The 62,258-nt window shown below is 37.8% G+C and overlaps 2 protein-coding genes across 6 annotated transcripts; both read left to right on the forward strand.

Annotated features, from left to right (window-relative positions):
* The first annotated feature begins 15,164 nt into the window (after positions 1–15,164).
* LOC122625628 (craniofacial development protein 1-like) lies at positions 15,165–16,063 on the forward strand. The gene is made up of 2 exons (XM_043805726.1): positions 15,165–15,752; positions 15,815–16,063. Exons 1-2 carry the CDS (start codon positions 15,196–15,198, stop codon positions 15,903–15,905), a joined length of 648 nt encoding a protein of 215 aa, XP_043661661.1. The 5' UTR covers positions 15,165–15,195; the 3' UTR covers positions 15,906–16,063.
* Positions 16,064–31,573: 15,510 nt separating this feature from the next.
* Positions 31,574–59,273, forward strand: LOC122625627. Of its 5 annotated transcripts, none has more exons than XM_043805722.1 (3): positions 31,574–31,926; positions 54,410–55,240; positions 55,994–56,099. In XM_043805722.1, exons 1-3 carry the CDS (start codon positions 31,892–31,894, stop codon positions 56,082–56,084), a joined length of 957 nt encoding a protein of 318 aa, XP_043661657.1. In that variant the 5' UTR covers positions 31,574–31,891; the 3' UTR covers positions 56,085–56,099. The 5 variants fall into 5 exon arrangements, 4 of the variants coding, with proteins under 4 accessions (XP_043661657.1, XP_043661660.1, XP_043661659.1 ...); XM_043805725.1 differs by lacking the exon at positions 55,994–56,099 and adding an exon at positions 59,255–59,273 and having other exon boundaries at positions 31,578–31,926; XM_043805724.1 differs by lacking the exon at positions 55,994–56,099 and adding an exon at positions 55,330–55,354 and having other exon boundaries at positions 31,578–31,926.
* Positions 59,274–62,258: the final 2,985 nt, after the last annotated feature.

A 62,258-nucleotide genomic window follows, 5' to 3' on the forward strand; every position in this document is an offset into this window, starting at 1 on the left:
GGATCTATGTTTTGTTTCAAGTCCTGAAAGTGTGTTTCTGACTAGAGTAGCACCTTTTAGTCAACCAAAGGATCTATACCATCCAACTTTCGAGGTGACAATCGACACAGGTACCGTAATAAAAGAGAGGCCAGAAAAGTCAACCAAACGAATTCATGTGGCACTTGCGGCAGACCTAAAACTGCAACGCCATCTAGGTGTCACTTTGCGAGGCGTGCGCCACCTGCATATCGCGTGAAGGGGTTAGCGGCAGGGTCACGGGTCTTACAGGGCTAATTGTCAGTTTTCCCAGAGAGAGTGAAATTTCTACAAATCGGGCAGATGCTAGGTTGCCGCCTTATTCTGGCGTCATTAGCAGCCATTCTCCAGTTAAAGATCGGCGGAGAAAGGTCGTTTTGTGATAGTGGGCAATTAAAGCCAAATAAGTACAAGTGCTACAGGCGAACCAGTTTGGTGAATAGCTTGATCCGGCGGAGAGCTGGGGTAAGTGGAAGAAAAAGGGCTAAGAGACCCAGATTTTTTATTGACTTAATCCCGTGCAGGATTTTAAAAGATCAAAGCATATCCAGCTTAAGCTTACTGATCCGGAAGGAAAAGCGCTACAGCCAGGCAGCGCCAGAAGTTTCAGTTTTTTTTGTCCGGCCACCACAAGGGAATTAAAAGGCAAAGCAGACAACTCTTCGGCTGCAGCTTCTGCGACCAAGGAAGGCCTACGATCCGCGGGAGAAGTAGCCGCCGATTAGTGAATTTTTATCAGTTGGCTCGCGCGCTTCGATCAGCAGCATGAATTTATAAAAATTGAAAATCGGAAGAAAAGTCCGATCCGCTCGCGAATCCGCTAAACGCGATTAAAAACTAATAACTATTATAAGACCCGCATTTAGGGCAAATTTATAGAAAGAAAAAGGTCAAAAAAAAAGAAGGGGAGAAAAACCCTAACTACAAAAAAAAAGAACGATAATTATGTGTTAGTATATTAGGCTAAGAATTCTTTTTATTATTGTGAAAAATTATTATGTGCAAAGTAATGTGAGGAGAAGCGTTCGATTTCTTTGTTTTGTGTTTTATATTTGTGTTCCATTTGTAAACCACACGGGGAAAAAAAAGGTCCCAATTTTAAAAGAAAAAAAAATAACAGGGATACCGCCTAAGAATGGTGCGAAATAATTAATATTTTTATGTGTTAAATCCAAAAAGATAACTTTATTCCCAATAAAATAGCTGCCGTCGCCGAAAGCGCTTTCTCCGATGGAAGTTACAAAAGAAAAGGGTGAGTCACAAAAGAAAACCATGTTAATTATGTATGTTGGCCAAATTAAAACAAGTTCAGCACTTAAAACATTAACGTAGTTGTCCCTATTGTTTTTTTCCTTGAAATGTTCAAATAAATAATAACGCAAAGATCACAAAGTAAATGCAAAAGAACTAAACAGAAACACACTGAGAGAAATCCGGAACGATCGCTCTTTAAATTCACGTATATTAATGTCTTGTAATTTTCTTTGTCAATTTTTATATATTCTTTAATCCTCATTTTTTTTTTGTGAATTCCAAAAACAATAATTTATTTATTTATATATATGCAAAAATTTATCTCTTTACTATTTCATTCCTATATATTTTATATGCCTAGTTTTAAGAATGTTTACGTATATTAGGAATAAAATCAAATTTATAATGTGGTAATCCCCCTAAGTTTTTCGTCGCAGCTAGCATGAGGCCCTTGCGGATAGATTAGGTTTCAGAAGGGGCCATCAGGGAAAAATCATGATGATAAGATGGCCATTGGTAGGGCGGGTCAACGAAGGCCTCCAATAACACCGGAGGCTGGCCGAGATCGGTTTGGCGTAGACTATTAGAACATGTTTTCCCTTTCTAGATGTCTGTATTATGAGTTCTCCTACTTCCGGATCAGGTTAGCTTGTCTAGCACGCGAAAATAAGTTTTATAATCAAAGATAGGCAAATATGGGATCGCAGCAAGACCACCACCCCCTTTTACCGACAAGCAGCAGCCGGACCATCGCTCGCGTGCGCTCGATACCCATCGAACACCCTGCCTGACGTTATTCTTGAATGTGATACGTTACATTTATGAATAATTAAGATAATTATGATTATTAATTCTTTGGCGCCCAAACGTGTTGGCCACATCTTTAGATGTGCTCACAGACTCATATATACATACACAAACTTTTTCTATTACTATTTAGCTATGAGCTATGAGAATCATTTGTGGGCGAACCACATTTGAGCATAAGCCACAGCTACTCGCTTTTATTACCCAAAACAAATACGTTTTACAAAAGATTTACATCTGTCCTATCACCTACATTTTTATTTCTGAGCCACACAGAGCAGCTCATCAGTACGCATAGGACAAGCAGGCGAACAATCTTTTAATAAGAGGTAGTCTGACCACGGCTGATTGGCTGTAATGAAGGGTCATGTTTTCTTATACGGAAGCTGAATCGTTAGTCGTTTATCTGCATAGGATTTACGTAGGCATTCTTTTTTTTTAAAGAAGTTTACAGACCACAGACGACGGCAAAAGAGATACGCTCCGTTCTTCTTGAAGAAGGGTGCAGGCGGTAATCGCGTGGACCGCAGTCAGGGATTATCTCTTAAGCTTAGCCACTGACCACGGATGACCACCGGCACAGCAGTGTAGTTGTTGTTGCAATTGCGCGACAAAACTTCTTCGTTTTCCTTATGTTCTTTTGTTATAGTCAAACGGTAGACTCGGTTCGAAACCAATTACACATTTGCAGGGGAACAAGCTATGCTTGTCGGCGAAATATAATATATGTTTTTTGTTTGTTTAGCAATCAAATCTTTCTCAAGTTTTGGAAGAGTTCCGGGTGCATGATTTGCGTTACGCAATCGTTGATATTTACATTATTTGGGCATTTGAATTTTTGTGATTTAACGATTTTAATTGATTTTTGTTTGATTTGCCATTTCATTTGTTCGTTTGATTGCAATAAATATTTTTATTAGTTCTGATTTGATATATTAGTTACTTCGTTTGTTTAATTTGATCATTAATTTTAACTAATTTTTAAATTTATTTTATGTGTTTGGCGATTACTCCATTCGTTTAATTAAATTACACTCCGTCTTATTAATTTTTGTTTGGATTTATTGTTCTATTTATTTTCAATTTCGATGTTACAATTTTAAATTATTTTTTTTTCTGAATTTTATTTTATTAAATTTTTATTTTGGATTTATTGTTCTATTTATTTTCAATTTCGATGTTACAATTTTAAATTATTTTTTTTCTGAATTTTATTTATGTGGTTAGATTAGATTATTTCTGTAATTAATTATTCTGATTGGATTTCGATTTAATTTATTTATTGTCCTATTTATTATCATTTATTTATGTGATTTGATATTTTATATTTATAATATTTTTATTTGGTTACTTTTATACATTATTAGTTAGTTAGTTGCTTACTATATTCATTGATCTGAATTGGCAAAAATGCCGCTGTCCGAGGAAGAGGGATCCGCAGGATCCTCTCCCAAATGCATCTTGTGTGAAAAATCGTTGGCATCTGCATCTATAGTGAAGATCAAGTGTGGGCATAAGTTCCACAAAAATTGTTTCGAGGTCTACTCCAAAACCAGCAACACCTGTCCGATTTGCAAAGAACCTCAACACCATACTAGGTTGCAGAAACGGCAGAACACGCCTTCAAGATCTGCTCCAGCCAACAATGAAGATTCGGGGCAAGCAGAAATTCCTCATCAGTTAATAGGGAACATGGTAGCAGAACAAGTCAAGGCCATGCAAAATGAACTACTTACGCAGCTGTCGGAAAGAATGTCGCAGCTTATACAAGCCAATATAGCTGTGCATTTTCCGCAACCGCCTATTACCACTGCCAATATAGACACAAGGCGATATTCAGAGTCGGTATATTTTCAGGTTGGAGGGTCAACAAGTATGGTACATGGCTCTGGAAGGGCAACTCCAAGAACAGAGGTTACCGATCTTGTGCAACGACCCGATAAAGTTGGCCAAATACTTAACAGTTGGAAGCTAAGATTCAGTGGCAGTCCAGAGGGCCTGGGAGTTGACAATTTCATATATCGGGTAGAGGCACTTACTCAGCAGACGCTAGAAGGGAATTTTGTGGCTTTATGAAGCAATTCTAGCTTGCTGTTTGATGGCAAAGCGCGTGATTTCTATTGGCGTTTTCACAAGTCCGTTAGGGAGGTACGATGGGACTCGCTTTGCTATGCGCTACGAAAGCAATTTCGAGGAAATCCATTTGGATGACGCAGTTGAATTTTCGGATGACGGAGACGAAGGAGAAATAGGTGCTATGGCGTTAATTTGTTGGAACTGTCGCAAAGAGGGTCATAGGTATCAGGACTGCGAGGGAAAACGCAAAATTTTCTGTTTTGGTTGTGGACGCCCGAATACATACAAGCCATCTTGCGTAAAATGTCAAAAAAACTCCAAGATGAGCACACAGCCTCGTCAGCAGTCGTGTATTCAGCGCCAGAAATCGACGAACCCAGATGCGAGCCAATAGAAAATGAAAACTTATCACCTACAATAAATTTCCCGAATTTGTCCGATAGCATTGTCAGTCCGTTTACTCCTTGGCCACAGTTAATAAAATCTAATCAGTTATCCATAAATCCAATGTCAGTCAGTCCGAAGAAAAGATCGCGAAATGCAAACAGGATGAGAGCCTTTTGGCGAGCAGCAAAAGCTGTTAACGCTATCCGTTATAAGAAGGCCGATAAACGCCCTTACGCAGAGGTGCGTTTGCTGGATAGAGTAGTGTTAGGATTGCTCGATACCGGAGCCGCAATGAGTGTGGTTGGGGGCAAATTAGCTGAGCAAATTGTTGTCAGTAAAATTCCTTTTAAACGCGCTGCATCGGTTGCAAGCACGGCGGATGGCAAAAAGCAAGAAGTAATTGGCCGGCTTAGAACTCCTGTGCAGTACAAGCAAGTAACCAAGGATTTAGAGCTGCATATTATTCCGTCCCATAGTCAGGATCTTTACCTGGGAATAGATTTCTGGAAAGAATTCGATCTTCTGCCAGTTAGTATGAGTGTGGATGAAATTTCCCCGGAATCACATCAACTTTCTTTTAGCCAACAGGACATACTCAAGTCGGTAGTTCAACGATTCCCATCTTTCGCAGTTTCTGGGTTAGGCAAGACGAACAAAATCTCACATACTATTGACATTGGAGACGCAAAGCCGGTGAAGCAAAGGCATTTTCCTGTCTCTCCGGCAGTGGAAAAGTTGCTGTATGATGAGGTCGATCGAATGCTCAGCTTAGGAGTTATTGAGGAATCAGATAGTCCTTGGTCATCACCGGTTGTTCTGGTGCAGAAACCGGGAAAAATTCGTCTATGCTTGGATAGCCGAAAGGTCAACGCGGTTACTAAAAAGGATGCGTATCCGTTGCCTCAGATAGATGGTATCTTAGGGCGGCTTCCCAAGGCTATGTTTATATCAAGTCTCGATCTCAAGGATGCCTACTGGCAAATCCCTCTGGACCCTGCATCGCGTGATAAAACGGCATTTACCATACCCGGAAAGCCCCTATATCAATACAAAGTTATGCCTTTCGGTCTCACCAACGCTTCTCAAACTATGACTAGATTGATGGACAAGGTTATTCCCGCAAATTTGAGAAATGAGGTTTTCGTGTATCTGGATGACCTGCTCATAGTATCAGATAGCTTTGAGGCTCACATGAGGGTGTTAGGCTTAGTGGCGAGCTATGTAAAAACAGCAGGGTTAACTCTCAATGTCGAGAAAAGCAAGTTCTGCATGCGTACTGTCAAGTATCTGGGCCATATTGTCGGGGAGGGCGTTATACGCACAGATCCAGATAAAATATCAGCGATGACAAATTTTCCGTTACCGCAGTCGCTCAAGGCTCTGCGCCGTTTCTTAGGCATGGTTGGGTGGTACAGGAAGTTTATAAATAATTTTGCATCTGTCTCCGCTCCGCTTACTGACCTGTTAAAGCCAAGACAAAAATTTGTGATGACTGCTGAGGGAGAGAAGGCTTTTGCGAAGCTTAAAGAAATGTTGTGCTCTGCCCCAGTTCTTCACAGTCCGGATTTTAGCAGACCATTTTTTATACACTGTGATGCGAGTAAGTCTGGTGTTGGTGGAGTTCTTGTGCAAAAGTCGGATGAAGGGGACGAATATCCATTAGCTTTCGTTTCAAAAAAATTGAACAAAGCACAGAAAAATTATTCGGTGACAGAGCAAGAGTGCCTGGCGGCCATTATTTGTATAAAAAGATTCCGAGCCTATGTAGAAGGACACGCATTCACCGTAATTACCGATCATGCGTCGCTAAAGTGGCTTATGACCCAAACGGACCTCCATTCACGTTTAGCTCGGTGGGCCTTGAAACTGCAGAGTTTCGATTTTAAAATCGAACATCGTAGCGGAAGGTTGAATGTAGTTCCCGATGCATTGTCGAGGGTGAATGAGGAAGAATTGGCGGCCATAGACGCAAGTCACGGGTTACTAGTAGAATTAGATTTGCCGGAATTCGATGAATATGTGGAGCTGATTGAAAAGGTAAAAGCGAATGGAGAAAAGCTTCCAGATTTGAAGGTGGTCGACAATTTGGTGTATCGCAGAACCGATCACGCTACCGGCGAGGCCTTACACGACAACTTCAACTGGAAACTTTGGATTCCAACGAAATTAGTTCCCGAGGTTCTGAAAAAAGCTCACGATGATCCACTAGCATCCCACGGAGGCATCCACAAGACCTTAGAAAGAGTTCGAAGGTATTACTTTTGGCCAGGGTTGACCAATGACGTGAAGGATTATATACAAGCTTGTGCCACTTGCAAAATGTCGAAAGCGTCGAACAGGATTCAACGTCCACCAATGGGTACCTCTCCAGAGTCCCATAGATTTTTCCAGAGACTCTACGTTGATTTTCTAGGACCATATCCGCGGTCTAGGAGTGGGCACATAGGGATCTTCATAGTTTTAGATCATTATACGAAGTTCGTGTTCCTAAAAGCGGTAAAGAAACTCACAGCAGACGTAGTAATTCAATATCTAAAGCAGGATCTATTCCATACGTTTGGAGTGCCGGAAACTATTGTTTCTGACAACGGTTCGCAATTCAAATCAGATGCATTCCAGAAATTTTTGCGGGAGTATAAAGTATCGCATACTCTGACAGCATTTTATTCACCGCAGGCTAATGCTTCGGAACGCGTAAATCGATCTGTGATAGCTGCAATCCGCGCATACATTCGTACGGACCAAAAGGACTGGGACGAGCAGCTCAGCAGTATTTGCTGCGCATTGCGATCCGCTGTTCATTCTAGTATTGGTACTTCTCCCTATTATATGGTGTTCGGGCAGCACCATGTATCTTCAGGCTCCACTTTTAAGCTCTTAAGAGCTCTGCGATTGCTCGAGGACAGGTCAGCGGTGTTTACACGAGAAGATTCGCTAGATTTAATTCGCAGTAAAGCAAGCGAGGTTATGAGGAAGCAAAATGCGAGGAACGAACGACAATATAATTTGCGGTCGAGGGAGGTGTCGTATGCAGAGGGTCAGGAAGTATGGCGACGGAATTTCAGACAAAGCAATTTCGTAGCCGGTTATAACGCCAAGCTAGCCCCAGCTTACGTGAAGGCTAGGGTTAAGAAGAAAATTGGCCTGGCTAACTATGACCTCGAAGATCTGCAAGGGAAGTATATTGGACGCTATCATGCGAAAGATATGAAACAATAGTTGAGCTGCCTTCTGTGCTGGTTGTATCTGTCTTGGGAATTTGACTCCTAAGTCAGATCTTTGGCGGGGGGTATTTGTGGCACTTGCGGCAGACCTAAAACTGCAACGCCATCTAGGTGTCACATTGCGAGGCGTGCGCCACCTGCATATCGCGTGAAGGGGTTAGCGGCAGGGTCACGGGTCTTACAGGGCTAATTGTCAGTTTTCCCAGAGAGAGTGAAATTTCTACAAATCGGGCAGATGCTAGGTTGCCGCCTTATTCTGGCGTCATTAGCAGCCATTCTCCAGTTAAAGATCGGCGGAGAAAGGTCGTTTTGTGATAGTGGGCAATTAAAGCCAAATAAGTACAAGTGCTACAGGCGAACCAGTTTGGTGAATAGCTTGATCCGGCGGAGAGCTGGGGTAAGTGGAAGAAAAAGGGCTAAGAGACCCAGATTTTTTATTGACTTAATCCCGTGCAGGATTTTAAAAGATCAAAGCATATCCAGCTTAAGCTTACTGATCCGGAAGGAAAAGCGCTACAGCCAGGCAGCGCCAGAAGTTTCAGTTTTTTTTGTCAGGCCACCACAAGGGAATTAAAAGGCAAAGCAGACAACTCTTCGGCTGCAGCTTCTGCGACCAAGGAAGGCCTACGATCCGCGGGAGAAGTAGCCGCCGATTAGTGAATTTTTATCAGTTGGCTCGCGCGCTTCGATCAGCAGCATGAATTTATAAAAATTGAAAATCGGAAGAAAAGTCCGATCCGCTCGCGAATGCGCTAAACGCGATTTAAAACTAATAACTATTATAAGACCCGCATTTAGGGCAAATTTATAGAAAGAAAAAGGTCCAAAAAAAAGAAGGGGAGAAAAACCCTAACTACAAAAAAAAAGAACGATAATTATGTGTTAGTATATTAGGCTAAGAATTCTTTTTATTATTGTGAAAAATTATTATGTGCAAAGTAATGTGAGAAGCGTTCGATTTCTTTGTTTTGTGTTTTATATTTGTGTTCCATTTGTAAACCACACGGGAAAAAAAAAGGTCCCAATTTTAAAAGAAAAAAAAATAACAGGGATACCGCCTAAGAATGGTGCGAAATAATTAAAATTTTTATGTGTTAAATCCAAAAAGATAACTTTATTCCCAATAAAATAGCTGCCGTCGCCGAAAGCGCTTTCTCCGATGGAAGTTACAAAAGAAAAGGGTGAATCACAAAAGAAAACCATGTTAATTATGTATGTTGGCCAAATTAAAACAAGTTCAGCACTTAAAACATTAACGTAGTTGTCCCTATTGTTTTTTTCCTTGAAATGTTCAAATAAATAATAACGCAAAGATCACAAAGTAAATGCAAAAGAACTAAACAGAAACACACTGAGAGAAATCCGGAACGATCGCTATTTAAATTCACGTATATTAATGTCTTGTAATTTTCTTTGTCAATTTTTATATATTCTTTAATCCTCATTTTTTTGTGAATTCCAAAAACAATAATTTATTTATTTATATATATGCAAAAATTTATCTCTTTACTATTTCATTCCTATATATTTTATATGCCTAGTTTTAAGAATGTTTACGTATATTAGGAATAAAATCAAATTTATAATGTGGTAATCCCCCTAAGTTTTTCGTCGCAGCTAGCATGAGGCCCTTGCGGATAGATTAGGTTTCAGAAGGGGCCATCAGGGAAAAATCATGATGATAAGATGGCCATTGGTAGGGCGGGTCAACGAAGGCCTCCAATAACACCGGAGGCTGGCCGAGATCGGTTTGGCGTAGACTATTAGAACATGTTTTCCCTTTCTAGATGTCTGTATTATGAGTTCTCCTACTTCCGGATCAGGTTAGCTTGTCTAGCACGCGAAAATAAGTTTTATAATCAAAGATAGGCAAATATGGGATCGCAGCAAGACCACCACCCCCTTTTACCGACAAGCAGCAGCCGGACCATCGCTCGCGTGCGCTCGATACCCATCGAACACCCTGCCTGACGTTATTCTTGAATGTGATACGTTACATTCATTGTTTTCGTAAGGCAAACTTTCAGAGGTTAAATCTTTTTATATCTGGCTTTAATTGGTCCGATCTATATTCTTGCAACATAATGGCCGATTCCATAGATATTTTTTATCATGCAATTAAATCATTTTTCAACTCTTGTGTTCCGATGTACTATCCGTCTACCTCTAACAAACCTCCTTGGTTTAATAAAGAGTTGACACATCTAAGAAATGTTAAGTCCAGACTTTGTATAAAATTTAAAAATACCGGTTCTCAATCTATATTTTCTAAATATGTAAGTGCTCGGTTAAATTTTACCGTGCTTAATGCTCAGTGTTATAAGAATTATTTAAACCGTTGTAAGTTCCAGTTCGCACAGGATCCCAAACAGTTTTATAATTTCAAAACAACTAGTTACCCTTCCTCGCTATTTTTTGAAAATACTTCGGTAACATCGGATCAGGCAATAGCCGATCTATTTGCCAAGTTTTTTCAAAACACATATTCTACGTTACCTCATTCCGAACGACCTTACTCTTAAGCGGTATCAAAGTCAAATTTAATATTCTTTCCCACTTTAAACGAAAGCTCACTGCTTTATGATCTTCAGCGAGTTAAGCCTGTCTATTCGCCAGGTCCCGACGGAATTCCTGGCTTAGATTCTGTGCGGAAGCCTTGTGCAAACCTCTACTAAAACTGTTTAACTTATCTCTAGAATCGACACAGTTCCCCCAAATATGGAAGGAGACCTTTGTGATCCCTCTCCATAAAAAAGGTAGCAAATCGGATTCAAGCAATTACAGAGGAATCTCCAAATTGTCTGCTATCCCTAAGCTTTTTGAAAACGTTATCACTCCTCATTTGCAGCACCTTTGTAGGTCAATTATTTCACCATGTCAGCATGGTTTCATGAAACGCAGATCAACAACTACTAACCTTCTGGAGCTAACCTCCTTCGTAGTACAGGGTTTCAAAAATAATCTTCAAACAGATGTCATTTATACGGATTTTAGTAAAGCATTCGACTCTGTTAATCATTCACTTTTAATAAAAAAACTTGATTTATTAGGTTTCCCTGTTAATCTCCTAAATTGGATTCTAAGTTATCTGAATGGCAGGACGCAACGGGTCCTCTTTAAAAATTCTCTTTCTTGTATTCTCCGAGTCACATCCGGCGTCCCACAAGGGAGCCACCTAGGTCCGCTCCTTTTTACCTTATTTATTAACGACCTTCCCTTAATAATAAATCATTCGCGTGTACTAATGTACGCTGATGATGTAAAATTATGCTTGCAATATAAGGACATTTCTCGCCATTTGGACTTACAATCCGTTCTAGATTGCTTTCAAACATGGTGCCGTGATAACGTATTAAACTTAAATGGCTCTAAGTGTAAAGCTATGACCTTTTGTCGTGCCAACTCAATGCACGCAACTTACACTTTAAGTGGGTGCTCTTTGGACAGAATAACACATGTTGATGATCTTGGTGTTCTTCTGGACCCTAAACTTAAATTTTCAGACCATATTTCGTCTATTGTCAATAAGGCCAGGGGTGTGCTTGGTTTTATAAAACGGTGGTCAAAGGAATTTGATGATCCTTACATGACCAAAACCTTATTTATTTCTCTAGTCCGTCCGATCCTCGAGTATGGATCACCTGTTTGGAGTCCACAATATGAAGTTTACTCGGACCGCATTGAATCGGTTCAAAAGAACTTCTTACTTTTTGCCTTACGGCGCCTTAATTGGGATGCAAACCGTAGATTACCTCCTTATTCGAGTAGATTAATGTTAATTAACTTACCCTCCTTAGCTAACCGTAGAACGATGCTTGGAACAGTCTTTATTTTTAACCTTATTCGTGGTGAAGTGGATAGTCCCGACTTGGTTAGTCGGCTAAACTTCACTGTTCCAAGCAGATTTACTAGAAATTACGTACCTCCAATTTTAAATCATTGTAGATCTAACTATGAGTTGCATGATCCCTACAGAGTATTATGTTCTGACTATAATAGATTCTATCCTATTATCTCTAATTCTGACTCTCTGCCGTTTTTAAAGCGATCAATACTAACGTACTTAACGAATTCTTAGATATTACTACTAGCATACATATATTTCTTCGTCCTTTACTGTCTTCTATATCGCGTCTATCTTCCCGCGATTCGAGCCGTACGATACACGGCAGCGCCCCTCGGTCGGTTGGGCGGGAGGTGTGGCCGTGGGACTCGCGCGTTAAAAAAGTGTGGGCGTGGCAGTTTTGGGCGGTTTGTGGGCGTTAGAGTGGGCGTGGCAACATGAATCGACAAACTTGCGCTGCTTCTATGTCTCTGGAGATTGCATGCTGAATCTCAACTCTCTAGCTTTTATAGTTCCTGAGATCTCGACGTTCATACGGACGGACAGACGGACGGACAGACGGACATGGCCAGATCGACTCGGCTATTGATCCTGATCAAGAATATATATACTTTATATGGTCGGAAGCGCTTCCTTCTCCCTGTTACGTACTTTTCAACGAATCTAGTATACCCTTTTACTCTACGAGTAACGGGTATAAAATTACATCACGAATCGACTATTTGAAATTCACAAGACCAAGACTAGGACATACAAACCTAACCCATAGCCATCTCCTTTCTAATCCCATAATCTTACCACCACTTTGTACAAAGTGAAATTCAATACTCTCAATTACACACATACTCATCGATTGCCCACTATATAATACTGAAAGATCCTTATATCTGCAAAAAAAATTTAAAAGAAATAACATCATTCCAAAACATAGATAAAACAATAGAGTTCCTCAAACAAACAAATATTTTCCATCTAATTTAATTATTACAAATCCAAATCATGTACAAAAAAAAAACAAAAGGAATATTTATTATTAAATACCACATGTTTTTATGAAAATATGAATATATAATAAGTATATTCCCATACACTTCAAAAAAAACAAGCTTAAGGCCATAGCTGCTATTACTTAAAAAAAGACTTAATTTAAATTAAGTACCAACTTGTAAATAAATAAAATAAATAAATGCAACATATGTACATGAAAATGGTTTTGATTTTGCTTATGTTATGTGTATGTCGCAGATTTATTTTTAATTTCAAATATATCGACATTTTCTGTTACTTTGTACTTGCTTATTTCGTTTTGCATATTCTTTAAATACGCATTCTCTACCTCTTGGAAGCGTGGCAAATAACTGTAAGAGTTTCTGTCGAGCGTAGTCTGGTCGCGGTCGGTAGCGAGAGAGAGATAGATATATTCCCGTTAAGAATGGGACTAACCAGTCATTGGGAAAACTGCCATCATGTGAGTTGGTATTGGTGTGTGTGGAGTAAATAAATCTCCAAGGTGCGTTGGTATTGCGGGTAGACTTAGGTTCTACGCATTATTGCAACTCTGGTACTGGTCACTGAGTTTTTAATCGCAAAGGAGGACAGACATGCCTTGCTCCCGCGCCAGAAAACTTTGCGACGACTCGGTAGAAAGTGACGTAGACTATAATACTGATCCGATTCCGACATGTATTTATAAAATCTTTAAACATTCTTGTAAGTTACATATGTATGTTTATATAGGTTTGCAAAATATATTTTAGTTTAGTTTTTAGTCTATCTATTTAGTGAAAGAAACCTATTTGTTGCTGTTCTACGTAATGCCCCCAGGACTGAAGCCTGTTGGGAGTTTTACAACAAACTTGGCTACTGCCATTTGGAGATTTCCTTAGAAATGCCTCCCAGCCCCTGCCTGGGAGCGTTACTTTTTTTCGTCTAGAGTCCAAAATCTTTAAAAAAAATTCCGATTTACTCGTCCGTTAATGAGGCCAAACAATTTCTGGCGGAAACTTCCTCCGAAGACAATCCATCATAGTTTAGTGTTTTGATGCATTGGGCTTCCTGAGTCTTAACTGAGTTTGTTTTGGCAGCAGTACTAAATAGTATTGCTCTGCTCCGATAAGAAATGTGAATACTTCCTGGATATATATTGCTCGGGTATATATTGTTTGCAGATTAAAGTGAATTAACTGGTGAGCCGGCCTATTTGGTATGATGCGTCGTAACACAAGGGCTTCCCCTAGTTAAGCAAATTCTTAAATAATTGATTCCATTATCACATTTACTCTTGCTTTGCTGGTTTTCGATACAAAGTTTAGCCGTGGAGTTTTAATAACAGCTGTGAAACCAAATTTTTTTGCGATTTTGATCCAAAAGGACTCTAAATGTAAATCGACCATTGTTGGCAACTACAAGTAGCTGGTGTGGTTATTTGCATTTAAATATATTCTGTTTGCGAAGTGATGCTTTAAAATTAAAATTTTTTGTAGAGTGTAAGGCTCTGGCAAATTGAGCCCATGTGTTAGGCGTAAACAATATTTATATGAGAAAATTAAATATCAGTGGCCTATTACATCTTACATATCTTACACAAACTAAATGTTTTTCATTGCTGTTTTGTTTCATTGGGCGGTTTGTGGGCGTTAGTGTGGACGTAACCATTTTTTTTTTTTGACATATTGCTAAAATGGACCAGACATATAATAAATTTATAAATGCGAATCAAAAAGGCATTCAAGAGCGTGTGTTAAAAACGTGGTTGGAGAAACAAATTATAGAATGAAAAAATATTATACATTTGTTTCTAATGTGTGGGCGTGATAGTTTTTGGCGGTTTGGTCGTTTGACAGTCAGTGACATTGTTTTGAATCTAACTTGAACAGCATAGGCGTGACTTGAACCGGCTTGCTTAATATTAACTTTGTAGGTTTCATAGTACCAACGGGCAGACATGTATCGAATCGGCAAGTGATCCTGTTTAAGAACTATATACTTTATTGTGGCGAAATCATACCTAATGTAATCAGTAGTTCGTAAATCTTCTCTTCAGACAGCACAAAAAAAAGATCTTTGATACAATATATAATTAATTTAAATGTTGTTTCTTGTTTGGTGGCTAGGAACTATAAATTATAAAATTTTTTATAAAAATATATTAAATTTGATTAAAAATGGATTTAGTACCCATTATGCAAATATCACAGCAATATTCTTCCGTCGCTGTTTTGTTAGAGTAACTTTTTTTTGTTTCTAATTTATTTAGTAATATAATTAATTATTCTTTAGAATAAAATTCTTTGTTTGTAATTTATTTTATAATATAATTAATTATGTTTATAACGCAAGTTCAGCTTAAGCAGACCTTGACAACCGTTATTAAAGATATTTTTCCATTAATAATTAATTACCGTATTTCACTAAAAGGTGGTGTTAAATGGATATCTTTGAGAATATGGCATAAGGCGTAAATGTGTCGTAGTGGAATTCAGACTTTAACGTTCGTCAAAATATCGAGAAATGGATTTTACTTTATTTAAGATGTGGTCATATTTTCTGGATATAAGAAACAGTTTTTTGGAAAAGCACGACGTGATGAACCTCGAAGAAGTACATGCATCAGACTGCGAAAGCGATGATGACTTTTATGTTGATTTCGTGACTTTAAGCAAGGGCAGCAAAAGGAGTAAAATTTCGCGGGTAACAAGGCATTCTGCAGGCGATAATAGCGACTACAAGTCTAAGGAATGTGATGACCTTATTTCAGAAGAGGAGTCTGATAAATCGCGATCGGATGCTTTGTGGGCTGATTTTCTTGGTGGCGATATGACTGAAAGTGTAAACAACCAAAAAACAAATTATGCCTCGGAAAATAGTTCCCAAGAGACTCGTAACAAAAATAAAAACCGCGGTACGGAAATAAAAACTCCAAAACACGGTCCCAAAAAAAAGTGGACTCCGCCTATTTCAATTTCAAAAAACGGAAAAATTAAACGCCCATCCGCTGAAAACGGTATCGGCTCTATTATGAATAAACTCGAAAAGAAAAAAAACTTGACAGTGCTTGAGAGGTCACAATTGGATTGGAAAATATTTAAACAAGACGAAGGCATAGACGAACTTCTGTGCTCGCATAACAAAGGCAAGGGCGGGTAAGTTCGGATAAACACTGCATTTAAATGGATAAACTGAAATTTATTATCTAACGATTTAGATATTTGGACCGCCAAGACTTCTTGCAGAGAACCGATCTTAGGCAGTTTGAAATTGAGAAGAACTTGCGGCTTTCTCGCAGACCATACTAACCCCTAAACCTACGTCGACTTGGAAGTAAACGCTTTGGTAGCGCAAACTTTAAATATATTACAAAAGAATATATATATATATATAGAGTTATAAATATCTTAAATTATTTTCTATACCAGAATAAAAAAAATTTTTGAGCGTACACCAAATTGAAAAAATTAAAGAAATCTTAAATCAACCGACAAATTTGTTTTCTTGAAATCAAACAGTTAATGATTCTCATACATGTTCTTTATTTTTCCAATTCGTGGCAGGCTTCAGCTATTAGAGCTTTTCCATTGTTTTTTTTTTAATTCAATAATATGTTTCAAAAATTTACATACACACAGCTTATTTCAACCAGCGTCTATCTGAAACTTCAACGGTCTGTAAAAGCTAAACTAAAAATGTTATCGACAAAATTTAAACGCAACATATTTCTTGTATGTTTTAAGATATTATTTATTAACTTATTTTATTTTTAATTATTTTGGTAGTATTTTTTAAAGAATTTATAATGAAAATTCAACTTAAAACAATGCAACAGCTTATTTCAACCAGTTTGTTACTAATGTTATATTTTCTTATGCTTAAGACTATAACACTTTTTTAATATTTTGTGTGACCTCCTTTGTTGTCAGCCACCATTTTAAGCCTTTTCGGCATTGAATCTACTAATTATACCCGTTACTCGTAGAGTAAAAGGGTATACTCGATTCGTTGAAAAGTATGTAACAGGAAGAAGGAAGCGTTTCCAACCATATAAAGTATATATATTCTTGATCAGGATCAATAGCCGAGTCGATCTGGCCATGTCCGTCTGTCCGTCCGTCTGTCTGTCCGTATGAACGTCGAGATCTCAGGAACTACAAAAGGTAGAAAGTTGAGACTAAGCATACATACTCCAGAGACATAGACGCAGCGCAAGTTTGTCGATTCATGTTGCCACGCCCACTCTAACGCCCACAAACCGCCCAAAACTGCCACGCCCACACTTTTGAAAAATGTTTTGATATTTTTTCATTTTTGTGTTAGTCTTGTAAATTTCTAACGAATTGCCAAAAAACTTTTTGACACGCCCACTCTAACGCCCACAAACCGCCCAATGCTGCCACGCCCACACTTTTGAAAAATGTTTTGATATTTTTTCATTTTTGTATTAGACTTCTAAATTTCTATCGATTTGCCAAAAAACTTTTTGCCACGCCCACTCTAGCGCCCACAAACCGCCAAAAACTGTCAGTGCTGAAAACTCCTTCGCACTTTCACTAGCTGAGTAACGGGTATCAGATAGTCGGGGAACTCGACTATAGCGTTCTCTCTTGTTTTTGGGTGAGTTCTGGTGTGATTTTTGCCCATTCCTCTACTAAAGCTACTTTTAAGTCCGATTTATTAGAAATTTGGCGTTTTCGAACGTTTGAATCCAAAATTGCCCACAAATTTTCGATGACATTCATGTCTGGCGACTGTGCTGGGGGTTGCACCACGTGGGGACAATTCCACACAAGCCAGGCTTGCACAATGCCCGACTTATGTTTTGGGTCATTATCTTGATAAAATCGAAAATTTTCCCGTATGCCCAGTTTTTCCGCACTATCCAATAAATTCGACTTCAAAATATCAAGGTAACGCATTTTATCCATCGTTGTCTCAATAAATTCGAGCTCCCCAACTCCAGCTAGCGACATACAGGCCCAAACCATGACGCTGCCACCGCCGTGCTTGACTGTGGCTTTTAAATTCTTGGCTTGCAGCTCTGTATTTGGCATTCGCCACACATATGATGCTCCATCTGAGCCAAAAATATTAAACTTGGACTCATCAGCGAATATAAATGTGTTCCAACAAGCTGAATCCATTTTTAAATGCTCTTTAGCAAACTTTAAACGTGCCTTAATGTTTTTAGCACTTATAAATGGTTTATTCCGTGTAATTGTACCATTTAAATTATGTTCACGGAGCACACGCCGAATTGTTTCCGGGTGGCAAGACTTTCCTAACTCGGCTTCTATTTGATTGGCAATTTTTGGAGCCGATAATCTGGAGCCGGACGATATGCTGCTCGTCCGTCTGATTAAAAATTTTGTTGGGAGCTTTCATTCCCTTGTCGTGCGTTCTATTTTCTCGGACGAAACGATAAATGATGCTTTGGATTGTAGAATCACTAAGCGAAACCATTTTAGCAATTTTCCTGCGCGAATGTCCATTTTTAAAATGTTTTAATACAAGCTCCCGCTGTTCTAATGTTGTACGTGGACCCATATTGCCAAACGATTTTTTTTGCACGATCTTTGGCAGAGAACTGTCCAAAATCAAACTTGAATGCATAGCAAATAAATGGGCAAAGGCATAGACAAAAAAAAAACCGCTACTTTGCGAAGTAACGGAAAATTGCAAAGCTTTAAAGCAGCTGGTTGAAATAAGCTGTTGCATTGTTTTGAGGTGCATTTTCATTATAAATTCTTTAAAAAATACTACCAAAATAATTAAAAATAAAATAAGTTAATAAATAATATCTTAAAACATACAAGAAATATGTTGCGTTTAAATTTTGTCGATAACATTTATAGTTCAGCTTTTACAGACCGTTGAAGTTTCAGATAGACGCTGGTTGAAATAAGCTGTGAGCCACTCTATACCTTTGCACGTTATATGAAAACCAGAAATAGTTTTATTTAAAATACTTAGCTTTGAACTTAAAACGTTTTCGTTATATTCGTTTAATTGAAAATCATCACAAATTCAGAAATATCTTGCAGGAATAACAGCAAAACGCCAGAAATCACTGTCAATGGCAGCACGTGCCCCATGACCCAAAGAAAACTTTTTAAAACTGCATTAAAGTAAAATCAATAACCTGTTAAAGGTTAAAGCTATTGGAACCAGTGAAGATGAATGTATTATACCTTAAGCACTTCTGTATGTTGCGTCAAATATTACTCCGTTTAAGTGATATAAAAAAAAGTTTTTAGACAAATCGAAAGAAATTTACAAGACTAATACAAAAACATTTCAAAACATTTTTCAAAAGTGTGGGCGTGGCAGTTTTGGGCGGTTTGTGGGCGATAGGGTGGGCGTGGCCACATGAATCGACAAACTTGCGATGCGTCTATGTCTCTGGAGTCTGTATGCCTCATCTCAACTTTCTACCTTTTGTAACTCCTGTGTAGTATGCACATATATTGAATATCTACTGTATCAAGTTTGTTGCACTGTTTATATAAACAGAGCTCCGGTCTTTAGCCTAAGTGGCCGAAATATGAGTCGATCAGCGCGCACCAAGAAAGAGCAAATGTAAGCATTCTGTTGCATACGCCGACCGCGCGCCCGATCGAACTCAAGTGCATACATATACCATTGCACTCCAGCTTAAAGAGAGCATATATATATATAATATATAAGATATATACATAACCGTCCCTCTGCTGACCAACTGTGGGCAGCGCAGCTAGGAGACCTAAGCTTAATTAGAACCTAAGGAATAATGTAAAACTCAGATCTATTTTGACATGGGAAGCAGCACCATTGCTGCTCCCAAAATAAATCCAAGAACTCAAAATAAAAGGTCAACGGAGTTTAATTTATTTCATGGCGACCGTGGCAAAGAGACAAACCGAAAAAATATTTATTGAAAATTGAAAAAAAAAAAAATAATAAGTGAAAAAGTGAAAAAGTACCGACGGAGGAATGTATGCAGACGCATATGAATAAATCGGACACCATCGCGGGAGAACGAGCAACAACTACAAGTGTGAGAGGCAATCCGTCCCTTACACCAGCGCGGGAGAAGAGAAAGGCGGACACTGGGAAAAACGAAAAATACTGAGTGAGTAGAGTGCGGTAATGGTACGCGGAGGCCAGAAGAACAAGATTAATAAAAGAATAGCTCATATTAAATGGCTATTATATACGAGTAAAACGCCGCCCCCATGGGCAACGGCGCAGAAATTAACGTCAGAACTTGATTTTCTGAGAGAAAACCTCCAGCGTAGAAAACCAAAACCCGCAACTCACTCATTCCAATAATACATGAAATAAATAAAAAACCTCCATCTCCCAAGCAATTACCGAAGAGAAAGGACGTCTGCCCGAATGACTGCCCTGGACCACTGTTCGACGCTGCGTGCAAATCTACATGCCTAAAACCGAAGACAAATAGCCTGTGCGAGGACCAGCACCGGCGCCGAGAGAGAGTTAGAGAGTTAAATTTACAAGACGAACAAAAATGTGAAAAAAAATTCACAACATTTTTCAAAGGTATGGGCGTGGCAGTTTTGGGCGGTTTGCGGGCGTTAGGGTGGGCGTGGCAAAAAGTTTTTCTGCAGATAAATAGAAATTTACAATACTAATAAGAAAATGAAAAAATATCAAAACATTTTTCAAAAGTGTGGGCATGGCAGTTTTGGGCGGTTTGTGGGCTTTGGAGTGGGCGTGGCAACATGAATCGACAAACTTGCGCTGCGTCTATGTCTCTGGAGTCTGTATGCTTATTCTTAACTTTCTAGCTTTTATAGTTCCTGAGATCTCGACGTTCATACGGACGGACAGACAGACGGACAGACAGACGGACGGACAGACGGACATGGTCAGATCGACTCGGCTATTGATCCTGATCAAGAATATATATACTTTATATGGTCGGAAACGCTTCCTTCTGCCTGTTACATACTTTTCAACGAATCTAGTATACCCTTTTACTCTACGAGTAACGGGTATAAAAATTTGTAAAATTGTGCGGAACTATCTCCGCTCGATTAGAAGTATAGCCCGTAAAGCTATACAAAACGACAGGCAGGAAAATTTGTTAAAAGTAAATGCAGAGTAATGCAATAAGTAAAATTTCAGAAAATACAATTAATAATTACACAAACAATTTAAAAATATATACCCAAAATGGGTGTATTAGATGTCAAGTCTGTGGACTCCACAGCTAATGTTATCAACAAAATAGAGTCAAGTACTTATGACCTTTATTTAATACACGTATTGTTAATAATAATTGTTGTTATAATGTGCGCTAATTGTATTTACAAATTGTATAAATTGCATAATAAATGTTTGAAAAATAAATATATGAGCCAGGCAAATGATCTAGACAAAATTTAAAAAATAAACAGAGCACAAAAAACATTATAGAAATAACAAACAACATTATAGAAATAATACAATGTTTTAAAAATAACATATTTAACTTTGTAATGAAATGAATTGAATAAAATAAATTGCAAATAAAACTAAAATATATTAACTAAGGTATGGCTACACCAAAGGAATTTAAAGAAAAATACCTGCATCTCCCAAGCAATTACCGAAGAGAAAGGACGTCTGCCCGAATGACTGCCCTGGACCACTGTTCGACGATGCGTGCAAATCTACATGCCTAAAACCGAAGACAAATAGCCTGTGCGAGGACCAGCACCGGCGCCGAGAGAGAGTTAGAGAGTTAAATTTACAAGACGAACAAAAATGTGAAAAAAAATTCACAACATTTTTCAAAGGTATGGGCGTGGCAGTTTTGGGCGGTTTGCGGGCGTTAGGGTGGGCGTGGCAAAAAGTTTTTCTGCAGATAAATAGAAATTTACAATACTAATAAGAAAATGAAAAAATATCAAAACATTTTTCAAAAGTGTGGGCGTGGCAGTTTTGGGCGGTTTGTGGGCTTTGGAGTGGGCGTGGCAACATGAATCGACAAACTTGCGCTGCGTCTATGTCTCTGGAGTCTGTATGCTTATTCTCAACTTTCTAGCTTTTATAGTTCCTGAGATCTCGACGTTCATACGGACGGACAGACAGACGGACAGACAGACGGACGGACAGACGGACATGGTCAGATCGACTCGGCTATTGATCCTGATCAAGAATATATATACTTTATATGGTCGGAAACGCTTCCTTCTGCCTGTTACATACTTTTCAACGAATCTAGTATACCCTTTTACTCTACGAGTAACGGGTATAAAAATTTGTAAAATTGTGCGGAACTATCTCCGCTCGATTAGAAGTATAGCCCGTAAAGCTATACAAAACGACAGGCAGGAAAATTTGTTAAAAGTAAATGCAGAGTAATGCAATAAGTAAAATTTCAGAAAATACAATTAATAATTACACAAACAATTTAAAAATATATACCCAAAATGGGTGTATTAGATGTCAAGTCTGTGGACTCCACAGCTAATGTTATCAACAAAATAGAGTCAAGTACTTATGACCTTTATTTAATACACGTATTGTTAATAATAATTGTTGTTATAATGTGCGCTAATTGTATTTACAAATTGTATAAATTGCATAATAAATGTTTGAAAAATAAATATATGAGCCAGGCAAATGATCTAGACAAAATTTAAAAAATAAACAGAGCACAAAAAACATTATAGAAATAACAAACAACATTATAGAAATAATACAATGTTTTAAAAATAACATATTTAACTTTGTAATGAAATGAATTGAATAAAATAAATTGCAAATAAAACTAAAATATATTAACTAAGGTATGGCTACACCAAAGGAATTTAAAGAAAAATACGATAAAGTTCAGCTAACATATCCATAAAATAATGGAATGGAATGATATATACGAAGAATTAAATAACATAAAAGTTCACTTTGACAAATCCTATAAATCACTTACACGAAACAGGCCAATTCAGAAAAATACAATAAAGAAACATTCAGAGACATTAGTAAATTGCTTTAATCAAGCACGTATACTTATACATGAACAGAAAGATAAATTAAATCAAGATCATTGGTCCCGAGTATCAAAATGTTTCATCAGACTACGATCTAATCTAATATCAGTTAAACTAAAGTTTAATCTAGATATATGTGTACCAACTATACTCAATACTTCTCTTACTATTGAAGCTAGTGAAACTGACACTGACCAAATAGAGCCAGAAGAGCAGGAAACAAACGTTAAAATAGAAGAGAAGGATTTAAATAACCTTACTATTCCAGCTGTTTTGATGTCAGATCTGGATAGTCTCACCGATTCCGATACCTCTTCACGCATTATAGAAAATAAAGCAAGCAACAATAGAACAATGGCGCAAACTAATATTGAGTTTATTAATACAGCCACTAAGCTTATACCAGTTTTTAATGGTAAAGCTGAAAATTTAAACAGTTTTATTGACGCATTAGAAATTTTGAAATTTATAACAGGCGAACATGAAGAATTAGCAGTTTCTATAGTAAAGTCAAGGTCAAAAGTCAACTAAAAACCAATGTGAAAGGCGAAACTGTAGAGGTACTATCAGCAAAACTGATGAACCTACAGCAACGCAATAAAACTGCCAACCAATACACACAGGAGGTTGAGCAGCTGACAAAAATGTTAGAAGGTGCGTACATAAAAGACGGTTTACCACTAGAGTTAGCCAGAAGTTATTCCACCCAGAATGCAGTCAAAGCAAAGACTAAAAATTGCACAATTGATAAGGTAAAACTTATCATGCAAACTGGTACCTTTAATACTATGAATGAGGCCGTATCAAAGTTTGTAAATAGTTGCACAGAGGCAACCGGATAGCAAAACACTGTCCTATATTACAGAAATCATCCACAGCGCGGCGGAAACCGCGGGCGTGGAAATTATAGAGGCAACTTTCGCAGTCGCTTCAATAATTATAATGACAATAATTATAACCACCAATACAATAATGGACGAGGCCAAGAGGAAACTCAAGAGGCCGTGGCAACTCATATCGAAGCCAAAACTATAACAACCCAAGTAACCTCCGAGTAACCAATAATACCTCGGGAAACTCACAAAACCCTTTAAATACTCAACAGTAGAAAATGCAAGGGTTCATACTATTAATCTCAGTCAGATTATATTTGTATCATTCAACCATGTGGCTACAGGAAAAGAACTTGTCTTTTTGGTAGACACAGGTGCAGACATTTCAATAGTTAAAGAAAATTCTGATGTCTTTCATGACATACAATATAATCATATTATAGATATAAAAGGAATAAGTGAAGAAGTAACCAAATCTAAGGGGTTAACTTCTATTGAAATGCAGACCACTAAGTACATAATCCCACACGATTTTCATATCGTGGATTTACAATTCGCTATTCCATGTGATGGCATATTAGGAATCGATTTTATTAAAAAATACAACTGTCAATTAGACTTCAAGCCATCTGAAGATTGGCTTATAATTAGACCTAATAACTTACAATTTCCAATTTATGTTCCAATAACATACAGTTCTGGCAATAATTCAATACTTCTGCCAGCAAGATCCCAAGTTGTTTGGAAAATAGAACTAAATTCAAAAGAAGACAGTGTATTGATTCCAAATCAAGAAATTCAGCATGGTATTTACATAGCAAGTACCATAGCAACATCTAAAAACGCTTTTATAAGACTACTCAATACAACAAATAAAGATCAAGTAGTCAGTACAAATAATTTAGCCTATGAATCACTTTCGAACTACGATGTAGTCAAAACTAATCTGGACAATAGAAACCAATCTGTATTATCTAAACTAACGAAAAACTTTCCCCCACAATTCAAATCCCAACTTTCAAGCTTATGCACACAATATAATTATATATTCGGATTGGAATCTGAACCAATCAGCACTAATAATTTTTATAAACAAAAATTGAGATTAAAAGATGATGAACCAGTGTATGTAAAAAATTACAGAAGCCCACACGGTCAGGTGAACGAAATACAGAAACATGTTGGAAAATTGATCACTGACGGCATTGTTGAACCATCTGTATCTGAATATAATAACCCATTATTACTTGTTCCTAAAAAACCAACTCCAGGTTCAGAACAAAAGAAATGGCGATTAGTAATTGACTATCGTCAAATTAATAAAAAATTATTGTCCGATAAATTTCCACTCCCAAGAATTGATGATATTTTAGATCAACTTGGGCGAGCAAAATATTTTTCATGTCTTGACTTAATGTCAGGATTTCATCAAATTAACCTCGAAAAAAGTTCAAGAGATATAACGTCATTTTCAACGAGCAATGGCTCGTATCGCTTCACGCGATTACCTTTTGGTATAAAAATAGCGCCTAATTCATTTCAGAGAATGATGACTATAGCATTCTCTGGATTAGAACCTTCACAAGCATTCCTTTATATGGATGACTTAATAGTTATAGGTTGTTCTGAAAAACATATGCTTTAAAACTTAACAGAAGTTTTTGAGAAATGTAGAAAATACAATCTAAAGTTACATCCAGAAAAATGCTCATTTTTTATGCATGAGGTGACTTTTCTCGGTCATAAATGCACAGACAAAGGAATACTTCCGGATGACAAGAAATATGATGTCATTATGAATTACCCCACGCCGCACAATTCGGACAGCGCTAGACGTTTCGTTGCGTTTTGCAATTATTATAGACGTTTCATTAAAAATTTCGCCGAATACTCACGGCACATAACAAGATTATGTAAAAAGAATGTTACTTTCGAATGGACAGATGAATGCCAAAACGCATTCCAATATTTAAAAACAAAGCTCATGGAACCTACTTTGCTACAATATCCTGATTTCAGCAATGAATTCTGTATAATTACTTATGCAAGTAAGCAAGCGTGCGGAGCGGTTTTAACTCAAAACCATAACGGACTCCAACTTCCCATAGCATACGCATCAAGAGCTTTCAGTAAAGGAGAAAGTAATAAATGTACAACTGAGCAGGAATTAGCTGCAATTCACTGGGCAATATTACATTTTAGACCATACATTTATGGAAAACACTTCACAATTAAAACAGATCACAGACCATTAATATATCTATTCTCAATGATCAATCCGAGTTCTAAACTGACACGCATGAGGCTAGAATTAGAAGAGTATGATTTTACAGTCGAATATTTAAAGGAAGAAGACAATCATGTAGCTGATGCGTTATCAAGAATAACCAGCAAAGATCTACAAAACATTACAGGAAGTATAAAGTCACTACTAGATATCAAAATAGACAGAAAATCCGCACGGATAACAACAAAATAGAATTGCCTAGGCAATCTATTGAAAAAGCTTCTAAGTCCAAAGTATATGAAGTCATAAACAATGACGAAGTACGTAAAGTAGTGACCTTGCATATAAAAACAAGAGAGAACGCTGTAGTCGAGTTCCCCGACTACCTGATCCCCTTTACTCAGCTATTCGAAGTGCGAAGAAGAGTCTTCATCACTGACAGTTTTTGACGGTTTGTGGGCGTTAGAGTGGGCGTGGCAACATGAATCGATAAACTTGCGCTGCGTCTATGTCTCTGGAATCTGCATGCTGAATCTCAACTTTCTAGCTTTTATAGTTTCTGAGATCTCGACGTTCATACGGACGGACAGACGGACGGACAGACGGACATGGCCAGATCGACTCGGCTATTGATCCTGATTAAGAATATATATACTTTATATGGTCGGAAACACTTCCTTCTGCCTGTTACATACTTTTCAACGAATCTAGTATACCCTTTTACTCTACGAGTAACGGGTATAAATATATATATATATATACATATATAAAAAAAAAAAATAAATAAAAATAGTAAAATCTCCATTGATAATTAAAAAGTAATATTTTAAGTAAAATCCAAAAACAAAAAAAATAACTTCATAAATTACGTTATTTTTCAAAAGGAGGGAGATATAGTATGCACATATATTGAATATCTACTGTATCAAGTTTACATAAACAGAGCTCCGGTCTTTAGCCTAAGTGGCCGAAATATGAGTCGATCAGCGCGCACCAAGAAAGAGCAAATGTAAGCATTCTGTTGCATACGCAAACCGCCCGATCGAACTCAAGTGCATACATATACCATTACACTCCAGCTTAAAGAGAGCATATATATATGTATATAATATATAGGATATATACATAACCGTCCCTCTGCTGACCAACTGTGGGCAGCGCAGCTAGGAAACTTAAGCTTAATTAGAACCTAAGGAATAATGTAAAACTTAGATCCATTTTGACATGGGAAGCGGCACCATTGCTGCTCCCAAAATAAATCCAAGAACTCAAAATAAAAGGTCCACGGAGTTTAATTTATTTCACCTGAGATCTCGACGTTCATACGGACAGACAGACGGACGGACATGGCCAGATCGACTCGGCTATTGATCCTGATCAAGAATATATATACTTTATATGGTCGGAAGTGCTTCCTTCTGCCTGTTACATACTTTTCAACGAATCTAGTATACCCTTTTACCAAAGACATTATAATAACAATACAATTAATAATAAGAACAATTAGAACAATTTAGAGGTGGGAAAAAAACAATTTTTAAAGGGTGGTCAAACGATAAAAAGAATTTTTAAAGGATGGTCAAACGATTTTGTTTCAAAATATTTAGTTTTAAGAGGTGGGCAAACGAAAATATTTTTTTTTAAGGGTGGGCAAACGAAAAAAACAATTTTTAAAGGGTGGTCAAACGATAAAAAGCATTTTTAAAGGATGGTCAAACGATTTTGTTTCAAAATATTTAGTTTTAAGAGGTGGGCAAACGAAAATATTTTTTTTTAAGGGTGGGCAAACGAAAAAAACAATTTTTAAAGGGTGGTCAAATGATAAAATAAAAATATTTAGTTTTAAGGTGGGCAAACGAAAATATTTTTTGTTTTAAGGGTGGGCAAACGAAAAAAACAATTTTTAAAGGGTGGTCAAACGATAAAAAGCATTTTTAAAGGATGGTCAAACGATTTTGTTTCAAAATATTTAGTTTTGAGGTATGGAAAATGCTTAATTCCTTAAGTGCTTATATTTTCTAAACTACAAGTTTTTTCAAAATTCTAAAGGGTGGTCAAACGTGGTCAAACGAAGTTATTGCGATTAAAAAAAAAAAGTTTGCAAATATTTAGTTTTGAGGTTTGGAAAATGCTTAATTCCTTAAGTGCTTATATTTTCTAAACTAAAAGTTTTTTCAAAATTCTAAAGGGTGGTCAAACGTGGTCAAACGAAGTTATTGCGATTTAAAAAAAAAAAGTTCAAAAAAGTAAACTTTTGGAAGTTCGAAAATTTTCGAAAATTTTCGAAATTTCATATCTCGAAAACTGAACGTGGTCAAAAAAAAGTAATTGGTGGTCAAACATGGTCAAACGATTCCATCTTTCAAATTTCAAAAATTCGATTTTTGCGGACCCAGCTTCTTTGAGCTACGTATGAAGGCTATGTATGTGTAGAACTCTGTTGTGGGTCACGCCAGGGACCGACGCCATTAGTTGTGAAATTATCTGTGACGAAGAAACCGACCTCAACATGAAATGGAGAGAGATGTAACTCTTTGCGGTTCATGCAATAAGAACCGACTATCCAGCGGCGTCCAAAACTGGGTGCAGTGCGACGTATGCAAGGCATGGTACGGCATAGCGTCATAATTCCGCCGTCATAATTTCGCCCAGTATATTTTGTCCACGAAATTATGGCGTTATTTCTCACAAATGCATACTTTTGTATGTATGTATATGGTATACCCTTCAGTACCAAAATTCCTCGCCCGTATTTTTCCTCGCGCGAGTTCGAAAAAAAAGCAAAGTTTCAAACACCGAAGTCAAGCCGAATTTTGTCTTAGCTTTGCTGCTGCATTTGTTCGAAGTTCATATTTGTTGTTTTTTTTTCGAAGTAGTTCAGAGCAGTGACCGAAAAAGAGGGTGAGAGATGAGAGGAACCAAAATCAGAGTAGAGAAAAAAACGCTATGTATAGTCTTCTGAATACCGTTTTAATAATTGGTGGGACATTTTTTATATTTTTAAGTGTATACTTAATATTTATTTGTTGATTTAAGGATTTTAAATTTTGATAGAAATTAAACTGTCGTTATAGGGAACGCCAATGCGTCCGTATTTAATTATTTGCCTATGTAATTCTAATTACACGGGATCATTACGGTCGAGTATACCCTGTGTGCCGGTTAGAATTTTCGGTTTCGTTTTCGGTCACCCCTTTTCTTATGCATATGCATTCAATTGTAGAACGTGACACGTGGTGTTTGGAAAATTTTCAACGTGAAATATATAAAGTAGTGCTTCGCATTGGTAAATTAGCATAGCTTATTGCATTCCAAACTACATGATATTAATATATATTATAGCAAAAAAATTAATGGAATAAAAAATAAAAATTAAAATTAAATTTACCAATTAAATAAATTTTTTACGTTTTTTGGAGATTTTTCACGGTTTACAGTTATTTTCCCGAGGAATTTATGAGGAGAATACTAGAGGAAATTCCGAGGAAATTCCTCTAGTCTTCCTCGAGAAGAGACCTTGCTTGTTTTTCGATATTCCCCAGAAATTGCCGAGAAATTCCTCTGAAATTCCTAGGGTATTCCTCGGGTACTTCGAATTCCTCGCCACGAACGCCTGTTGTATGAAAATTCTGTTTAAAAGCACCAAATGGACATACTTTAAAAGTGGCATCCATTAAAAAATGACGTTCACTAACTGGGATTTTATCTTCCATTAGTGAAATAGTTTTTGCAGAGCGACTATTACTACTTTACTATTTCAGGACCTTCACCTTCAGTAAATCTAACGAAATGCAAAAATTAAAAAATAGTTTCAGGAAATGCATGAGCACTTACTCGGCCAAAACGTCGTTAAAAATTTTCCGTGTGTCGGAATTTTTTTCATCGGTCACTGTGCATTTTTTTTTTATCTCGCGAACTATGCTCATTTTGTCTATTAATTGTTCTTGGATACCGTGATTATGATGAGGCACCTCACTCTTCGAATAAACAAGAGTTTCATCAGAACTCAGATAAACACGCGCTTTGCAAGTTTTTTGAATAGGCTGTTTCACCACTTTTTAAGCACTTATTATACCCGTTACTCGTAGAGTAAAAGGGTATACTAGATTCGTTGAAAAGTATGTAACAGGCAGAAGGAAGTGTTTCCGACCATATAAAGTATATATTATATATTCTTGATCAGGATCAGTAGCCGAGTCGATCTGGCCATGTCCGTCTGTCCGTCCGTCTGTCCGTATGAACGTCGAGATCTCAGGAACTACAACAGCTAGAAAGTTGACATTAAGCATACAGACTCCAGAGACATAGACGCAGCGCAAGTTTGTCGACTCATGTTGCCACGCCCACTCTAACGCCCACAAACCGCCTAAAACTGCCACGTCCACACTTTTGAAAAATGTTTCGATATTTTTTCATTTTTGTATTAGTCTTATAAATTTCTAACGATTTGCCGAACAACTTTTTGCCACGCCCACTCTAACGCCCACAAACCGCCCAAAGCTGCTACGCCCACACTTTTGAAAAATGTTTTGATATTTTTTCATTTTTGTATTAGTCTTCTAAATTTCTATCGATTTGCCAAAAAACATTTTGCCACGCCCACTCTAGCGCCCACAAACCGCCAAAAACTGTCAGTGCTGAAGACTCCTTCGCACTTTCACTAGCTGAGTAACGGGTATCAGATAGTCGGGGAACTCGACTATAGCGTTCTCTCTTGTTTTTGCAATAAATTTGCCTATCTTCTTCTGTAATTAATAATTTGGAGCAACCACGGAGTCCTTCCGCGAATTTAGATTTTATATTTTAAAAGTCCATTGCGGACATGTGCGTCGCTCACCGAATCCAAATCAAATGAATAAATCGCGAAGAAGCAACGCAACATAAAAAAAACACGTATAACGGTAGTTTTAAGTTTTCTGTCTTGTTTTGCACCGTTTCTAAACAAGGGCGTACTTACGTATAATTTTTAAAGAGGCTTCTTATTTTATTAGCTTATAAGATAACATTATATGTTTAAATTTAAAAAAAGAGTTTTTTGCAAAAATTAGAATATTTCATTTTATAATGGCTTATAATTGGTCTGATTTTTCGAATGTGTAGCAAGGACCCCTCTTTTGTTATTGAGTACGCGCATGGCTCACATACATATGCATGCCTATATAAGTTAACACCAGCAGTTTTCACAGAGTGAAACTGCCGAGTTGCGGGCCATATCCGGTGGCCTGCACGCGCATTGAAAAGACCGCTGATCCCGCACTTGCGCAATTGCCCGGAGTCCGAGCCAAACATTCGCGGAGCGAGTGATCGGCCGGATACAGAAGTGCTGACCTGGCCCTCTGCCGGCAGCGCTGCAACTAACCAGAGGCCTAGAGTTGCATTAGATTGTAAACTTAAGTTCAGTAAATAATTGTACTCCAGAGCTTACGCTCTGTACTTATTGTAACAATCGAATATTAATCTCTCACCCTAACGGGGGAGTAGAATAATAAATGATAATAAAATTAACATAAAGACTTATTAATTGTCGCCCAACGGGTTCAAAAAGTAAAAGACAAAGTAGTCTCGCGCGGAACCAAAACTGGTGCAAGTGAAATCCTAAATTTATTCTTAGCTTTTAGCAAGGCAAGAAAAATATCACTGAAAAGTAATTGGTGCAGTGTAATACCAAATATTCATTCTTAGCTTTTAACAAAGCAGGAAAAATTAATCAAGAAAATAAAATTGATTAAGTGAAACAACATTCTCAACTTCTAAAGTGAGAAAAATTTAATCGAAGAAAATAAAGTTGGCAAAGCGAAACGCCATAAAAATTACCAGCTTTCAACAAAGCGAGAAAATTCAAAATAAATAAAATACAAAACGAAATAAATAAGCAAAAGAACTTCCAGCGAGAAAAATTAATGAAAACTGAAACCAAACACAAAACCAAAAAATTCCAAATAAATAAAATACAAAAACGAAATAAATAAGCAAAAGAACTTCCAGTGGGAAAAAATAAAGAAAACTGAAACCAAACACAAAACCAAAAGGGGAGAAACTTCCCCTCGCCCTACAACGGCAGCAGCAACGACAACGGCTGCGATAGCGGCAGCAGCGACAACGGCAGCAACGACAGCGGCGGCGGCGATAGCGGCGGCAGCGACGGTAGCGACAGTGACGGCAGCGGCAGCGGTAGCGGCGGCGGCAGAGACAGCGGGGGCAGCAGCAGCGACAGCGGCAGAAGCAGTACCAACAGAAAAAGCCGTCGGCAAATGCAAATTTCGAAATTAAATTTACAAACGAACATGTGAGTAAGCTTTTTGTCCAAAAACTCGCCGAACAAAAGAATATCATACAAAAAATAAATAAGAACTTGACTTTTGAGTGTCTAATACTTGATGAAAATAATTTACAAATATTCAGAAAAAATAATAAGAGAAATTAAACGCAAATAAAAAGAAACAAAGTACAAAATGAATAACGTTTTGGTGTTTTAGTGTTTGATTTTGGTGCAAATAGTCTACAAATATTCAAAAAAAAATAATAAAAATAGCGAAATACAAAAATAAATAACGTTTTGGTTTTTGAATGTCTGATATTTGATACAAATACCCCTCAAATAATTCTGCAATTATTCCTGAAAAAAAAAAACGAAATACAGAAAATAAGCAGCGTCTTGATCTTGAGTGTTCGATATTTGATACAACACCCCGCAAATATGCGTCAAATATTCTCGACAGAAAAACTACAAAAATAACGTCTTGGTTTTTGAGTGTTCGATATTTGATACAAATACCCCACAAATATTCGACAAATATTCTCGACAGAAAAAATACAAAATAACGTCTTGGTTTTTGAGGGTTCGATGTTTTATACAAATACCCTGCGAAATAGTCTGCAAATATTCTCGATTTAATTTTGTGGCCCCTGAAACATTTTTTTTTTAAATGTCCCATGTATAGGGATACCAAATACATCTCATCAGACGAAGAGGTGCTAGAACTTCTACACAACAGAGCTTCAAATCAAGAATACATCTCATCAGACGAAGAGGTGCTAGAACTTCTACACAACAGAGCTTCAAATCAAGTTGAAACACCGTCAACCAGCAACGCGGCAAAAATGCAGGCAGAACAGATAGCAAGTATGGAGGCCGCCATAGCAGGCGCACTCCAACGACAGGAACAGCTATTCGAGGCAAAATTAACCTCCATTATGGGAGAGTTGAGCCTACTTAGGGACAAAAAACCGAAAGTCCACACATATAAGGAAATACAAATAGACACAAAAGTAGTATGCAACGAGCCTCTGGACATGGTTAAGTCTGTGCCAGAGTTCGACGGGAAACAAGAAAGTTACGTTTCCTGGAGGCAGGCCACAACTGCAGCCTATAAGGTATTCGAAGCCTACGAAGGCAGCAGTAGGCACTATCAGGCAGTGGGCATTTTAAAGAACAAAGTGAGGGGCCCAGCGGCAGCTGTGCTTGCCTCGTTTAACACAGTCTTCAATTTCGAAGCCATACTAGCGCGCTTGGATTTTACCTATGCGGATAAAACTCCAACGCACGTTATAAAACAAGAACTTAGCTTGTCAAGACAGGGAGAATTACCCCTGCTAAAATACTACGACGTAATAGAACGGAAGCTAACGCTTCTAACCAATAAAACTATAATGACTCACGACGCAGCCGCAGCGGCCGTCCTAAACGAACAGCACAGGGAGGACGCTTTACACGCGTTCATATCTGGCCTAAAAAAGTTATTAAAAATTGCCGTTTTTCCGGCACAACCACGGGACTTGCCTTCAGCTTTGGCTTTAGCCCAAGAAGCTGAGTCGAGTAACGACAGAAGTGTGTTCGCGGCCTCTTTCGCCCGACACAATGAAGAAAAAGCCTATAGGCCAAATAACCAGCGACAAGCAGGTTGGAAAAATTCGTAGCCATACTACGAAAAAAATCAAAATTCGGGGGCGATAAAAAAAACCCTTATTTTGTCAGAACTCCAAAAGGAGCAAACAACTACGGTGGTTCCTTTAAACAAAGGCCACACAATAGCGCAGGGAATGACCAAAGCCAACCGGCACCAGAGCCAATGGAGGTCGATAGCTCCTCCCGGTCCAAGCATTCCACAAAGTGGCAAAGAGGGCAGTCGACACGGTCTCGACAGAAAATCAATTTTTTGCCGGAAGAAAACTCCGACGAAGAAGATTACGACTCCCTTGCCCAAGCGAACGCCACCGAAATAGAGGATGAGCTGGATGCAGAAGACTCCTGAAATTTTTTAGGGTAAAGTCCCTGCTTCCCTACATAACACGTACGGTAGCAGGAAAAGAAATAAAATTATTACTCGATACCGGCACATCCAAAAACTATATTTCTCCACTCCCGGGGCTAAAAGGCGTCGTGGCAGCGGAAAAACCTTTCACGGTAAGGTCGATTCATGGCTTTACAAAAATCGAAAAAAAATGTTTCGTTTCGGTGTTTAACGTAAAAACACCCTTTTTTATTTTAAACAGTCTTAAGGAATTTGAAGGCATTATCGGGCTCGACTTGCATAAACAAGTAAATGCGAAACTCGATTTTACTGGAAATATAATAAATACTAGTAACGGAGCTGAAAAGATCCAGTTCACTAGAGCAGAATACGTTAACTTCATCAAAATTGATGATGAAGACGTCCTGCAATTAAGAACTCATTCAATAGGATTATTCTTAAAAATCATAGGGCCTTCGCTGACCCAGACGAAGCCCTACCATTTAATATAAACACGATCGCCACGATAAAAACTGATGGGGAGCCGGTATATTCTAAATCATACCCGCATCCCATAGGTGTGACCGAATTCGTCAATGCAGAGGTTAAACAACTTCTTGCGGACGGCGTGATAAGGCCATCCAAATCTCCCTACAACAACCCGACATGGGTTGTAGATAAAAAAGGGACAGATCAAAATGGAGTAAAAAAGAAGCGACTAGTTATCGATTTTAGGAAACTAAATCAGAGGACAGTCGACGATAAGTACCCTATACCGACAATTTCGACAATACTGTCAAACATGGGCGAGTCTAAATTTTTTACGACTCTCGACCTTAAGTCAGGCTTTCACCAAATAGAGCTGGCAGAAAAAGATAGGGAAAAACAGCATTCTCTATAAACAACGGCAAATACGAGTTCTGTAGATTGCCATTTGGGCTTAAAAACGCCCCAAGCATTTTCCAAAGGGCCATCAACGATGTCCTACGGGACGAAATCTCGAAAATCTACGTCGATGACGTCATAATCTTCTCAAAAACAAAAGAAGAACACGTTAAAGACGTGGATTGGGTTTTAACGAAACTCTTAGAAGCAGACATGAGAGTATCTCAAGAAAAGTCAAAGTTCTTTAAAAAGAGCGTTGAGTACTTGGGGTTTATTGTGTCGCAAGGGGGATTGCGAACTTCACCCGAAAAGGTAAAGGCCATAAAACAATTCCCCCTACCAAAAACGCTTTTCGAGCTCAGATCATTTCTGGGCCTAGCAAGCTACTATAGGTGCTTTATAAAAGACTTTGCGAAAATCGCAAGGCCTTTAACGAGCATCCTAAAAGGCGAAAACGGAAAAGCAAGCAAATATCAGTCAAGAAAGATTGACATTGATATGACTAAGGAACAGAAAGAAGCGTTCGACAGGTTGAGAGAAATCTTGGCATCAGAGGACGTTTTATTTTCATACCCAGACTTCAAGAGACCATTCGATTTAACAACGGATGCGTCGGGCTTTGGTCTAGGAGCAGTGCTATCTCAGGATGGCCGATTACTATGATATCGCGCGCCCTGCGGGATAACGAGAAAAACTATGCAACCAATGAGCGAGAGCTCCTCGCCATAGTTTGGGCGCTAAAAAACCTCCGCAATTACCTGTACGGTGTAAAAGGCTTGCAGATCTTTACCGATCACCAGCCACTTACCTTTGCCGTTTCAGACATAAACCCTAACGCGAAATTGAAGCGCTGGAAAGGGTTTATCGACGACCATGGTGCTAAATTGGTCTACAAACCGGGGAAAGAAAATCTTGTGGCAGACGCTTTGTCTCGCCAAAACATAAATGCCCTCGAAAATGAACAAGATTCGGATGTAGCAACCATTCACAGCGAACAATTGCTGACTTACACCATAGACACAACAGAAAACCCGGTAAACTGTTTTAGGAACCAAATAGTAATTGAAGAAGGAAACAGCTTCTCGGTGGACACATTCATCTTGTTTAAAAGCAAGGTGAGGCACATAATAAGAATCCCTAACCGGGAAAATCTTCTTAATGCTCTACAAGAAGTAGTAAATGCCGAGGTAGTGAACGCAATATATTGCTCCTTACCGATCTTGGCATTTATTCAACACCGACTAGTTGAACTGTTCCCAAGCACTTCTTTCAAACACACGAAGAGCTTTGTCCAAGACATTACCGATGCAACCGAACAACGGGAAATCGTTATAACGGAACATAACAGGGCCCACCGAGCCGCACAGGAAAACGTAAAGCAAATCTTGAGGGACTACTTTTTCCCTAAGATGCTTCGGCTAGCAACAGAAGCAACTTCAAATTGCAAGACCTGTGCAATGGCGAAATACAAACGTCACCCATCCAAGCAAGAGGTAGCGAAAACACCGATACCCTCCTTTGTGGGGGAAATCCTCCACGTTGACATTTTTTCAACGGACGGAACCCTGTTTCTCACCTGCATTGATAAATTTTCAAAATTCGCCACAGTGCAAGCCATCGCATCGAGGGCTATTTCGGACGTAAAATCCCCGTTATTGCACATAGTAAATTTCTTCCCGAAGATAAAAACCATTTACTGCGATAATGAAAGATCGTTGAATTCTGAAACCATCAAAACGATCCTGCTAAACCACTTTAATATAACCATTTCCAACGCCCCGCCTCTACATAGCACCTCAAACGGTCAAGTAGAGAGGTTTCATAGTACCCTGGCAGAAATTGCCAGATGCTTGAAGCTCGAAACCAACCTGAACGATACGACCGAATTGATTCTGCTAGCAACTAACAGATACAACAATTCAATTCACTCGGTTACTAACGAAAAACCGATTGAAATTATCCACTCGAAGTCTAAAGAATTCGAAGGGATAATTAGCAAAAAAATTAAGCGGGCCCAGAAAAAGACCCTTGACCAGGTGAATAAAGATAGGACCTATAAGGACTATCAAGTTGGTGAAAAGGTGTTCTTAAAAACAAACAAACGCCTAGGGAACAAACTTTCTCCGCTATGTTCGGAGGAAACCATAGAGGCAGACCTGGGGACCACGGTCTTAATAAAGGGGAGGGTGGTCCACAAAGACAATCTACGATAAACACCTTCGCAAGATCCTTGACCCCGTTTCCTATCTTTTTATATTTTTTTTAGGTTACGATATTACATTATAATCCTTATACTAACGACGGTATGGACAGACGCGAAGGTAAGACTTAACGACTATACGAACGCGGACTACATCCCAATAGAAGACAACGAAATTGTCATCTGGGAATCGTACGGATACTTACAACACTCGACGAACATGACAACGTACGAAGACTACGCCGACCAGACGGAGACGATGACAAAGACATTTACAGACGACCACAGGACTCCAGTAATAATGACGGACTTGACACACATTCGCAAATTAGTAGCCACCTTAAGATTCCACCATAGGGCTGCTAGGAGTCTAAATTTGATCGGGACAGCATTAAAGGTCATCGCCGGCACCCCCGACTTCAATGACTGGGAAAAAATTAAATTCAATCAGGAACAGTTAGAAAGAACCGAAGAGGGTCAAACGGAATTGAATATCAAATTTCAGACACGCTTGAACGAACTCGCTAATTCATTAAACCAAATTAAAAAAACTGAAACAAATAGAGAAACCCACCTCCTGGAAATCATTTTGGCAAAAAATAGAATTGTTATCACAGATTTAGAGAATATTCTTATGGGCTTAACCCTGGCAAAATTAAACATTGTAAGTCCGGCAATTTTGGACGAAACCGATATTGGCGAATTTAGGGACAGACAGCTTATTGACGTTAGCTTAATAGAATTATTAGAAGTATCTAGTGTAAGCGTTTTTCAAAATTTTGAAATTTTACATTTTTTAATTAAATTTCCTAGCCCTAAGGTCATATGTAAGAAAATTACTGTCTTTCCGGTCCAGCGCAGCAACAAGATCTTAAACTTCGAAGACGGAAACTTAGTGGCCGAATGCAAAGCTCGAAACCTCAACATCGGGCACTGCAAGACGACGGTCGGCGCCACCTTCTTCAGGGAACTTCAAAATGGCACCTGCGCCCAGCAGATAGTTTCCGGGGCTGTTGCACACTGCTCCACACTCCCGGGTCACCTGGATCCAGTGACGATTGTTGATCACGGCACTCTCATTGTGAACGACGCCAATGTAACCATAACCGACGACCAAGGACGAGAGTAAAGGATATCCGGCACCTACCTAGTAGCCTACTCCAGCAAGGTAGCTCTGAATGGTACTTGGTTCATCAATCAGCTGGGAAATTCAAAAAAGAACCCGGCTGTGTCGGCCATGGCTGTTGTAAACGTCACGGCTCATCAGAACCGATTAAGCCTTACACTCCTCCACGAGCTGAGTCTGAGGAACCTCCACCACATTGGGGCCCTTAGAAAAAAACTTACCATGGGGTCCCTCCTCAGCAACTCCATCGCCTTACTTGCTGCCCTCCTATTGTGCTGTACCATTGGGATTGGCTACCACCTCTTACGGGCCAGAAGCCACGCCGAGCCAGGAGCCAGCACTGATGCAGAGCCAGCGGGTCCCCGAGACGGCGACCTCTTAAAGGAGGGAGGAGTTAACACCAGCAGTTTTCACAGAGTGAAACTGCCGAGTTGCGGGCCATATCCGGTGGCCTGCACGCGCATTGAAAAGACCGCTGATCCCGCACTTGCGCAATTGCCCGGAGTCCGAGCCAAACATTCGCGGAGCGAGTAATCGGCCGGATACAGAAGTGCTGACCTGGCCCTCTGCCGGCAGCGCTGCAACACACCAGAGGCCTGGAGTTGCATTAGATTGTAAACTTAAGTTCAGTAAATAATTGTACTCCAGAGCTTACGCTCTGTACTTATTGTAACAATCGAATATTAATCTCTCACCCTAACGGGGGAGTAGAATAATAAATGATAATAAAATTAACATAAAGACTTATTAATTTATATGTACATACAACACACATGCAGAACTACCCTGCAGTACCAAAATTCCTCGCCCGTATTTTTCCTCGCGAGAGTTCGAAAAAACAAAAAGAAATCTCACAGGCCTTTCTTAGTAAAGTTTCAAGCCGAATTGTGTCGTGGCTACGACGCTGCCGTTGCCCGCAGATCATATTTGTTGGGACTGGTACTGAAGGGTAGCGCCGCTTGCCACGTGCAAATTTTACTATTTGCGTTAAGTATGTACATAAACATACATATTTGTATGTACATACCCGTCAGTACCAGTCGCAAAGGATTACCAAAGGAATCCCAAGGTTTTCTCCAGGAATCCTCGAGGAGTCCCAAGGAAATTTCCATACAAATCGGCGAGGAATTTTCATACAACAGGCGTTCGTGGCGAGGAATTCGAAGTACCCGAGGAATACCCTAGGAATTTCAGAGGAATTTCTCGGCAATTTCTGGGGAATATCGAAAAACAAGCAAGGTCTCTTCTCGAGGAAGACTAGAGGAATTTCCTCGGAATTTCCTCTAGTATTCTCCTCATAAATTCCTCGGGAAAATAACTGTAAACCGTGAAAAATCTCCAAAAAACGTAAAAAATTTATTTAATTGGTAAATTTAATTTTAATTTTTATTTTTTATTCCATTAATTTTTTTGCTATAATATATATTAATATCATGTAGTTTGGAATGCAATAAGCTATGCTAATTTACCAATGCGAAGCACTACTTTATATATTTCACGTTGAAAATTTTCCAAACACCACGTGTCACGTTCTACAATTGAATGCATATGCATAAGAAAAGGGGTGACCGAAAACGAAACCGAAAATTCTAACCGGCACACAGGGTATACTCGACCGTAATGATCCCGTGTAATTAGAATTACATAGGCAAATAATTAAATACGGACGCATTGGCGTTCCCTATAACGACAGTTTAATTTCTATCAAAATTTCAAATCCTTAAATCAACAAATAAATATTAAGTATACACTTAAAAATATAAAAAATATCCCACCAATTATTAAAACGGTATTCAGAAGACTATACATAGCGTTTTTTTCTCTACTCTGAATTTGGTTCCTCTCACCCTCTTTTTCGGTCACTGCTCTGAACTACTTCGAAAAAAAAACAACAAATATGAACTTCGAACATATGCAGCAGCAAAGCCAAGACAAAATTCGGCTTGACTTCGGTGTTTGAACATATGCTAAAAACGGCCTGTGAGATTTGTTTTTTCGAACTCTCGCGAGGAAAAATACGGGCGAGGAATTTTGGTACTGAAGGGTATACCATATACATACATACAAAAGTATGCATTTGTGAGAAATACTCGAGACCAAAAATTAATGCAAAAAATTATGCAAGTTTTAACATGTAGAATAGCTATTATAAATGTATATACTTATACAAAAAAAATTTCATTGCAATTGGTGTTATAATTGAAAAAAAAACTATTATTTTTGTTTAATTAATAAATATTAAAATGTTAATTATTTTGATCTTTTTTTGTGCTTATTCTTATGTTTCTTAAATTAATTCAGTATCTTATATTACGTGAGCCAATTTAGAACCGACATTAAATTAAAAATGAGAATTAATTTTTAAACGATATAAGTTCGCACGATGTTATGGCGCTCAAGGGCGACATAAGTTCGCCGTCGGCGGAATAATGTCGTTTCTATCTGGGCAAACTTATGTCGTACTTAAGCGTCATAAGATCGGTCGAAGTAATTTTTGAACGACATAAGTTCGTGCGATCTTATGACGCTTAGAAACGACATTAGCTCGCTGAAAAAAAACGCCATAATTTCGCGGACAAAATATACTGGGCGAAATTATGACGGCGGAATTATGACGCTATGCCAGTAACGGGTATAATAATTTAAGAAGCCTACATATCATAGTTGACAATAATTGAAATTTAGCCTTGCAACTCTACTAGAAGTGTTTTTGCCCACCATCGGCATATTAGCCATACTATGGGAGCTATAAGATACAGTTGTCCGATTTAGCCAATTTTTTTTCTACATGTTATAATTTAGATTTTTGGGAAAAATATCATAACGATGTCTGAACGGGAACTATTTATGGCCGCGGTTCGCTACAAGTCCAACCACTGTGCAGTGTAGCGACGACTAGACTCTTCGATCGGTACATTTAAGAAGCTGTTCGTGAGACATGACAGTGATTACTTTTGCAGATTCATCATTTAAGGGTCTTAGTATCATAAGAACTGTCTCTGAGTACAATCCTGTTCAGCTGACGGAAATCAATACAAATTTTGTTTGTTCCGTTTTCTTCTTCACTATGACCACTCGACTTCCGAAATTTAACGTTGGCTTCTGTATTATTTCAGTCTAAAGCCAATTGTCCACGCGCTCTCTTTCGGCGGCCGCTTCCATAGGTGAATACCGTCTTGGTTGGTGACGAAATGGTTTTATTTGTTTGTCCGGTACGATCCTCTTTTGTACAGGACACTCGATTGGAGATTAAGCAGGCTTGTAATTGTCGACCAACGGCTAAATTATTTGCTTGAACTGTTCAGAAACGTCTGTTATTTTCGGTCTCGACAATATTGTATATAGATAGCTCATTATTTCCGGAACAACAAATTGTTTTACCTTAGCTCCATCGACACACACGGCTCCCGTAAATGTATTGTTTTTACATTTCCTATGCCTCGCAGTACAGTGAAAAATTCTGCAAGTTTTACGTCTGTCAGTTTCTTAAAAACTGAGTTGCAAACGATTAACACATCCGCTCCATTGTCCACGAGACAATTTATTTCAAGTCCGTTCACTGAACCACCTGCACAGGTCTGGATACTTGTGGATACTCTCTTGCATGTTGTATCTGTCTTGCAATCCTTTCTCAGGTGCTCAGCTGACCCGCAATTAAAGCAACGAGCATTTCGGTGGCTTGTATGTGTTTTTCTTGCCACCACTGTATGACTTGACTTGATTGGACATGCACTTGCGGTGGTATATCTCGAATTTCTCTTTAAACTTGTAAAACTCTTTGCAGCTGTACAAGTTAAATTTGAATTCACTTGATATATCTAATCCGTCCACAATGTATCCAATAAGGGACTCTTCGTCGATCGTTCCCTGTGCTACTGTATTTCATAATGAAAATATTCTTTTGAAAGCTCTCATCATTCTTCTTTATTCGCTCTCCCAGATTGACGTGTATATCAGCACTTCTCATTGTACGCCTACATTATGTAGTTAATACGTTTTTCAACTGCTCAAACTTATTAACTACTTCCCAATCTAAGAACAGGTTTGCCAGCTTTGTTCTCTTTCCACGTGCATGTAAGCATTTCTGTTGTTCGCTCAAGCCATATGCCTCTGCCTTTACTCGTTACAAGCAGTCCAAACAGAGTGGACAATTTTAACTAGCTTCTCGCGGTTCATTCCAAAATTCCATTCCTGAGGAGAATGTTAATTGAAGGCTTAATTATACCCGTTACTCGTAGAGTAAAAGGGTATACTAGATTCGTTGAAAAGTATGTAACAGGCAGAAGGAAGCGTTTCCGACCATATAAAGTATATATATTCTTGATCAGGATCAATAGCCGAGTCGATCTGGCCATGTCCGTCCGTCTGTCTGTCCGTCTGTCTGTCCGTCCGTATGAACGTCGAGATCTCAGGAACTATAGAAGCTAGAAAGTTGAGAGTAAGCATACAGCCTCCAGAGACATAGACGCAGCGCAAGTTTAACGATTCATGTTGCCACGCCCACTCTAACGCCCACAAACCGCCCAAAACTGCCACGCCTACACTTTTGAAAAATGTTTTGATATTTTTTCATTTTTGTATTAGTCTTGTAAATTTCTATCGATTTGCCAAAAAACTTTTTGCCACGCCCACTCTAACGCCCAAAAACCGTCAAAAACTGTCAGTGATGAAGACTCTCCTTCGCACTTCCACTAGCTGAGTAACGGGTATCAGATAGTCGGGGAACTCGACTATAGCGTTCTCTCTTGTTTTCTTTTGCAACGCTTCTGGGAGATAGAAAGTTGTCCGGACCCAATAATTCAGTCTACATAGGAAGAGTTAGACTGTTTTTGTTTTTTTTCTCTCTTTTTTCTTATTTATTTTAAGTGACAAACAATAAGTTGTTAAATCTTATTCTAAACTAATTAATTATCATTTTATAAAATGATTTGACTACGTGGCCTAACAAATTTAACTGATTGTTCGTTGCGGTGCAGTCGGCTTTAGCTGCGTACTTTAATAAGTTTTCTTGCAAGGGGATTCTGATGTGTGGCTAGTTTTTCCTTGTATTTTTATTTTTTTCTAATATTGTCTCAATGACAAATTTTATTTGTAGGTCTCTGTGTATACTTCGGAAGATACCATGGAGGTCCAGTTATGATTCTTAGAATCCTAGACTGTGCTCGCTGTACAATATCGATGCTGCTTCTCGATGCATTGCCCCATATGGGTTTTAGGACAGAGTTGTACAAAAGGAGTTTCTACTTCAGACTTAGAGGAGAGCGAACGTTTATAAGCCAGTTTAGATCCCTTGCTTTAAGTTTCAGGTGCGTCGTCTTGGCCTCTATATGTTTCCGCCAGGTGAGTCGCTTGTCCAGATGAATACCTAGGTATGTTACGTCATCGGCTTGTGGGATGGGAGTGTGGTTCATGACCAAGGGCGGGCAGCTTTGCTTGTTTAGGGTAAACGTAACCTGTTTGCATTTTTGTTCGTTTACTCGTATGCGCCAATCTGAAAGCCAATGCTCTACACATGTTGAATGACGTGCTAGTTGCATCGTAGCTTTTATCTGGATCGACTCAGTATTGCGGTATCGTCAGCGAATGTGGATGTGGTAAGCTGGTGGTCTGTTGGGATGTCTGCCGTGTACAGGGTATATAGAATTGGGCCCAGAACACTTCCTTGGGGCACTCCAGCTTCTATGGTACAATCGCTTAAAGTGCTTGAACTGCATCTGACCGCGAACACTCGTTGGTATAGGTAAGAATTTAGAAGCTTATGAAAGTTTTGAGGTTTGATTATTTTAAACATAAGGCCATCCAAACATACCCTATCGAATGCTTGTGCAACGTCTAAGAATAAAGCTGTGCAATATTCTTGATGTTCAAAAGCAGTTCGAATTTCTGTTGTGTTGCGGTTAGTCTGCTCAATAGCTCCATGTTTTGCGCGAAAACCAAATTGATGCGTTTTGGTTTGAGGCGTTTTTTCAAATAACTTTTGAGTTAAAGAGCAAGCAAATTTGTAGAACTGCACACATTGCGAGCTCGATGATCATTTTCGGGGATATTAAATCGACGCTAGGTGATTTTCCAGTCTTCAGTTGCTCTTTAATGACCTTCGTTATTTCGCTTGGCCGAAATTCTATGGGATCTTGTGGTGCCAAGTCAGATGCAGTTAAGGATGGGAGAGTGAATGAGTTATTGACTGGATTTGGTGGGAATACTTTTTTGAGATGATCAGCGAAGGCCCTTGCTCTTTCCGTATTACTGCGAGACCAGTTTCCGGTAGAGTTACGAAGGGGTACAACAGTTTCTGTTGGTGGGTTTCCATAATGAGTTTTTAATGCTGGTGGGCGTGAGATTCTCAATATACCGTAGTTGAGCGTCCGCTTCTTCGTTCTTAAGCGCTTTGGTAAGTCTGCGAGAAGCTGCTTTTAGTCTACGCTTTGCGCCAGGTGATCTGTGCTCCTGCCATTCCCTTCGAAGACGTCGTTTTTCAAGCACTAGCAGTTCAGTATTTCGACTTGTCATGTTAAACTTTATATTGCGTGCGTGGGTGACTTATGGAGTTGTTGCTTTTGGTGCAGCGACTAGTGTTGATTTCAGGTCACCAGTAAACTGATCAATGTCTTTCTCGTTTTCAAAGGGTGATTATTCTGTCCGAGATTCCTATCAGCAGGCCATGCGGAGGTTTCTATATCTTGAGAGGAAGCCTAATCGGAATCCTGCCGTGAAGTATTCTGCACTCATGAAGGAGTATTTTCGCCTTTCGCATATGTCGCTTGTTTCTTCAACCCTGGTCAGTTATTTCCGATACTTCCTACCGCATCACTGTGTCATGAAAAAAGATAGCTCTACAAAAAAGCTACCAGGTGTCTTTGACTTCTTCTGGTTACTCTCTTAATGATCTGTTAATGTCGGGTCCCGTCATCCAGCCCAAGCTGTTTCATACATTAATCCGGTTTCGTTCGCACCCTATTGCTTGTACAGAGGACATCTGCAAGATGTATCGCTGTGTTAGGATTTCGCACGAGGACAGATACTTGTAATGCATTTTATGGACGGACTCACCAACAGAAGAAGTTAAAGTGTATAAACTAGACCCTGTTACGTACGGCACCAATCCAGCCTCCTACTTGTTGTGTTGCTCCATTAAGCTGGATCTTTGTGGTGCAGATCTCTTAGCTAGACTTATGCATGAGGTAGCTAGTCTAAAAATATTTAATGACCGGTATTACTGTTGGTGCGACTCGACTGTGGCGTTGTCCTGGATTCGTGATGAACCTTCGAGATTCAATGTTTTTGTGGCTGATAGGATTGCATCTATTCCGACAGCCTTAAATCCAGCCGACATTCTCTCCGGAGGTGCTCTTTACTCTGAGCTGCACGAGTTTCCGGTCTGGATACACGGACCGTTCTTTCTAATCGGGTCAGAAAAAGATTTGCCATCTGTTAGTCTTACTGAGATGCTGCTGCCTGAGCTTCGAAGTGTATTGCTCCGTATGTGGGCATAACCATTTGCTATAAATTTGCTATAAAGATGTTGGGGATAAAGCTAGTCATTGAATTGTGACACATGTAGCTGAGCTTCTCAAAGACAGTAGCTAACGGCAGAGTCCGTATACGACAGCAATTCGTCGTCCCAAGCGCCTAGTACCCAGCATCGCAGTCCGCACTATCCTAGTCGCCATAGTATGGGAACGCTTCCCTAAGCCCATCTGCTCGCAACCTATATATGCAAACTATATGCACATATAAAAGGATAAAAATATGTCGACATCGGTGAATTGTTATTAACTGGTAGCGGTGTCTGTTGTAATCTTCGCAGATTGCGTATGGTAACTTTTTGTTGATGTTACTACGAAGATACAATTTAAATTTAATTCGAAATTGTATGTTTAAGTTTATTTAAGTTGAACGTCCTGTAAGATGTCTATAATGAAATATATTCCATAATGGGTACCTGAGCTAAACAGTTTCAATGTAAATGGGTAAGGGCCACGAATATATGTTTTTTTACAGGTAGGGAGGTCCAAGCCGAAGAGCAACAACACATTATTTATGCGAGAAAAGGTATTTCTCGTCTTCTTATTTTACTATTATTCGCATCGACTGTATCCTGTCCCTTAACTTCCTAACTCTGTCCACAAATTTTAGTGTGTGACGGAGGTTTTGATTAGGGAGTATCGCCCCCTAGCAATTTCCCTCAGGTAGTCGGATTCTGAAGCCAAAGTATGCACCCAATCGGTATTCACTTCATCGCGTTTGTCTCATAGTTATAATATGCCTTTGAATCCTGTCTTTTACCCAAACATTTTAGAACCATGGTTAAAAGAGAATTCTCGTTGCTTTACTTGTAGGAAATATATTATTGTATGTTAAACTAGTTCTGGACTTATGTAATTGTAGTTTCTTTTCTTAAAGGCACACGCCCTTTTTCTCGGATCACTTAAATTTTTGTGAGAAGCATCTGAATTAAACTAATTAATATTACTGGTAATTGATACATTTTATAAGCAACAACATATAAAACTCAGTAAAAGTTATTTTTTAAGGTAAATAGTTGTAAAACATTAGTATACCCGTTACTTGTAGAGTAGAAATAAGCGCTTCCGATCATATAATATTATATATGTATATATAATATAGTAAATGTTGTGTGTGAAAATATTAGGATTTATCAAAAAAATTAATTTTAAATAAGTTCAATATCGAATATTTATTTTACAATTTATAACATCTTGATAGAAGAGCATTTTTATTTCTAAATTCATTATTAGGGATATACACAAGAAAGAACGCTATAGTCAAATTCCCCGACTATCTGATACCCGTTACTCAGCTAGTGGAAGTGCGAAGGATAGTCTTTAACACAGACAGTTTTTGGCGACTTGTAGGCGTTAGAGTGGGCGTGGCATAAAGTTTTTTGGGATATCGAAATTTACAAGTCTAATCCAAAAGTGGAAAAATATCAAAACATTTTTCAAAAGTGTGGGCGTGGCAGTTTTGCGCGGTTTGTGGGCGTTCGAGTGGGCGTGGCCAAAAGTTTTTTTTCAAATCGATACAAATTTACAAGACTAATACAAAAATGAAAAAATATCAAAACCTTTTTTAAAAGTGTGGACGTGGCAGTTTTAGGCGGTTTGTGGGCGTTAGAGTGGGCGTGGCAACATGAATCGACAAACTTGCGCTGCGTCTATGTCCCTGGAGTCTGTACGCTTAATCTCAACTTTCTAGCTTTTGTAGTTCCTGAGATCTCGACGTTCATACGGACGGACAGACGGACAGACGGACATGGCCAGATCGTCTCGGCTATTGATCCTGATCAAGTATATATATACTTTATATGGTCGGAAACGCTTCCTTCTGCCTGTTACATACTTTTCAACGAATCTAGTATACCCTTTTACTCTACGAGTAACGGGTATAAAAATATATCAAAATATCGATTAATCGATATATAAAAAAAGCGGCATATATAGTGATGTTTTTTCTCATGATAAATTGAATATCGTTTGAGTGAAAAGAAAACGTACCGAAAACGGAGGTGAACCTTGCAGTTCTCAACGTGGTCCGATTGCATGGCAAGCGGTCAGCGCTCCAACGGCGGATATCGCCGCCCTGAGTCAGCACGGGGTGCGGGGTAAGGTGGAGTGTCAGCGTTCCCGTGATTGGTACGACGGATGACGCCGTACTGAGTCGGCTGAAGTAATTTAAAACAGCGCAACCTGCAATGTTTGCAGCAATTCCATTAAAATTCCACACATCAAAACTCTTGTCACACTTCACCAATAGGTATAAGTATACATAGTCAAGAAGTGCAAGTTTACAATATAAGAATATAAGAATCTATCCATACCAGCAACTTAACTATTTTTTAAATTGTATTTTTTGTAATTGTATTTATTATATTTTGAATTCAAAAGTATAATGCGTTTAAAATATTTTGTTTACCTGGTTCCGACTAAAAAATGCTTTGTTGAATTCGTTTGTAAAAATCAGCTAATAATTCATTAAAAAATACATGTAACAAAATCTCTCAAAATCTAAAAAACTTTGTTAAAAATAAAACAGATGTTTTCTTTCAATAACAATATTATTTTATTTGTCTATAAATACAATAAAATTAATTCAGCTTTAATCAAGAGAAGCTATTGGTGAAAGTGAAACCAAAAATTATTATATTAACAAAATATTAAAAATACTCGATATATCGATTTTTTCGGAAGATATATATTTTAGAATTTTTTAAAAAGTGAAATATCATACTTAACTTTTACATATTTCACAACCTTTTTTATGGACTAAAAGCATTGTTATGATTGGCGATAATTAGTAGATGTTTTCACAAGTATTCGATTAACCTATAGTCTGCTTAGATTATCGAACAAGTTAATAATGAACTAGTTCTTTGGTTACAACTCCAGATTTTCCTCTTATTTTGTGTGTGAACTAATATACTTCAATATAAAGAATATCTTATTTGATCGGATCTTGGTGAATATGTAGTGTTACATATGGACATTTATCGAAGCCCAATCTAGCACATATTGACTAATTCGGGTATGTGATATTATTCTAAGCATACATATGTTGAAACTCACAAATGAAAAGTGCAAAGTGGGTGGTAATAAAATTAAAATAGTTTTTCTCTTATGAAATCCATAAATTAGAAATATGCTAATTCCTGTAACATAATAAAACCAAGAAAAATCGATAATTTAGTTCGAACTAAACAAACAGTATGACGAAATATGTATTTATGTGTATGTGTATATACAAAAATGCTTAAACAATCATTTTTTCTTTGTTAATTCAGATCTTATTAATACGAAAATGTATAATACCTGACTCCTATGAGTACACACCTATGAGGGGAGTGGTAAGGTATAACAATGAAAGAATTGCAATAATATTCCCTCTATTCATTAAAAAAAATGAATACGTACATATATGTATATATTATTTTGTCTATGCCGTCTACGCCTGCCGCTTAAAATGTTTTGCGCTTGAAGGAAATATGTACATATATATACACTCTTATTAACCCGTTCCAAGAGATTTGATCTTAAGTTATTTTAATCGGGCTTAGATCGTTTGTTAGTAATATTTTAGCTTTTTCCGTCATTTTATCAAGCTATGTATATTTAATAGCAACTCGCTTCTATTTAAAGAGTATATATAAAGTAATTTTATTGTTATTTTTAAATTATTATAGGTTAACATTTAACAATATCTGTATAGGAACTTAAATCATTTTCAATTATGTTTTACATAATATATAATATTTATGGTGTGCGTATGTATTCTGATATTTTACCAAAAATATTCAGTAGCTTATTATTGATTGCGTTTATGTCCTAAACTTTTTTTTTGTAATTAATAATTAAATTTCTATATATTTTTTCAAATTTTGTATTCTTGGATATACTTTGAACAGATATTCCTATTTTTGTATGTTTACCTTTACTTCATTCATCGCTCTTTCTTTTGAACCATTATATTTTTTTAATGGCTTGTAATGCAGTCTAGTTTTTAACCTTTTGTGTATTACCACTTTTTTTTTTTTGGTGTATTACCACTGCCGGTGCGACGAGGGCAAACGGTCGTAATGATATTCTAGCTTCAGAACCTTGGAACGAAAAAAATTTTTTTTACTTAATTATAAGAACGTTGACTATAGCATGAAACAAGCTTTTTTCAAAATTTGAAAATTTCACAAAATTGCAGCGATTTGAAACCAAAATTGCACTTTTTGACCATGTTTTCCAATCTAAAATAGACTATAAGAAATCGGAAAAAAAAAATTTGTCAAAAAAAGTCTGTGTCATGCCATAGCCAGATGTTTTGTGTATAAGTGACGCTTTACAGATTTAGGATATCTTCTATAGTTTCGAAGAAACCTTGACAACCGTTTTGAAAAAGACTACTTTTGGGAAAACGCGTTTAAAGATAAATGATACGTTTGCATGTTTTTAGTTATGTCTACATTAGAAATATGCAAAAAAAAAAATTAATTTTTTTAAACCGCGAAGGTAGACGACCCACTTAATTGAATAGCTGTTTCTAGGAAAGTTATTCAATATACATAATATATATAATATATTATATATATATATATCTATATATATACAAATTGAGAACAAGTTTGCTGAATGATTATAACTCCAGAACGCATGAGCCGATTTCAACGGTTTTGCATTCGTTGGAAAGGTCTCGGGCTCCGTTAGGACAAGAGCAAAGAAAATTCTGGAAAAAGTCAAAAGAAAAGCGGGAAAAAGGTTATTTACATGCAGCGCCATTTTTAAAACATAGGATGTGTACTGTGCATTTGAGGTTAAACTCACCACTTTCACCTTCTTCGACTTCCTCATCCTCATCCTCCTTCTTCTTCATCAATTAGAAGATACACGAGCCGAACGCCATAAAGCAAGAAGACTAAAGCATCAACAATCACGCAGGTTTTCAGAAGAAGGAGGAGGAAGACGAAGAAGGAAGAAAAAGGTAGAAGAAGAAGAAAGAGGATGAAGAAGAAAAAAACGAAGACGAAGAAGGAAGAAGAATGAGAAGGAAGAAGAAGAAGGAGGATTAAGAAGATGGAGTAGGAAGAAGGAGAAGGATTAAGAAGATGGAGGAGGAGGAAGAAGGAATACGGAGCATGAAGAAGTCAGAAGAAGAAGGAAGAGGTGGAAGACGAAGGAGGAGGAGGAAGACGAAAAGGGATAAAACGGTGAATTTAACCTTAAATGCACGATCCACATCATTTACACAGTTAAACTTACCACTTTATTGAATCTAAAATTTCATTGATTTAAGCTGCATTTTTTTTTATTCAATTTTGTGCTTTTGGAAATCAAATTGGATATTTTATTTGGAAAAATTGACATTGAACATAAACATGCGTGTTCAATAACACAATGATCAATCTGCAGAACGGTTTTCGAAGCAATTATTAGAAATCGGAAGTGGCAAAGTTCCAAATACAAATGGCTTGATCACTTTGCCAAACAATTTTTGTACAATTCTACAATCTAAAGGCAAATTAATAGAAAGCGTTTTTCCAAATAAAATTCGAAATCATAGAAATCACGATTGGTTGGAATTTAAATGCACCAAAATTGTGCAATGGCACAAGATTGGTTGTAAAAAAATTGATGCCGAATTTAATTGAAGCCACGATATTGACTAAAAAAGCGAAAGGAGAAATGGTGCTCATACCGCGTATTTCGTTGATACCAACAGACATGCCGTTTGAATTTAAGCGACTGCAATTCCCAGTGCGTCTATCATTTGCCATGTCCATCAATAAGGCACAAGGACAAACGCTTCAAGTATGCGGGTTGAATTTGAAAGAGCCGTGTTTTTCTCATGGGCAGCTATACGTAGCCTGTTCAAGAGTTGGCATTCCAAACTCTTTATTTGTATTCGCTCCAAATGGACAAGTTTATCCAAATGTTTTGTAAATAACAATTTTCAAATAAAATAAATGAATAAGGGAATTTTTCATTGAATTTTAAGACTGCATGCGGCGAAGCGCATAGTGCCCACTAGTATAATATATTATTCAATATATACAATTGAGAACTTAAATCCATGTTTCCTAAAATAAATCTTAGAAATATATTGTCCTGTTTCTTGTTTCTTGTTTCTTGCCAATACAAGATATTTAAATGATTGCATTCTGGGACGGCTGTTCTAGTAGTGTTTTCTAAAACTTTGTTTTAAAATGTTCCGCCATAAGAGTTGTCAAAGTCGAGAAATTAAGTTTACCATATTGTATGAAATTCTCTAAATATGTACTTATTTCGTTGACAAGAACAATTTAATTTAAATCCAATGAAAGAAATCTCAAAATTCTTATTATATATAGATAGAATTGAATAGGATATATTTTAAGATTGTGGGTTTGACCAAAGACATTAGAATAACAAGATGCGTAACGCCATACAATTTTTTGCACACGGTTTTTTTGTGCTGGCTCTAGAGCTGGCTCCAGGCTCCCTAGAAATTTTGTTCAAAAGTCAGAGAGCCAGCAGCTCTCTTTTACGCATACAGCGACAGCTAACCACTGCACTATGGGTAAAAACCCGGAAATTTTGGTATTTATTCCAATTTTAAGGATAGACTTGAATTTTTTTATATGTATTATTAGGATTAATAGAATTTCGAATTTTGTTTATTTTTTGATCTGACCACGCCTTTATCTCCGCCCACAAAAGCTTGATGTATAAAGTTCTGCCTCCGAATTTTGAAGAATATCAATTACTTCTTTTGGGAGGAGTTTCTTTTTTCCAAACTTACTTCGATCTCTTAAACAAAGACTTGAAAGCAAAGGATCAGATGAATCCATTGCTCTATTGAAAACATCTGTAATATTTGCTAGTCGACTACATTGCCTAGCGTGAGATATTCTATCACTCTTGTAGAGTTTGTTGCGCGCTTCTGACGCGTTTTCTCCAAAGCAAAAGCATTATCAGCAATTATTTTAATGGGATGATTTTTCTCAATTTTCTTTTTTATATCATGTATGTATGTTTTCACTACATATGCTTTTTTTTAATACAAATGCCGTTCCTGCCTGCTTCGTTTTTTTTTGCAGAAATTGAAGCAGCATGAACGAGAAGTGGTGTTGAATGCCCTTGTTCGGCAGCCAGCTTATTTGCTAATTTTCTTTTAAGTTAAGGTCCTGCACCTTCATATGTTAACTGCTTTCGACCCGGTTTGCATTGTGTCATTTCTGGCTTATCAATAACGACAATAATTTTAGACGCAAGCCACAATGAATGATTTCGTTTGAATCGCTCCAACATTCGATTGCATTTCCTTAAGTGCTTGTTCATCGATAGCTCGTAAAAATGTTCTAAAAATATTTGTATGCTATCTTGTTACTAAGGAATCAAAAAATTAAAGCAGCAGTAAAATATCAATTACAATAAAAATTACATTAATATCATGTTTTCGACTTTTTACCCATAGTGCACTGTATTGGTGCACACGTATGCGCATTCATTGAAAAAATGTAAAAATGAAGTTCTTAGACTTAGAAATATTAATAGCCCAATCTACATATGTTCATAATAATACATAATAATTTTCAAATATGACTTTACATTAGAATAATTTTCATTAGAGTCTTCAGCTTGCGACGTGTGAAAAATATTTTTATATGTTTTAATTATTTACTATAGTTATTTAGTCAAATTAATAGTATGAAAATGACCCAACTCTTTATTAATTATTAATTATCAACATAAATATAAATATTTAAACGGTAGCTAGTCTTTCGGCATCAATTTTTAAATAATACTATATCAGATCATATCGAAATTGACCAAAACATTAATCAAATTCGATTCTTAGATCAAAGTTGATTTCGGCCCGAAAATAGTCTTCTAGCACAAGCACGCACACATACACACTATCTCCCTAATTGTTTTTACTCATCCAAGCACGACAATTCTATTTGTAGATTTTTACGCTCTCAATTTTAGGCGAGCGAAAAGAGAGCAATTTTGGTCGTCACCAAAAAAGTGGCTGCATAGCGCAAAACCAATGTAGGGCCGTTACGCATCTTGTTATTACAATGTTTTTGGTTTGACAGTTTTGGGCGGTTTGTCGGCGTTAAAGTGCGCGTGGCTTTAAATGTTTTCGGCACATACAAATTGGTAAGACAAGTAATAAACAAATTTTTAAATTTTTTTAAAGCATGACAGTTTTTGGCGGTTTGTGAAACAAACTTGCACAGCTAAGGTGTCACCAGGATCCGCATACGGACAGACAGACGGACACGACCAGATCGATTCGACAAGTGATCCTTATCTAAAATGTGTACTAAGTAGGGTCTCAAACGGTTCCATCTACCTCTACTTTTTTATGAATTAGGTATAGTCTTCTTTTAATACCATTAAAATTCGATAACGTCGAAAAAAAGGGTCGATAATTGTTATTTTCAATTTTCAATTTCAAAGGTAAAAAGCCTAAGTAAAGAAATGTAGGCCCTCATTTGGTTTAAATTTTTTGAACAATCAAAATTACATACGGAGATGTAACAGGTGAAGGTAGAACATATAAAGTATATATATTCTTAATCAGGATCAATAGCCGAGTTGATCTGGACATCTTTTCATCTGTTTGTCCGTATGAACATCGAGGTCTTAGAAACTATAAAAGCTAGAAAGTTCAGATTCAGCGTGCAGACTCCAGAAACATACACGCAGCGCCATGACCCATGAGTAACGGGTATCAGATAGTCGGGAACTCGACTATAGCATTCTCTCTTGTTTTTTTTACAGTCTTCAAATATGCCACAAGTATCCGTATCTCAAAAAAAATTTGATTCCTTTTTCAGTTTAAATATAAATTTAACTCACATAAACATGGACCTTTCATTGACGCACGAGTCTGCAAACATGCAAGCCCAATTTGCATCTTTTCAAAATTATGAACAATTTTCGGCATCAGGATATTCAAGCACTCCTGTATATATAACAAAGCCCCCAGGAATAGGTGCAATAACAAAAGTTGCGCCTCACTGTTCGGTTCTCAGCACTCAAAATAAGATTGAGACAACATCTACAGACAATTCTATTCCAGACATTGAAAATCATCCATTAGCTCCCACAGTGAGATATGTACAAGCTGGTCAGTTTGAGGATACACCCGAATATGGTGTAGCTGGTCTACCTTGTGGTATAGACTCTGAGTACACAGCGGACGCTGTCGTACCTTACTGCTATACGTCGGATGCAAACTATACAGGAATTCAAAACCCAACTTCAAATATTAAACCATTTTCTGGAAGGCCTTTTAATGATAACCTAAATGCATCAGAAGCTGGCGCAAATTCCCAATGCCGAACGTTTAAAAGTTCAGCTGAATTTAAATTACCCCAATTCGCCATGAGCTCTATAAATACTGTGCCGCAAAGTTTGGGAGAAAAGGATGACTACATTGGAGGATCAGAAAATGATATTTGTTCTACAATGAGGTGGCGGGATCCAAATCTTTCGGAAGTTATAAGCTTCTTGAGCAACCCGAACAGTGCTATAAAGGCTAATGCCGCAGCCTATTTACAACATTTGTGCTACATGGATGATCCAAACAAGCAACGTACAAGATCCCTGGGAGGAATACCGCCATTAGTTCGTCTGTTATCTTATGATTCTCCAGAAATACATAAGTAAGTATAAATAATAAAATAAAAGATTATTATCACTATCTTCTACGGTCATATTGTTTTGTTCATGTTTTTCATACCCATCAATTTAGAACATGCTAAGAAATATTCAAAAATTTCGGATAAATTACAAAGAGCACATGAAGTGATCTCCAAATGACTTTCTATTTTTCTGTTATTTAAGTTTTTGTAGCTCAAATAATTTATTTTGAGGATGTGGCCGGATATAGTTTGTATTCTTGTAATTGTTCATTTTTTTCAATAATGATTTGTATATGTCTTAATCGTTTGAAAATCCACTTCTATTTATCCTTTGCTTTCTCAATGGAAGTACTATCTATCCAATAAAGCATCTTTTTATCCAAATACGATCACCTAAAATATTTCCTGGTCGATCTTTTATTTTTCTTTTACCTATTTATTTTTTTGTTGGCGGTTAGTGCAATAGATTGTTTATATATATAAGTAAACAAAAAATAAATGAAACACTTTTTCTGAATAATCCTCTAATAAAAAGTTTATTTCGTTTTGTTTTTATACGTTTAAAAATTGAGTGAGTTTCAAGGCTAAATTATAACAAAGTGTACGTAATATAATATTTATATGATCTGTAGTTTACAAAGATTATTGTAGGCCGTCGCCAAAGTAGCTCTCGTTGTAACTGTTTATAGAGTACTAATGATGCTTTTAAATAATTCACTGATAACGCCGAATCGTTACATGTGTTTTCTTTTTGTAATTACCGTCGGAATGCAGGCTGAGGAAGACAGCAAAGCACTTTGGAGCTAAACCACTCCGAAAAAAATCGGACTATTGGCCTGAGTTACATACACTACATCCGTTATAACATTTAACGATTTCTGCTAAGAAAAAAGTTCAACTTAGTTGTTTATGGAATGCCTAAATTATTTTACAATTGTTATTCAGATTGTTTTTATTCATTCATTATTATTGCCAAAATATATAATAAAAAAGCTAATAAATCCGCCTATTAGACCAACCGACATAATTTGTGCATAAACAACAGTGCAAATCATACAAGCTGTTTAAAGCTTTAAATTAGTTAATATCGCTGATGGTGGTTACATTGTTCAACAATATTTTCTGCAGTATTCAGAAAAGGTTGAAGGCGGTGCGCTATAAAAGGAATTTCGTTAGATACGCAAGGGTGCACCTTGCAAAGACAGACTGTCAGGAGGAGCTTTTGTTAGAGGTAGGACTAAATATTAATCTTAACTTAGATAGCATAATGTGGGAATGAGGTAACTAAAAATATGTTGCTTGGAAAAACTGTCCAAATAGATCGGCCATTGACAAATACGGTCGTATTTTCAAAAAATATCGAGGAGAGAAGTGGGACAAAATATTAAACTCGACTCAGATACAGCATAAGAATAAGGTGAGAATAAGGTAACGTAGAATAGGTGGCTTGGAAAAGCAGTACAAATTTATTTTAATTTAACTAGTTACGCCAGCCCCTTTTATTTTAATGGGATAGAATGAGGTAAGGAATTTTAATTATCACCGTCCCTTTTTAAACCCGTTACTCGTAGAGTATACTAGATTCGTTAAAAAGAATGTAATATGCAGCAGGAAGCGTTTTTACCATACAAAGTATATATATTCTTGATCAGTGTCAATAGCCAAACTGGCCATGTCCGTCCGAATGAACGCCTCAATCTCAGGAACTATAAATGCTAGAACACTAGCAATCTTTTGGAACCCTTTTGATATTTATACCCGTTACTCGTAGAGTAAAAGGGTATACTAGATTCGTTGAAAAGTATGTAACAGGCAGAAGGAAGCGTTTCCGACCATATAAAGTATATATATTCTTGATCAGGATCAGTAGCCGAGTCGATCTGGCCATGTCCGTCTGTCCGTATGAACGTCGAGATCTCAGGAACTACAAAAGGTAGAAAGTTGAGATTAAGAATACAGACTCCAGGGAAATAGACGCAGCGCAAGTTTGTCGATTCATGTTGCCACGCCCACTCTAACGCCCACAAACCGCCAAAAACTGCCACGCCCACACTTTTGAAAAGGTTTTGATATTTTTTCATTTTTGTATTAGTCTTGTAAATTTCTATCGATTTGCCAAAAAACTTTTTGCCACGCCCACTCTAGCGCCCACAGACCACCAAAAACTGCCACGCCCACACTTTTGAAAAAGGTTTTAATATTTTTTCATTTTTGTATTAGTCTTGTACATTTCTATCGATTTGCCAAACAACTTTTTGCCACGCCCACAAACCGCCCAAAACTGCCACGCCCACACTTATGAAAAATGTTATGATATTTTTTCATTTTTGTATTAATCTTGTAAATTTCTAACGATTTGCCAAAAAACTTTTGCCACGCCCACTCTAACGCCCACAAACCGCCAAAAACTGTCAGTGCTGAAGACTCTCCTTCGCACTTCCACTAGCTGAGTAACGGGTATCAGATAGTCGGAGAACTCGACTGTAGCATTCTCTCTTGTTTTAAATTTTGTATATGCCTTTTTGCCACGCCCACTCCAACGCCCACAATCAGCCCAAACTAACACACCTCAATTTTTTTCACTTTTTTTTTCCGATATTCAAGAAATTGTTAAAATTTCTCGTTCACATTTCCACTAGCTGAGTAACGGGTAGTAGGGGAACTCGACTATATATGTAATTCTCTCTTGCTTATCCTATAAAAATAAGCTTCGAACTCATTATATCCGTAAATCAACATCACAAAAAAACGAAAATTTGATTCTTTACTGGAACTACCTAAAGAGGTTTTTGTACTGCAGTTGTGCTTCTGAAGAGCAGACTTATGCCGGTAATCCGAACTCAATATTCCCCGAAAAAGTATTTGGCTTTGCTGATTTTGTGTCTGAAGACCCAACTTGTGACGTTTATCTGGACCTGTAAACCATTCGGGACAGGTGGAATCACTGGATGTGAAACTAGTGCAGACAAATCGGCATTTATAGTGGTCAAGTTGTGCACAGCCCCCACCACGTATTGATCGGATTGCTCCAAATTGTTTCAGGGTTTTCTACGAACAACATCTGATCAACAGTGGAGTCCTATTGATCACTTAAAGGAGGATGCGGGGTGTTCCCTTAAGGCAGCCCACCACAAGCGAATATTTTTCACTTTGGAGAAAGCTTATCGCAATTAAAATGCGAGTTTAGGCGAAAAGAAGATCATCAGTTCGATAAAAACTGTTTTTAGCAAAAACAAATATAAACTCAGATCGCAAAAAAAAAACACGACCGTTCGCATTGATGTCAAAGTTTACTTACACCCATCTTTTCCAAAACAGTGATTTTTAAAGTGTTCCAACTCACTGCACGTCGGACAAAATTTAAATTTGCTACAGGTATATATAACAGTTATTCGATTAGCAAAAACGTTACAAAAAAGTAATTAAGATCAACAATGTGTTACCGCTAACATGAACAACGATTTGAAGCTTAAAGAGTAAATCGCAGCCAAAGAGAAAGAAGAGACAAAATGGAAGTGAAGACGAAATCGTATCACAGCACATGATAACCAACTCTGACATTGAGCTGAACAATAATATAGAACAAACAGATAAGATATTGGTCACCGCCATCCATGTCAGGAGTTCGGACACAAAATCATATTGCGCCTGAACTGACAGCTCTCGAAACTGACAACTGTTCTCAAAATCAGAAAAGCAAAGAAAAAGCACAAACTGCAACGAGATTAGTTACAAATGCAGAATTAGGAACTTAAAAAAGAAGCCACTTCCCGATTTCTTGGTCCTTTTTATAATCAGACAACATTCCAAAGTATGCCAATCATACGCTGCCAAATTTGTATATAAAACACTTAAAAAAATAAAACATATTTAAAAAAACAATTTCATTGTTACTTGTAAATTAACTATGCATATATATCTAACTTTAGCAGTATGTGAATAAGATATCTTTATTTTTAAATGGAATTCCATTAAACTCGTGAACATTTCATAAACACACCCGTCACTAGCAAATCTTTTCTTTTTAATTGTTAGATAGAGGTCATGGAGGTGCTGCACTCCACGGAGTTTTATTAAATATCATAGACAGTACTAGGACCCACGCTATCCAGGCTGCCACAATGGAGATACATGCACACCGATGTATCCATAATAGCGATTTTTAAAACTTTTTTCAAGGTCTGCAAACATAGTTTATTATCGGAGACGGCATTAATGCCAATCAGCCATGTTGCGGATTGAGTTATCCGAAGAGATTTGATTTATACATATGTCTACACATTGGCTAACTGATAGCCAATAAATATCAAACTTGATCGACTCTGTAGCATTCTCTGGAATCGCACAAAAACACATGCAAAAAAGTACAATGTTTTGATCTTAACTTATATCGTTCTCAAATAATAGAAAGTTATCGCCAAATAGCCGAATAAAAAAGTCCTGAGAGACATTAATGCTTTTGAAGCCATTCAGTATCGCCTGTAGGCCTGGATACCGCGTTAAAAACAGGAGAGGATATAAACCACGCTGTAGAGCATTTTACAAATACAATTCACGTTGTAAAAGTGTTTTTAAATGTAGTAGTATTTTCCTTCCCATCTGGTAAAACTCAATCGGTTATTTAGATGTAACGTTCTTTTTTTATTACAATAATCCATTTCTGTATTTTTCCATTTTTGTATTTTTCTATTGACAACAATGTCCTTCAACGCATTTTAAACCTTCAAGAGTTTATTGTTTTATTCCATCATAAACCTTGATTCACGGCCATATGTCAACTATTTCTAACATAGCTAAAGTCCACTGACATTTATAAAGCTTCCCTTTAGATTATCCTTATACAACCAAGCTTTTAAATGTGACTCTTGTTCGTCAATCGATGTAGTACTGTTCGTGTATTTGGTCACCTCTAAGTATCCTTGAAATTTACCTTGCAGGGAAATTCGAAAATTCATAGGCCTTTGTCTCTGCCACTGTCCAATTATGCCTTTTATTACCCATTCCGCGTTCTTTGTGATAGGTATAATGTCCGCAGTCATGGCTGGTTGTCTACTCTAGGAAAAACAATAATAAATTGTAACATTTTGTGTCGTGTTTAAAATTGTAATTTCTGTGTACCAACCATCCTCTGGGTCATATCGATAAAAAGTTCCCCTAAATGGCTTTGGTAATATAATTAATTTTCTTATATTATTTTATGAATATTATTTACATTTATATTATATTTTAAATCATAAAATACTGATCTGCTTCTTTTATTTATGTTTATGGATATGATGGTGCCAAGGTATGGGAAGCTGGTGACGAACTCGATTGGGTTCCCATGTATGTTGATGTTTCCTTGGTTGGTTGATACGCATAGCTTTTGTTTTTGCTACGTTTATCTACGTTTATTATCCGACGCTGCTGGCTATCCTGACGAGGATACTTTGTATCTGTATGTCGCCGAGTCTGTGAGAGATAAGACAGATGTCGTCTGCATAGTCCAAGTCCTCAAGGTGCCTGGTGAGGCTCCACGTAATTCCGCGCTTGGACGAGCATACATCGCTCATTAACTCGTCGACCACGATGTTGAAGAGTAGAGGTGGTAGCGGGCATCCTTGCCGAATTCCGGTGTTCGTCTGGAAAGGTGCACTTGTTTTCCCGTTGTGCAGTACCGCTAGGTTGGCATCGACATACATCGATTTGATGATAGCGATGAGATTAGCAGGTACTCCTTTCCTTGCAAGTGATCGCCATATTGCTACCCTTTCAACTGAGTCGAACGCCTTCTTGAATTCGATGAACAGGAGGTAAGCGGGCTCTCCATTCCACAGCTTGCTCGGTAATTATGCGTAGTGTGTTTGCCTGGTCTACGCAACTCCTGTGTGGTCTGAAGCCTGCCTGTTCGTCTCGGATTGTGTGCTCAATTTTTTCTGGAGGCGTTCGTTATGCAGTGTAGCTAGGATTTTATAGCTAGTTTTGAGCAGTGTTATCCCTGTCCAGTTGTTGCAGTCGCTGAGGTCGCCTTTCTTGGGGAGCTTCACGATGATTCCGCTTTTCTAGGAGTCAGGCACAGTCTCGTCTTCCCATATGCGTGCGAAATGTGGATGCAGCGTATCAGCCATCAGCGAGTGTCTACTTGAAGCAGTTCCGCTGGTATGTCTCGTCTTGCGTCTTTGCAAGTCTATTCAGTCGCTAAGGAGGTTCAGGTTCGGGGGGGGCTCTCGTCGGTGTTGGCTTTTATCAGTGTTCCTTTAGTAGTTGCGGTTCAACTTAATTTAAAGTTCTTCAATGGCCAACTCATGATCACTGTCTATAGATGCTCCCCTTTTTGTTCCGTACGTCCAGTAGTGAGTGTCTCCATTTGCCGAAGATTGTTGCATTAGGAATTTTGGATGGAAGATTACTTTCTTAAAGCTAGAAAAGTTTTTTTTAACAGGAAAGTTTGTGTGGCCATGCAAAACTAGAGTTATAAAAAATAATATAAATTTGAAGGGCATATTTTGTCATTTTTACAATGCATGAGCATACATGTGAACCAATTCAGTGGTCAGCTGTCGCTATATGCGTACAAGAGACCTGCTGGCTCTAGAGCTCTCCGCTTTCTGGCTTTTGAACACAAATTCGAGAGAGCCTGGATCCAGCTCTAGAGCCAACACAAAAATATCGTGTGCAAAAAAATCGTAAGGCGTTACTCTTCTTGTTATTCTAATGTCTTTGCTCTTACCTCTGTAACTTAACAAAAATAAATATTAAAATTGCGTGTAAAATAATTAGACTAGTACCCTTAGTCAGTCAACAATCATCCACACGCTTAACTGTCGCTTGATCGTAAAGCGATCGATCAATGTTTCGGTCACATTGCCTCCCTTTTTACACCACCGTGTGCCAAATGGATGTCGCGGGTCGCGCAATACGATTCCCATTTGTCATGGCTGTCTGTCAAAAGTTTTTTACCTACTCCACTTCTCTCGTCAGCACCCTTTTGAAAATGGTTTACCTAGTCATTTATCGTAGTTGTATTCATATACAATTTTTATTGATTAGTATATTGTGG

This window comes from Drosophila teissieri, unplaced genomic scaffold (assembly GCF_016746235.2).
Source record: "Drosophila teissieri strain GT53w unplaced genomic scaffold, Prin_Dtei_1.1 Segkk19_quiver_pilon_scaf, whole genome shotgun sequence".
Classification (NCBI taxonomy): domain Eukaryota; kingdom Metazoa; phylum Arthropoda; class Insecta; order Diptera; family Drosophilidae; genus Drosophila; species Drosophila teissieri.

Coding starts and splice junctions, on each gene's coding strand:
- LOC122625628 (XM_043805726.1), top strand. CDS start 15,196: ATGAACCTCGAAGAAGTACATGCATCAGACTGCGAAAGCGATGATGAC. Junction 15,753..15,814: donor CATAACAAAGGCAAGGGCGG/GTAAGTTCGGAT, acceptor CTAACGATTTAG/ATATTTGGACCGCCAAGACT.
- LOC122625627 (XM_043805722.1), top strand. CDS start 31,892: ATGCAAATTTCGAAATTAAATTTACAAACGAACAT. Junction 31,927..54,409: donor TTAAATTTACAAACGAACAT/GTGAGTAAGCTT, acceptor TTCCTTTTTCAG/TTTAAATATAAATTTAACTC. Junction 55,241..55,993: donor GATTCTCCAGAAATACATAA/GTAAGTATAAAT, acceptor GTCGGAATGCAG/GCTGAGGAAGACAGCAAAGC.